This window comes from Henckelia pumila, chromosome 3 (genome assembly GCF_033568475.1).
Source record: "Henckelia pumila isolate YLH828 chromosome 3, ASM3356847v2, whole genome shotgun sequence".
Classification (NCBI taxonomy): Eukaryota; Viridiplantae; Streptophyta; class Magnoliopsida; order Lamiales; family Gesneriaceae; genus Henckelia; species Henckelia pumila.
In genome coordinates this window covers 31,499,369-31,560,316 of record NC_133122.1, presented here as the reverse complement: position 1 = coordinate 31,560,316, position 60,948 = coordinate 31,499,369, and the positions used below count along the sequence as shown (strand labels likewise).

The following is a 60,948-nucleotide window of genomic DNA, read 5'->3' as shown; positions in this document are numbered from 1 at the left end:
CGGGGAACGAGGAAGATGGAGCTGTCGAATCAGGAGATTAAGGCAGTGAAATCGATCCAAGTTGCAAAGAGGAGCAACCAAAATCGATACGCAAGATCGAAGATCTCAAAATTACGTTCCTCTCTTTTCTTTTTCTTTTCGCAAATTTCATCTACGCCTTGAACTCAATTTCCCACAGACGGCGCCAATGATGCGATTATCATAAAAAAGGTACTCGGGGGTGGGTATGACCCCGGGGATGAAATAGCAGCAAGCTTTCTTGCCTCGTCGTGAAGGCTATCCTACGCACCAAGAAACAAGAAAAACTCGTCAGTGGGGGCGCCGGAGGGGTTCTCCGGCGTCGCCATTCCGATGCTTAAATTAGATTAAGATGTATGGAGTGGGCTTATGAGATTTAGAAAAATTGAGTGTGAATGTGAAGATGTAGATGAACGTAAGATAACATACCATGGCCAGGGCAGAGAGCCTGGTATTTATAAGAGTTCCAGAGAGATCCCAATAATTGTACGTTATGGGTTTCTGACATCTATTAAATGTGATTAGATTCTTTCCGTGATTTCTGGACAGTACCCATGCCTACTCATTATTACTCTCTGTCACTTCCAGATAGTGCCCATGCTGTGGGACCCGTGTTATGATTTGGCCTGGGAAGGGTCCTCTAGCCTGGATGACGGGGTGCTCAAGGCCAGGGTGCTGGGAGGCCAGGATGCTGGACGCCAGGGTGCTGGGAGGCCAGGGTGCTCCGGAGGGTTCTCTGCCTAGGAAGGGAGGATACCTCTTGCAAGGCAAGAGACCTCTTGGCAAGGGAAGACTCCTCCTGGCCAGGGAAGGGAGGACACCTCTTGGCAAGGGAAGAGATCTCTTGGCAAGGCAAGACTCCTCTGGCGAGGGAAGGGAAGACACATTTTCCCTATTTCACTGATCTTCTCTTGCCACCAACCTAGAAACCATCCTGCATCCGGGCTCTTGACAACCACTCGAGTTTGGTAATAACCCGAGATATTTCACCAAGGTATCAATGGAAAATCTTCAAATCACGATGGGCATAAAAGATGATCATCTAGTAGTGCTTATGGTTGTACAGACTACAGGTCACATATCTGTACAAGTGGGATGTGCAGCAATTAATAGTGCGAAAAACACTACACCATAAGTTTTTTCGGCTGCTTGAGGAATTGTAACTTAGTGGAGAATGGTGAGTGAGTGGTTTCATTAGGCATTTAAATTGATTTCCTACATAAAAAATTAGATATTAGTGACATTTGTGAGATGACATTTCGTATATAATGTTGGCAAAAATACCTTGTTAAAAAAATTTTAATTTGTTAATATATAAATCATAATAAACTATATATTGTGACATTTTTAACATGATGTCATTAAATAATTAATTTTTCACATTTTTTTAATATTCCCCAAACGTCTCATTCCCTCCTCATGGTTTCACAATTCCCGTCGCCTATCGATTCCAAAAATCTCCTGCCTTTGGTGTTCGCCTCGCCCTCGTTTCCCATACGCCGCCGGAGATGGTCCGAAGACCTCTGTTCCAGCATACCCAAGCCTTGAAAGTTTTCGTTTCTGTCCTAAATAGCAAGAAAGAAAGAAGCTTACAATTCGACCCCGGTTTCCTCACGATTTCGTCCACTTTTGTTGCTGTTTTTGGTCGATTGAAGGATGTATTTGAACCCTAGAACATTTCTAACATAGCCCAGCCGTTTCCCCCAAATCTCTGGTCATTTCTTCTTCGAACTGTTGCTGTCCGTAATAAGGAACTATTGAGAGAGAGCAGGTATCTGCTTTTTTATCCTCATTTCTCTTACGCACGGGTTTTATGTTGTGGGTTCTTCATATTTTTGGATTTTAACATTCAGTAATCTTACAGGTTGGGCTAATTGGGACTGCTTGAAGATATGTCTAGCTGCAACACATTTGCTGTGAGTTTCTTTTCGACATATTATTTGCATTATATCATCATAATCGTACTTATTCATATAATCAAATTTTGTTGGGCCCTATTCTGGTAGTTGTGACAAGTTAAATAGATCTTGAAGATTCTTTTTTTGAGCTGCTTAGATCATCAAGATTCTAATTAATATATTTAGAATTTTATACTGCAAAATTAAATTATGACAAGGGGACGAGACTTGGAGAGCTGGGTCTCACACAGTTAAGAATGTATGTATGTTGTTGTAATTGTGATAGTCATTTGGACTTCAAATTTATATTATGTTTTCTTTGCTTTTTCTCTTGTTTGTCTCTAACCATTTTTCTCCGTCTAAGCGAATTATTATTGATCTTTGCTTTATCTGTCAGTATACTATTTGTAACAACCAAACCTATTGAGAAACAATTTTACGTGTTTTGAATATTAGTATACACTTACAAATGTCTTTATAAACTTTATCCTGACATGTTTGTTTGTCCTTATTTGTTATATTAGTGTTGATGTTTATATGTTATAGTTTCATTATGAAATGTCACATTAATATTTTTTGACATTTTTCTGTGTCTTTATAATGATATTTTGTGACACTAAGTGTTGGCATTTCTATGTTATAATGACACCAAGAAGTGTCATCCCACTTTTAACATCACTATAGAGGACACTTATACAAAATATCACTATCACTATAACTAAAATGTCACTATATGTAATATGTAAAGGCATTTTAAAATGTCATTTAATGGATATATTCTTGTAGTTAGAAATTTTTTGGGTCAATAATTGTGTTGCAACTGGAATAACTGAACCTTCCATTGGCTAACTAATCATACCAGTTATTAGGTATATATATAGTTGATTTATATGAGGAGATCAAATAAGTTTTCTTAGCAGCACATATTTGACTTGGAATACTTAATTACGACACTATAGCATTTTATTGACTAAAAAATTTGGACATATCTTTATTAAAGATGCATATAAAATCATTTTGTGCTAGATGCTATCAATGCAATGACTGGGAGGAGATCCATGCTAGTTCGTGAGCACAAGGTTTCAGGACTTCAAAGATTAAGGTGGAAAATTTTCGTTTTTATTAAGGTAGTATTTGCAATTAAACTCTAAAAAAATGATAATGAATTTTTCTTAACAAATTTCTTTCACAGATCCATAATTGAAATATAATCGAAAGATAGTGCAGGAAGAATAGAGCTAAAAGCACCATCTCCACGACCAACTATATATAACATACTCTGAATCAAAAAAAAAAAAAAACACACACACACACACTCCACCAGGTGTACGACCTAAGTCGTCAAATATTAAAATCATCACATCCCTTATCATAGCTTCTTGTGGGTCGTATTATTGCAAGTCTGCTATGTTGGTTTTGTTCCAAAGGGCCGAATTACGAGTCTTTCATACAACAACGTGCTATTTCTTCGAAATTCCAAAAATATTAAATCAGTTGAGTAGCCCGATAAAATATAATGAATCACATAATTGAAGGGCATTGGGGCATTTGGTGAAGTCCGAGTACACCAAGCTCTAATTTTCAATCTTTAGACACCCATATAGCATAATTTAGCTGTAACTGCTGTTTTTAATACATTAATATTTCATAATCGACCATCAGCTGGTGCATTAAAGTTATTATTACAAGAGTTACTTGATTTTGTATCTAGTGAGTTGGATAGTACTAGGCCAACGGTATTTGAAGGAAATAATGATTGAATGAGTATCTTTTTCTAATTTTTATTGTTTGTTTTTTTTCAAAATAATTGAATCAACTCCTCACTCACTACGTGTTACCACTCGTTGAATTCTTGGACCCGATATCATTTATCTACGTTCACAAAACCCACTAGAAAACTCATTTCATATCTTTCTTACACAGATACTACACATGAAACCTAAATTCAACCCATAAATTCACCGGCCGGAAGCCTAATATCCAAATAAATGCGTATTAAAACAAGATTTGATAAAATTTTACACATCAAAGACCCAATATAAAATGAATGCGCAGGAAAAAACTTTCCCGGGCTAGTGTGGAACATTTATGGTTACGAATTTATATGAAACTTATCAGCCTTAGAAATATTTACGAATGTCATCATCTTCGTGCTCCTCATCATGGTCATTCATTGAAAGATCATTTTATCTATCATCCCCCATAACTTATGCCTGCAAATAATTAGATTCAAAGAAAAAAACGAAAAGTAAGAAATTGCAAAAATGACGTGAATTTTGATAACTTATCCCCCATTTTGAATTTTGATATTGTTAATCATCACCTGCAAAAATGCAACAAATGATCAGATATTAGTAACAATTTCTCTATGACGTGAATCGAATCCACGATTATTATGCGTGGTATGTGTTTCGTGTATAATAAATAGTCTTACTTGTTTCTACCCCAAATTTGTCATGCATTTGTTGCAATGTAACCGAGCATATGTGTCCACACAATCCCTCACCAAAAGGATAGGATCATCCAAAACCAAGTTCTCTTTAAAACACATAAAAAATTCACACGAGCAAAACGAAACATATTTTATCTTTTTTCTTATGTAAAATAGCCTCTGGGTAACCAAATAAATAAAACATAAAACAAATAAAAGATTGTTATCTTACACCCTTGGAAAAACAGTCTCACTAGGCCGGCTAGCCTCCTATAATGATGAATCACAGAGACAAAAAAAAATTGGATAATGTACTAAGTACGTGATGAAATAATAAAATATAATGAATTAATTCGTTAAATATTGTTGGTTTTACATTTTCAACACATAAAAGCTGATTTGGCAACACAAGTGATATTTCACATTTCCCACACATGACACAATCCTGGAAATCAATCAGGTACTCCTGCAGTATGACAATGCTTCACTTGTCCAATTATTAATGATAACCTATCCATGTCAACAAATTTTCAAGATTTGATAAAATAGGGTTTACACTTGAAATAAGACAAAAGTGATTGAGATTTTTAGTTTGTGAGGACTTACATCCTCAAATGCACAAAGATTATTTTGTATTAGAGTTTCGGTTTCACAAACAACATGTTGCCATATCAAGCAAAGAACAAATAAGAATGACTTTGACGAAAAATATGGTTATAAGAAAAAGTTAAAGGGGAGCAAAACATAATTACATATAAGAATCTCAAAAGATGATCACATTTTTTGCAGTACATATTCTTGACTTTGTGAGACCCTGCCGTCCAAGTTTCCTCCCGTCCTCGCTTTACTATTGTTGTCTTGGATCGTAACTTTCTGAAGTACAATGAATTGTTTTACTTGTGGAAATTATCACGATGCATTTAACGAACACAACAAATAATTGTATACAAAAAATAACATAATTCAGTGTAAATAAATATATGCAAAGTCTTTTCCAAATCTACGTAGAATTTCAACAGGTATCTGATGCTCCTCGTGCTTGGAAAAAAAGGGACAATTAGAAATCACCATTGACACATATAATTGACAAAGTAAAAAAAAAATTTAATCTACTTAATAATTCAATCTTTGCATCCAAAAAATACACAAACCAAAAGAACATCGGAAGTCGCAAGAAAATTAACAAACATTAAATAAGTCAAGATTAACGTAGATTTACTCACTGTATGCAAGTCTATTAGGTAACGTCCATCCAAAATTGGGGTGGGCAGTTCTTGCATACAATTAGTAGATCTACGCTAATCTTGACTTATTTAATATTTGTTAATACTTAATATTCTTGCGACTTCTGAGGTTGTTTTTGGTTTGTATTTTTTGGCAGCAAAAATTGCATTATTATGTAGATTAATATGTCTTTCACTTTGTCTATTATATGTGACAATTATTATATGTGACAATGATGATTTCTAATGATCTTCATTATATCTCTTTTTTTCCAGCCCGAGGAGAATCAGATACCTGTTGGAATTCTATCTAGGTTTGAGTAATACTTTGCTTATATTTACTTACGTTGAGTCATGTTACTTTTTGTACACATTTATTTTGTTGTGTTCGTTAAATGGATCATGATAATTTCTCTAAAGAAAACCATTCATTGTACTTCAAGAAGTTACGATCCAAGACAACAATAGTAAAGCGAGGACGAGATGAAACTTGGACGCAGGGTCTCACAAAGTCAAGAATATGTATTGCAAGAAATGTGATATCTTTTGAGATTCTTATATGTAATTATGTTTTGCTCCCCTTTAACTTTTTCCTATAACCATATTTTTCGTCAAAGTCATTCTTATTTGTTCTTTGCTTGATATGGCAGCATGCTTTGTGAAATCGAAAATCTAGTACAAAATGATCTTGTACATTTGAGGATGCAAGTCCTCACAAACTAGGAATCTCACCCCCTCTTGTCTTATTCTCAAGTGTAAACTCTATTTTATCAAATCTTGAGAATTCGTTGACAGAGATAGATTATCATTAATAGTTGGACAAGTGCAACATTTTGTCATAATACGGGAGCACATGATTCATTTCCAGGATTGTGGAATATCACTTGCATTGCCAAATCAGTTTTTAAGTATTAAAAATGTAAAACTAACAATCTTTTACGAATTAATTCATTATATTTTGTTATTTCATCACGTACTCAGTACATTATCTAACTTTTTTTTTTTTGTTTCTGTGACATTTCAAAAGGCTAACCGGCCTAGTGATGCTGTTTTTTCAATGGTGTAAGACAACAATCATCTATTTGTTTTATCTTTTATATGGTTACTTAGAGCCTAGATTACATAGGAAATAAATATAATATGTTTCGTTTTGCTCGTGTGAATTTGTTTTGTTTTAGAGAGAACTTGGTTTTGGATGATCCTATTCTTTTGTTGAGGGATGATGTGGACACATATGTTCGGTTACATTGCAACCAATTAATGACAAATTTGAGCTGGAAACAAGTAAGACTCTCTATTATTCATGAAACAAATATCAGACATAATAATTTTCGATTAACGTCGTAGAGAAATTAATACTAATATCTGATCATTTGCTGCATTTTTGCAGGTGAGGATTAACAATATCGAGATTATAAATATGATTGTAAAGCTTGTAAGGTAAGTTTTAGTGGATTATCCCTCGGTGTCAAATAATTTCCAATTTCTTATGTTTTCGTTGTTTTTTCCTTGAATCTAATCATTTGTTGGCATAAGTTATGGAGGATGATAGTTAAAATGGTCATTTAATGAATGACCACGCAAAGATGATGACATTCGTAAATTTTTCTAAGATTGATGAGTTTCATATAAATTGGTAACCATGAATTTCCACACTAGCCCTCGGGAAATTTTCTTACTGCGCATTCATTTTATATTGGGTCTTTAATGTGTAAAATTTTATTGAATCTTGTTTTAATGCACATTTATTTGGATATTAGGCTTCCGGTCGGTGAATTTATGGGTTGATTTTAGCTTTCGTGTGTATGATCTGTGTAAGAAAGATATGAAATGAGTTTTCTAGTGGGTTTTTTGTGAACGTAGATAAATGAGATCGGGTCAAGGAATTTCAATGAGGGGTAACACGTAGGGTGTGATGAGTTATTCAATTATTTTCGAAAAAAACAACCAATAAAAATTTAAAAAAAGATCCTCTTTCAATCATTCTTCCTTCGAATATCGTTTGTCTAGCACTATCCAACTCATTAGATACAAAATCAAGTAACACTTTCGGCTGATGTCTTCCAACCTTTTGGCCAGACAGGCCATCAATATTTGTCGTGGCCTGTGATTTTAACTCCATATAACATGCCGTCTTGGATGTGTATGAAAGACGAGTATATGTTTCTCATTGTGCTCGCTTCTGGTCCAAAAAACCCCAAAGAGAAACTTGATGTGTTTCTGCAACCACTCGTCACTGAACTGCGATTACTTTGGTTCGACAGAGCTATTATGTACGACATCCATTCTCGTACGTATTTCACTTTAAGAGTAGCTTTGATGTGACATCAATGATTTTCTAGTATACGCAATGTTATCAGGTTGGAGCACAGCTGGTAAACAAGCACGACACATTGTATGTCGGACTCGGATGCGTCACACTACCACATAGTGGGAAAGTATCTTGGTTTCACAATCACATAAAGTTCTTTCCCGACGATCATCCATTACGCTGCAGCAGAAACCGTGTCATCCGTGTTGCATATTGCCCGTCCAACAAGATTTGAGTTAGTTGACGAGTTGGACTCATTCGTGTTTCTACCTTCTTACGAAGTTGACGCTAAAGAAACGAACAAAGAGTTATGCAAAATGCTTCAATGCGTGTGGAGAAAGAGAAGTATTTTCTGGGAGTTAACTTATTGGTGCTCGAAGTTGGTCATACATAATTTGGACGTGATGCATATTGATAACATGTTTGATAATGAATGTCCAGGGAAAAAACAAAAACGCCAAATCTAGGGCGAACCTTGTCGCAATGTCTTACAGACCAGAGTTACATTTCGACACTGGTAGTGGTAGATTCTCAGACGGCTACGCTTCCAAAATGTCTAGGTGTGTTGACATGAACAAACTATGTTTGTTTGATATGAAAAGCCATAACTGTCATGTGTTCATGCAACGTCTTGTACCTGTGGCCTTTAGAGAGCTAATGCCTTCTCGGAACCTGAGTCTGAAGGCTTTGAATTAGACACAGAGATGTTTGGGAGGTTTGATGGAGTTGAGTTTATTATTCACGGATTTAACTGCATGAAATATCAAAGTTAGTGATGTGCTTAAATTGAATAAACAAATACCACTGATTTTGTGCAACTTGAAGAATATATTTCCACCAAGTTTCTTTGACTTGATGGAACATCTTTGCGTACATCTCCTGTACGAAGACTTTGCTTGTGGGTCAGATGGATGTATCTGTTCGAAAGATTCTTGCGTAAGTTGAAGAAAATTGTTCGATATAAAGCCCGCGTAGTAGGATACATTTACAATGCTTATCTGGTCGAAGAAGCCTCCATTTTCTATCAGCTTTACTTCAGCAATTCGATCAAAACAAGGGAAAGAAAGACACGGAAAAACCCGTTAGATGATGTGAATGAGGAAGTGTCAGATAATCTTTCGGTCTTCAAAATTTCTGGCATACCTATTGGTGCTTCTAAATCCAGGCACCTTGAGAACGATGAATTTAATGATGTTGCTACGATGTTTTGCTAAATTGTTACGAGACGAGGTCCTTGTAAGTACTGAATTAGAATATCATTTCTTTTACACATGTGTTTGACTTAACATATTAAATGAAAATTGTCTTTAAATGAATTATTGATTGCAGCATGTAAGAGAACCATAGCAGAACGAGTGACCCAGGTATTAGTAACTGTAACGTTGACGTTGAGATGCAATTGAAACTTCATTTTCTTCCGTGGTTCAAAAACTGTATAATAAATACTGACTTGGTCAATTCACGTTTATTACTGGATAATTAATGTATTATTTAATATTAACTGCAACATCGAATTTTTATTCATTTGTAGGCTACAGAAATCCAAGATTATAACCTCTCATCTGTTATTAAACAACTTGCCCTCGGGCATCTTCCCTAAGTCAAGTGTTTTCGAGGTTATTTTCTGAATGATTTTAATTTTCACACAACTCAAGAAACCACAGATAATTTAGGGGTCCATGTTTGAGGTTTGCCTTGTGATGAGACGTCGACAGATTATTACGGTACCGTAGACGAAATAATTAAGGTCAAGTATTCCTGTGATTCAACAAACAAGACAATACTTTGAAGTGTACGTGGTTTGATCCGCATCTTAGATTGGGCACTTGTGTTCATGCGAAGGAAAAAATAGTCGAAGTCAATCGGAAGAGAAGTCTACGGTATTACGAACCATTTGTGTTTTGTACCCAAGCTTCTTAAGTTGTCTACTTAACATATCCTACGACAAAGAAATCGATTTCAGATTGGTTGTTCGTTAGTGATTGAGACAACGTGATTATATTCCACAAAGCAGAGGTGTTGCCGACTTGGTCGACGAAAACGCGAATGAGACATTTTAGAACGACGATAGTCAAACTCATGGGTTGGAGACACATTTATTAATGAGGGAACATGATCTCGTTGATGTTACAGTGATGTTTGATAATGACATTGATGTGGGTACCCATAATAGTGATACAGACGATGTGGAAGAATCTCGTCGCTTGCGGCACAGGATGAGGTGATTCGTGCCGCCAGAGATGAGCTGCAGACAGTCAGACAGCAGTTGCACCAGCTGACAACTAAGATGCAGACATCCAGAAGAGCAGAAAAGATGATGCAGGGACACATTAATCATCTGGAGCAATTGGTGACCAAGTTCATGTATGCCATTCAAAAGAGTAAGAAGAAGCCCGCCGAGGAGACACGTGTTCAAAAAAAAAAAACAGAGGCAAGAGAACCTTGCATATTGAGGAACCCACCCATCACCACGACGACGACGGGGGTGACGACAAGTACGACGACGACGAGAGACAGTCTCCTCTGGTTTTCTCACAGTTTATGCCATAGTATTGTGAACCGTAACTAAATGTTTGTACTATTAATTTGTTACTAAACTTTAATTTGCTTTTTATAATTATGTTTTTAATATTAATAATAAAAAAATATATAAAAATCAATAAAAATTAAAAAATTGGTATATATATATATATATATCACGGTTAATTAAAAATAACAATTTTTTTGTTTTGCTACGGTTCAAAACGTTGCGCGACGTTTTTAAAAAACCGTAGCAATATTTCCGACGTTTTTCAAAAACCGTAGCAATGTTTGCAACTGTTAGCTACGGTTTTTGCAAAACCGTCGCAACTTTTGCCATGGTATTCTAAAAACCGTTGTGAATATTGTTACGGTTTTTGAAAAACGTCGCAAGGTGTCTTGACGTAGCTTTTTCAAACGCTTTCAAAAAGTTTCACAAATTGAAAGTTGCGACGCTTTTTTTGCGGCGGAAAAAGCGTCGCAACGGCCGGGAAATTTTTGTAGTGAGAGTCGTTATGCTCCAAATTAATTGTAGGACGTTATGATGCAACCATGTAGATGCAATTTCCTAGGCAAAAACCTGAGTATGCTGTGGTGGAGCTAGACTAGCTGGGCCCCCTTTAGCCGCGAGAGTGTGGTACTGGGAAGGGATAAAACTGCAAGCACTTGCGATTTGGTAGAGCATGTGCATTTCTTGTATGTTTGATCCATACGTCAAGGTGAAGGTTGGGAATCACTACAAAGGTTCTAGACGCTTTTTCGAGGAGAATTGGAAACCAATCTTGAATCATGGGTAAATCATGCTTGCAGATTGAAAGGGAACACAAGCTGCTGAAGTCTTCCCTGATGCTCACAGCTTAAACGGGCAAAGTTTTGCCACTACACGATCATATATGAGTATATTTCTAGCCGATATAGTATTACCTTCGAGTCCATATAATCGCTGCCCATGGGATCTTTTTCTCTCAGATAGAAGCTGTCTCCAGGAAGGTGCAACTTAGCTTGTGTAAGGTCCCTAATTTTCTTATTAGTAAATTAGTAGTTAGCTAATTATCTATATATATATATATATTGAGATTCATATATGGCCTGTAATCAGAGCCATGAGGACGATGCAAGGGAAAGTCGTCTGCAACACCAATGACAAGACCGTGGGCGTGGAGGTTCTACGTTTAGCCCCGCACCCAAAGTACAAGCGCCGTGTGAGGAAGAAGAAGACATTCCAGGCCCATGACCCGTTGAACCAGTTCCAAGTTGGGGACTTTGTTCAGCTGGAAAAAGGCCGCCCCGTTAGCAAGAACAAGACGTTCTGGGCCGTCCCTGCGCCCGGTCGCTCTAGGCCCAAAGATGGTGCCGAAGTGCCGCAGGAGCTGGGGATCCCATTGGAGTCTGAGAGTTGAAGAAAGTAAAAAGTGTGGTTTTTTTGGTATTTTGAATTGATTTGTTGCGTCCATTGTGATACTGATAATTTTGTTTTATATGGTTCATGGCCACAGATTTGGTTACTGTTTATGGTTCATTAGTGTATGTGATTTCACTGCATAAAGTCATAATCTTGATTTGGGGATAGTTGTGGAATGTGAATGTGTCATACAATTTAATCTTAGCAATCCGGAAGAAAAATGTATTATCCCAAATAAAAGAGGATTTTAAAAATGCTGCATGTAAGAAATTTAGAAGTATGGAGGATAAACTTGTAATGTTAAGACACTTTTATTAGTTAGATTAGATAACATGATATGCCACTGTTCTTTTTCTCTACTCCAACATTGTCACGGTTAGGTATTGAAGATGTGCTGAAAAGTTCCACCAATAATCCATTCCAACTCAGAAGTTGTCTAGTGTGCTCGTTGGGCGAGATGGCAAACTGCTTCTTTTGCTTCCTTGTAACCACACTCAGAGACAACGAAAGGAAAGTCGCTGTAAATGGTTGAAGCCTGGAATGAGACTTTGATACGTCTGATGCATTATATCTTGTACAATACAAGAAGTGTTTCTCTAGATATAACTTGTAAATGCATGCATACCTTCCCCACATGACACGGTTGGCAAAATATGAGGAAACGAGTTTGGATAACGTATCGGATAGATCTTCATATGGGTATGGGTTTCTTGATACTCTGAACAAGGCACTGAATTTCACATAAACCTGTGTCAAAAGTATACGATCCTTATTTTTTTAGCAAAGGACTGGAAGATGAATGAATTAGGCTCAATAATCATCAAGTTACCTGCGGAAACCTGGAGAGGTTCAGCAATTTAGATAAAAGTTGTGCTTCATTGTCGTTTCTGATTGATGATTATAAAAAGGAGAGGATCAGTACATGGATGGACAGATTCTTGAAATACTAAAATATATTACGTTGGGGGTTTACAGAAGGCGATATATATGGTCAAGTAACACAACAGTAGAATGAAATTCAGTGCACAGTTGCTCGATTTCCATAAGATGGACACCATAAGATGGAGATCAAGACCCTGAAAATCAATATTAATATTATAAGCAACCAAATTGAAGAACAAATGAATGAATCATAAGCAGTATAGCATTTGCAGAACAACATTGCATTTCACCAATAAGATGAGAAGTACCTTCATGCAGATGAAACCAACCGGCACACCAAGCTCTCCTGCTTTGGAGAACATGGCTTTCCCAACTTCATTTGTCATCTGCAAGCTAAGGCCATGAAAGTATCATTTATTTATTGTAATAGACTAATAGTTGAGACACACACACACAAGATCAAAATGAAAGGACCGAGATGCATCACAAGAACATCTTGAACGATTTCTTTGCATAGAATTTAGAGGCGTTGGTTACCAGTTGACCAGATGGCCACAAATATGGATTGAAGCGCGCGCACAGCACGATACCCATCCTATGGACCACTCAGGACCAAAACATTACATCAACATCACTTCAATATACACATATATATAATGAGACAAATCGAGCATTGATAATGGCATTGTTTAATAAAAAACCTCTGAAATCAGATTTTCGAGCTGTTTGATGCCCCCTCCATCTTCTGCTGGATTCGCAAGGCAACAACCAACAAATTTTGATGGATATTTTTTCAAAACACTGCTCAAACATATATTCATATGCATAAGCCATCTTAATTTCTAAACAGTTTGCAATTTGACTATCATATATATATATACATCCTAAGTGCAACGATACATTAAACTACTCCTCGTTTTTTTTAAAAGAAGCAAATCAGCACACTTGACATCTACCATGAACTTGAATTTGAAAAGTTGCATTTATATGGATGAAAATTATGTCTTGAATCCCACAAAGTAAATTATGTTTTGAATCCCACAAGGATTGAAAAGTGGTGAAACTGTGTTGAGAAACAAATTAAGGGTTCAATTTGACTATTCAATTTTATGATTGAATTTAATAAGAAACTCATGGAATTGAACCATCATCTTCCAACGTTTGTCATGTTTACAACAGTAGAAAAGTGTAGTTAATCATCATTACTAGGAGAGTGTGTATAAATCCATTAGCAGGAAATTAGGGGAAGTATTAATTCCTCATGTTTAAGCCTATAAATATGAAGTCGGTTTTCACAATTCACACTCCTAATTTTTTAGCATTCGTATTTTAATTATCTCTGAATTTGCTACATTGCTTCTCTATTTCAGTTCTGCTCATTCAACGGTGATCGTATTAAAGTTGTTGGGTTTCAAAACTCATGTGAATTCATTTTATGGAAACCATGAGTCTCACATGTTTTGATGCTAAGTATTTTGTAAATGCTGCGTTATCCTCATGTGTGAAGTTTGTCAACATCCACTTCCAAGTGGCATTCCAGAAGTATGCTTGGAGTTTGATCATTTTCTGGAGGAACAATTCCCTAAAGAATATGGGTTGGGGAAAGATCTACAGATGAAACAAGGGCTATTTCCATGCGAGACTCCAAGCGATTTTGTATTGTATAATATAGAAACTGAATTTTATTGAATCAAATAAATTTGGACCCATTTATTATCTTTATAGTGGCACATAATTTGTATATTCATAATAATGATATTTTTATCATGGATAAAAATAGATCAAATAATTAAATATATAATTGAACTTAGAAATCACATATTTTTTTTAATCAAGAAAGAATCCAAATATTAATTAAGATTAGAATGGGGAACAACAAAAACATGCATGCATCCTTGAAAATATATAATTCTGAGAATATTTTGCTTATTGAAGGAAGATACAAACTAAAAATTGTAACAACGTACTAGCTAGCTACAATGTAAAAATTTGATAATTGATTGATTATTTTGGTAGTCTTTCAATCAACAAGCCTAAAGCATCCTCTAATACTATTTGGTGTAAAGCTTGAGGCAGTTCCGACCAATCCATGCACTTTTCTCCGTCTCCCGTGACGAATTTAGATAGGAAATCTGCTGCTCTGTTGCATTCTCTGTACACGAAGATGAAGCCAAGAACGGGAAACAAACGCAACTCCAACATGATCTCAGATACAATTTCCCGGCAGTCCTCGGGGCATGGGGCTTGCCCGATCAAGATGGCGATTGCGGTCTTGGAGTCGGATCGCACCTCTACCGCCATGAATCCTAAACTCTTTGAAAGCCGAAGCCCGTCTCGAATAGCAATCATCTCGAGCATCAACACCTTGACTCCATACTCCATTCTTGATGCTTTCTGTTTGTCAATCGCACAACTCATTCGAAACCGAGAAGCTTTCGTCATCTTCACTCTTCCCATATCATCTCTGATAATTATACCATAGCCTCCAGTATCATTCCAGGCACGATACGATGCGTCACAATTTACCGCCACAAGTCCGTTGGCTGGATGTCTCCATCGGCACAAAATTGCCTGCGCTGATCTCTCGTCTCCTTCTCCTGAACAAGATCGGCGTGGATGCGGGAACCTAATGATATTGAACTGAATCATCCGATCCAGCTCCATTGAATATATGTTGTAGACAATGATAAATTTTCCAAATACTTAATTTGTCGATACTCTTCTGGCTTCTAGATTTATATATATATAGGCTGTTGAATTTCCGTTTATTATGTAAATGAACGATATATGCTATCAATGTATCAGGAATCCTAGTAAATTTCCAATGCTAGCTTTTTCTATTAGACGTTCTTGAATTTCCGTTAGTTCTGTTAGTATCCCACGTAATTAATTTGGCTTTTATCCATTCTATCTGGGTTGAGGAAACATTATTAATATATTAAAAGATAATTTTGATTGGGGATTATATTACCCATTTTAAAATTTAAAAAAATATATATACACCAACCGTAAAAAAATCATATTATTTTATCTTTAATGTGGATTATTATTTAATAAAATGTTAGTTTCCTGTTGTCTATGGATAATTATTAATTTACGAAAATGTCTTATAAAATTAATTGATTTATTTACAATTTAAAAAAAAAATATATACACCAATTGTTCTACCGTAAAAAAACCCTATTATTTTATCTTTAATGTGGATTATTATTTAATAAAATGTTAGTTTCCTGTTGTCTATGGATAATTATTAATTTACGAAAATGTCTTATAAAATTAATTGATTTATTTACAATTTAAAAAAAATCCACTTTTAAAATTATTCTTCGCGTTTTTCCCCTTTTCGCAAAAATAAAAATAAATACAAACATACAAAAATTTGAGCGTGCATGCTACAATTCAATAAATAATGTCAAGCGGGATATATAGAGGGTGCATGGATGCTACAGTTTCATTTAAAAAATAGAACAATTTATCGGTACTTGAATTATCCTTTTTTTAAATATAAAAATAAAAGGGTAAAAATTTAGTATTTTTTAAAATAAGAATACGTAACATACACATAGTATTTAATTTAACTAATTATGTTATTAGAATTACTTAAGTTCCTTGTTTCTAAGCATAAAATTAAATTTTAATAATATTAAGCATGAATTTTTCTTTTACTTAATAATTTTATACATAAATAATTAATGGAATAAAATAATTGCTTTTTAATAAAATAATATATTGATAGGTTATAGAAAACTTATGACTCAAAAGTTGTGTTATTTATAAGTCAAAACAGAATTTAAAAGGATACAGCCTATCCTTTTCTTCTGTGCTTTGTTTAAAAATGTAACATAATTATTTTTGTAGAAAATATAATTACAAATGACACAAAAGTAATAATTTCTTTCTATGTGTTTGATATAAATTTTAGGGAAAATTGCAAATTTAGTCCTGTATGTTTGTTATTTTGCGATTTTGATCCTCTATGTTTTCACATTTCAGTTTTAGTCCTGCATGTTCTGATTTTTGGCAATTTCGGTCCCTTTTATTAAAAAAATGCTTACGTGGCACTGTACATGTCAGCTCCATATCAGCACTGAATTGATGCCACGTCAGCGCCACGTCGGAAAAAAAGACTAAAATTGCCAAAAAAAATAAAAATAGCGGACTAAAATTGAAATATGAAAATATAAAGGACTGAAATCGTAAAGTGACAAACATACAAGACCAAAAACGCAATTTTCCCTAAATTTTAAATCAAATTCATGAATTATTTAAGTATATTCTAACAAATATATTTGTTGTCAGTATTTGTTCTTGCACTCAACGACGTGAATAACTTATAAAACGATGAAACTATATTTACTAAAACATTTGATAATTAAACAGGTTTATTTAATTTTGATTAAACTTAAATAAGTCTACTCCATTTTTTAATTAGACTGATTTGTGTTTGTCCATAGAACTGAGGGGGTCTCCACTGTGTTTTTTTTTAAATTTATATTTTATTTTTTAAACACATATAATTTAAATTTAATTTAATTTATATTATATTTTTTTAATACAAGTTCGATTTTTTAGTTAAAAATTTTGGTAGGGCGGTTATCAATTTATTTTAATTCGTTTGGATATATACGTGGAGCCAGTGGAGGCCACTCAGTTCTATGGACAAACACAAATCGTTTTAATTGAAAAAATGAGCAGAACTATTTAAGTTTAATAAAAATTAAATAAACTTTTATAATTATTAAATATTTTAGTAATGATCGTTTCATCATTTTATAAGTTATTCACGTCGTTGAGCGCAAGAACAAACACTAACAACAAATATATTTGTTAGAATATAATAAAAATTCATGAATTTGATTTAAAATATATATCCAACATTAGAAAAAAATATTATTTTTGTGTCAATTGTAATTATATTTTTTTACAAAAATAATTATGTTACATTTTTGTTGTTACCTAATAAGGTTTTAGTTGATCATCAAATCAATTAAAATTACAAATTAAATTTCAATTTTAAAAAAATTACAAATGTTGAATACAAATAAACAATAGACAAAATTATTTACTAATTATATAATTAATAAAACAAACAAAAAAACAAAAAAACAAAAAAACAAAAAAAAAAAAGAATGGGCATGGTGCAAATATTCTTATGTCTGTTGTCTATGATAGCGGACAACGGACGGTGCCTATGTGGCACGAAATACCGCTCTCAATAACAGCGAACATTGAAAATACTATAGCAAACGTTGGAAATACACTGTTAGTGATAGTGTTTTGCTGTATTTGTGCACCGTTTCATATCGTGTTGTATTTTTTAAATTAATCTTTTTTTATTAAAAAAACCTTTTATACAAAAAAAAAACTGAGTAATAATACGACATATACAAAAAAAAACTGAGTAATAATACGACATATACGACATCCTCTATCACTTTATATAGATCTATATGTAATGATTTATAATTTATTATAACTTCTTAGTTTAAACAATATTTTGTTATAAAAATTTCAAAAAATTATATATATACAAAGTTGATAGGATCGGTTTTGGGTGACTCTAACTGCTCTGGAACTGCTCAATAGGTGAATGCTAACTTCTCAAGCTCAAATTGGTGTAGCAGTTGATCCTTGAATTTACTAAGTTGAATTTGGTTGAGGTTAACCAATTGAACGGTTTTCTTTCTCTCGTATCTATGTTAATCAACAAACTTTATCTAATTAAGTGCGGAATGAAGTCAACTAACAGATTGAAATTATAAAATTGTTCGAATGATTGTGTAAGAGTTTGACAGAAACTAAACATCACAAGAATTTGTTTATGGATGTTCGGAGCTAAATCTTCTACGTCACCCCCTCTCCTTCTCAAATAATTTACTCTAGAAGAATTTGACTATTACAACACTTTGTAACAGCTCACTCCAAGACTAGGGCTTACACATGGCCTATCCTAGAAATCCTAGAATCAAGAACTCAGTCCTCAAATGATTTTTGTTACAACGAGGTTTGCAGTGCCTCAACTGATAAACTTAATTCAACACTTGTATGATAACTCAACACTTAGCACAATGTGATTATCACTGATTTGCTGTAATGATACGTGTTCTTGTGTTTTTTGGTTTCTTGATGTATTCTTTGAAGTAAGCTTTGAAGTCCTTGATTGAATATATATTGACAAACTGAAGGTTTTTGTTTACCTCTTGATAGCTTGTATATATCCGCAAGTTCTTTTCTAAGGAGTCGGATGCTTCTTCAAGCACTCTTTAATATATATTTATATTTAGCAGGCAACAACTCTTTCAAATTCATATATACGGAAGATTAAATCCGTAAGTGCAAGACTGATGAAGTAGTTCTGTTTTGATCACGTAGTCTGTTTCAATCTTACTATTGTTCAGTCTTGGTAATTCGGTCTAACTTTGTTGAAGCAGTTTTGCTCTGGAGACTGATTCAGTTTAGCTCGCTAAACTGAATGCAGTTTACCAAGTGAATTCAGTTTGATTTCTTTGACCGATTCATGGTTTAAGTTTGACTGTGGTCAAGAGTCAACTCAGTTTTGCCTATTTCAGTTTAGCTTTGGTCAAAGTCAACTTATTTACTTATGTAGTTTTGTTCGAAAACTTGTTCAGTCTTCTTCTTCAGTTTTGCTCATGTAGTTTTGTCAATATCAAAACTACTTAGGTTCCAACAATTTTTCTCTTTTTGATATTTTCAAAAATCTTGTCATGTATCTTTCATTTTCGAGCATTGAAATTTCTTCAGGTGTATTAATAAATGCAGCACCCAAATGCTCTTCTGTTCTTCCTTCTGAAAAAAGTGTCTACATTTTCATTTGGTTAATCTTTTTATAAGTTCTTCTGCTACAATTTTCTTTGTGAATATGACATTCTCCCTTAATTAATGATGTCCCCCAAAGCTTCAGTTAGGAGCACTGGACTGATGGGATCAATTTGACTCATCATATTTTCCTAAGATGAATCTCGATTACTTGTAGGAGTTTGACCTATTAATTTCGCATTTATCAGTTGACTTCTCCAACACTTCTTGGTTCCTCCTCAAATAATGATTTCATTGTAACAGTTATATTGGGAAATGTGCTCTCTTCGTATTCTCAAAAGTAATGAAATTTTTATGAGAAAATGTGACCATGTGTACGAGTGTGTCTATAAAAGAGATGCTAAAGTCTTATAGTATAACTAAGACATTAGTAAAATAAATATTATGCTATCAGCTCAGCTTATGGAATCTCAAAAGCAGAAGTATGAGAGTTTTGTCTCTACGAAGGAGTATGTGAAGACTAAGATGAAGGAGTTGCAGTTTGTTACTGCTTCTCTTCCGCAAGTTGAAGACAAAAGGCTGGAGAAACAGAAATAACAACTTGGTACTTTCAAGTCCGAAAATATCTTCAGCACCGAATGTGTCTTTCCTCCTGATGATCATGAAGGAGCTTCAGATTCTAGTCAAAATCTTATCTACTATCAAGTTTCTAGAGGCTTTCGCAGGTGAACTTGGCACCTAGATGAGATACTGGATGATTGTTGTGGAATGAGAAATATATATTTTAAAACATCATCTATGAATAAAATCTATTTCTTATTTGCTATGTTATTCCCTTTATTTCAATTCATTCAATATATTATTTACAAATAATCAAAACAGATATTGCAAAATCATATCAGCAGTTGCAAAGAAAACGGAATTAATGAAGATAATTAATGCTTGAAGTTAAAAGTTAAGTATAAGAAGACTTAGTATTGTATGATTCAGTTTCTATCCCCAAGATTTATGCATTCATCGACAAAATTTGTAAGACTGGAGTTCCTTTCACTTCAATTTCTCTTCAAAACTGATTTTATTTCAATTTATTTCTACTTCAGTTTGGGATACAATATCAGTTTAGCTCTTTCAGTTTGTCAATTTCCTCATGCCCAAACTAATTCTTGAGTAATTTCTGTAAGCACAAAACCAAATTGGACTATGGTATCCAAGTCTATGTGGGTTCTTGATTAATTAGTCCTTCACGAATCCATGCTTGGATCAACTTAACTGTTCGATCATTGAATGTATCCCATAAAGTTTGTGTCTTGTGTGCTTGTCTGGTTGTAAGGTAAATAATATACACTGAACTGTGAGTGTTGTGTATGATGAACATTGTGTTGTGGGTGAAGTGTTTGTGCTTGTGATGTATTGTATGACTTTATCTTTTCCGCATCACAAGTTCACCTATATCTTTTTTGAACAAGCTTTTCGAAGGGTCACGGTTGCATTGTCCAGTCATCAGGATGTGATTGGCTTGACTGAATATCTAATTTTGCCTTACACAAAAGCTCTGTGGCGCATATCCAATTGTAAACTTCCGAACATCGTTCGAAGTTTCAACAGACTCATCATTCTATGAGGCACGACTACTCTGTTCTTGTACCAAACTGGATTTGACAAAGTGAATATACTTGCCTTTGCATATATTCAGTTTTGGTTTAGTACTTGTCTCAATTGGTATGCAATCCTTGTCAATAAACCCAAGACTAGTTTTGTCTCCAATAGGCTTTTGTGACTCTTGCAATTCTATCAACAAAATTGATGACTTATTCTAATTTTGAATCAGTTCAGTCATCCACAAATTCTCTGGTTTTAACAGCTGACTCTCAACTTGTAGCTTATCATTTTCAGTCTTGAGCTTAATAATCTCTACCTCTAGATCTTTTCAACTGACATCTCCTAAACGGATTCGGTTGTGTAGTCTGGAAAATCATTTTTCTTTGCTTTAACTTCCTCAAATACTAAGCACAATCTTTGGTACTCATTATACATGTCATGCAGTGCTTCATCTAATTTCTCTCCTGTAAATTTGTTGGAGTTGAAGTCAAATACATGTCCACTCATGGAAGGTTGCTCTGGTGCTTGCTCGTTGATGGTTGGTTGCTCATCATGAGCCATGAAGCAAATTTCTTCATTTATATTCGAGGTTTTATCTGAGCAACATGATTATTCAATAGACTCGATTAATGAACTCTTGTTCTCTTCAGTATTCATTTCCTCATTGCCTAACTTTATCAATTGCTGCCAAAGATTTTTAGCCGTATAGCAGGTCTCAATAGTCTTGGCCGTGCAGTTGTCCACACTGGTGTACCAGAATCTCTTGGCTAACTCACTGAAAATAGCCATAAGAAATAAGTCCAGAGACGATAAAGAACATCGCTCTGATACCACTTGATAGGATGTGTTTTGGGTGTATCAAGTGCTCTGAAACTGCTCAACAAGTGAATGCTAATTTCCAAGCTCAAATTGGTGTAGCAGTTGACCCTTCAATTTTTTAAGTTGAGTTCGGTTTAGTTAGTCAACTGAACTAGGGGTGCAAACGAATAGAGCCAGTTCGTGAGCTTTACGAGCCCGCTTGATAAATATTTGATTCGTATTCGAGCTTATCAAACTCGAGCCGAATTCGAACATGTTCGAACTTTTTTTCGAGCCAAGCTCGAGCCAAAATTATTATGTTCGATAGTTCGCGAACTTTAATATTTAATTAATATAATATAATAATATAATAAATATATATACATTTCAAAATTTTTTGAACATTTCGGGCTTTTCGAAATATAATATCCAAACAATAGTTCACGAATAGGATCAAATGTTTCGAGCCGAACTCGAACTCGAACTTTATTTCAAGCCGAGCTCGAGCCAAAATATTTGAAATTATCGAGCTTCGAATCGAGCTCGAACTCGAATATACTCTTATCGAGCCGAATTCGAGCCTTAAAATTTTATCATTATTCGGCTCGATTCGGTTCGTTTGCACCCCTAAACTGAACTACTTTCTTCCTCTCTTGTCCATATTAATCAATCAACTTTAACTAAGCGCGGAATGAGTCAACTAGTAGATTGGCGTTACGAATGATTGTGTGAGAGTGTTTGACAGAAACTAAACAATACAAGAATTTGTTTATGGATGTTTGGAGCTAAATATCATACGTCATCCATTCTTACTCCTTAGAAGGATTCACTTTAGAAAAATTTGACTATTACAATAGTTTGCAACAGTCCATTCCAAGACTAGGACTTACCCACTGTCTATCCTATAACTCCTATACTCAAGAACTCAGTCATTGACTGATTCTTGTTACAACGAGATTTGCAGTACTTCAACTGATAAACTTATTCAACACTTGTATTACAACTCAACACTTAGAAAAATGTGATCCTCGCTAATTTGCTGTAATGATATGTGTGCTTGTGTTCTTCAGCTTCTTGATATATTCTTTGAAGTAAGCTTTGAAGTCCTTGACTGAATATATGTGGATAAACTGAAGGTGTTTAGTATACCTCTTGATAGCTTCAATGTATTTGCAAGTTCTTTTCTAAGGAGACGGATGCCTCTTCAAGCACCTTTTGATATGTATTTATACTTGGCGGGCAACGACTCTTTTAAATTCAATTTGAAGTCATTAATGTGTTTTTTCCTCGTACATCTTATGGCATTATAGTACATTATTGTGCTCTGGCTTGCGGCGTCGGCTATGTACGAAAGATCTTATCCGTAAACGCAAGACTGATGAAGTATATTATTTTTGATCACGCAGTCTTCGGATGGTTTCAGTCCTGCTATCGTTCAGTTTTGGTAATTCGGTTTAGCTTTGTTGAAGCAGTTTACCTCTGAGAGACTGATTCAGTTTAGCTTGATAAACTGAATGCAGTTTACCAAGTGAACTCAGTTTGATTGCTTTGATCTGATTGATGATTTCAGTTTGGCTCTGGTCAAGAGTACATCAACTAAGTTTTGCCTATTTCAGTTTGGCTCTAGTCAAAGTCAACTTAGTTTACTTATGCAATTTTGCTCAAAAACTTGTCGACTTTTCTTCCTCAATTTTTCTCATATAATTTCATCAATATCAAAATTATTTATGTTCCGACAAAAGTGCTTAATTATTTATATATTGCACATATCACATGTGAAGACTTCTAATATTAAATAAGATATAGTACAAAGCTGTGATGGGAATTTTTTTTAATTTATGTCACTTTATATGGAATGTGCACGCTATGGGTTGAGTTGATGCTGCAAATGAGGTAGTACAACGTGGAGGGCCATGATTAAGAAAACAGATATTTATAGACGAAGTTCGAAAGTTTCAAATCCTAATTCGTACATTATTTATTTATTTATGAAACTGACATCAACCTTTGTTAAATTGATGTATATATTACATTAGTATATATATATATATATATATATATATATATATATATATATATATATATATATATATATATATATTTTAAAAATTATATATTCGTTCGCTTGGCTTTTCATATTTTGTGTTTGTCTCAATAGAATTGCAACCAATATATGTTTCAAATAAATTATATCATATCAAGAATTTTAAATAATTTGTTAAATACTAATTTTCCGTGCTCACACGAGTGATAAACAACTTATACAAGTTATATAAAAATTATCATGTATCTATCTATTTTCAAAAATTCATTAAATATTTGTATTTATATATAAAAATATTAAATGTACATCCAGAATATGATGTACATCAATATTTATATGAATTTGAAATCCAAATCCAATTCGAAATCTCATTTTTTTATTAATCCAAGCACACTATAAAGATACATTCAATATGATGTACATCGATACTTGCATATCGTGACATTTTGCTACTGTATTGAGATACAATTGACATTTTTTTATTAAATTTTTTGTGATATAAAAATATTAATGACGTACATATAGCATCATTTTAGAAAATATATAAATATAACATTGTTCAAAATTTTAAAGTCATGATAATATTATGTTCGAACTTTTTTTCGAGCCGAACTCGAGTCAAAATTATTCTGTTCGATAGTTCGCGAATAGTTCACGAGTCTTAATATTTAATTAATATAATATAATTATATAATAAATATGTATACATTTCGAGCTTTTCGAACCATAATAACCGAGCAAGAGTTCACGAACAGGTTCAAATGTTTCGAGCCGAACACGAACTTCATTTCGAGCCGAGCTCGAGCCAAAATATTTGAAATTATCGAGCTTCGAATCGAGCTCGAACTTGAATATACTCTTATCGAGCCATATTCGAGCCGAATTCGAGCCTTAAAATTTTATCATTATTCGACTCGATTCGGTTCGTTTGCACCTCTAATCTTGTCCACTATTTGACACACAACAAGCGTATTAGATACATAAAACTCTCTCCAAAGTTCAAACAACGTGCCAACAAATTACAATGCGAATCCAATAATGATACAGTCTCAAACTCTCCTTTTTGTTTTATTTTTCTCTCACGCATGATAATTACAAAACATAATTGTTTTATAATATATCAAATCGAATTTAAAATACGGAAAATTCAATTCTATCTGTGTTGATCATGTTCGTCTGATAACACATGAAACGTTGGATCTATACTCGTGAGCTATGATCGAAGATACATGGAACCACGACGCTCAAAACGACACCGCAGCGCCACCCTTGCAATGATCGAACCCATACCACACCCCATTGGGGAGAAAAGTATTGTAGTTGTAAGTAGCTGCCTTGCGATCCTGACCGTACAGCTTCACACTCTCCGGTTTCCAACCGTCCGATCCCACCCTCAACAAATAAACGTAGCAGATCGAATACGTACAAGGCCCCCGTATCTGGAACGTATCCGTAGAGCATTTCTCGAACGTCCCCGATCTCGGATCGTCTAGTCTCGGTGCATACACCTACCAATCAAAATCCAACCCAGAAACATCGCGAATTGAAATCGAAAAAATCGAACAATTTAATTTAGGAGGAATTAAAGCAGAACCTCGTTGCCATATGCATCGCCGAAGGCAATGCTGACTCTGTCTCTGGTGCGGGAAGCGGAGGAGCAGCTGGTCTTGATAACCACGGAGTACGAACAAGTGCTTCCCCAAGTCTGATCGATCGGTGTTTCAGTAATCGAGCAAATTTGTGGCGATTACAGAGGGAGGAAGATGATGTTACCTGGATGGATTTGGGGGCGAAGGATTGGAGCTTCTGAGGCTGCGATTGGATTGGATCAGCCGATGCGAAGATGAGTTGCAGAGAGAGGAGCAATGCGAGCAGTTTCGCCATTACAGTTGATTTCAGTTCCCCAAGCCCCTCTGCTGTAAAATTTAGGCTGAAGGGATTGAAATCTGTTTTATTTAAAAAAAAAAGATTGGATGTGTAATTTACTTATATGGCTTTGTATTTAATTAATAAAACAAATATTTATTAGATTTTAAAAACCAAATTTTATTCATGTTTGGGTTGATGCTTGGGTCGACCCAAAGCAATAAGTAGGTTGACCCAGGCTTGCATCTTTCCGCAGCGTGCTGTGCCCTGTGGAAAGAAGTTTCCACAGCACGCATTTACGCGCTGCGTAAAGAAGAATTGCTTGCCGCGAAAAAAGCATGTTTCATTAAATTCGGAATGCGATTCATAAGGGACTATGCTGATTATAAATTCCATAATACATTTTTGTTTGTAATACATTTATCTATTTTTTTAACATTTCTGTTTGTAAAGAAAAATTAGGCAGTTAAATAATTTTTTCGCTGTTAATTTTACAATTTTGATCAATATTTACATAATTTTGATATATAATCGTATATGTTGCAACATATTGATCCACTAATTTCACAAGTTTAATCGATAATTACATAATTTTGACACGTAAGTACACAATTTTGTCTGATGTTTATTGATAAGTGTACATTTTTTAACAATTTATAAACTAATTTCACGAGTATGTTTTATATTCGTACCTATTAACGTATGAAACCGCAAATTTCACATGCATGTTTTTATCCACTAATGTTGATTGATAATCGTACATGTTTTAACATATGAACTCACTAATTTTACAAGTATGTTCTATAATCGTACATGTTTTAGCACATGAATCCGATAATTTCACAAGTATTTTGACATATAATCGTACATGTTTTAACATATGAATTCACTAATTTCACAAATATGTTATATAATAGTACATGTTTTAACATATGAATTCGCTAATGTCACAAGTATGTTATATAAATATACATGTTTTAATATATGAATCCAGTTATTTCACAAACTATAACATTAGTTAGTATAAAAATTAGTTAGTATAACATATATATCCATTATTTTTCAAGATTATGTTGTATGATTATAAATATTGTAACATATTAATCGATCAATTTCACGATTATGTTATATGATTATACATGTAAAATATTAATCGACTGATTTCACGATTATGTTATATGATTATACATATTGTAACACATCAATCAACTAATTTCACGATTATGTTATATGATTGACGATTACGACTAATTGTTGACCAAGCTTGGTCAGACCCAAGCATGTGTTTGAGTCGGCCCAAGCACATGGTCAGACCCAAGCAAGCATGTGATTGGGTCTAACCTACTATTGCAAAGCTTTGAATGAGGACATACAAAGTTTTTTGGTAGACCACATAAATTTTTTGATAGACCACGTTAGACCATATAAATTTTTAATACATATATAAATGAATATAGTTGATCTACCTCATTGATATATTTTTATTAGACTGTCTCTCAGATAATAAAACTACATGAGTAGATCCGTGCCTGAAAGAGATTGTCGATAATTATATAAGTTTGACAGATAATTATATAATTTTGACTCATAATTACATAATTTTATCCAATGTTCATTGATAATTGTACATGTTTCAATAATGTATCCACTAATGTCATGAGTATGTTCTATAATCGTCCATGTTTTAACATATGAATCAACTAATTTCACAAGTATGTTATATGATTGTACATGTTTTAACATATGAATCCACTTATTTCACAAGTATGTTGATCCATAATCATACATTTTATAACATATGAATCCAATAATTTCACAAGTATGTTGACCTATAATCCGCGGATTGATACTTGACTCGAGATATGTGAGACCTCGGTTCTAGACATCAATTAAAGAAGTAATTAAAATAAGCAAGCATTAAAAACCAACACATTTTCTTTTTTTTTTTTTAAAAGGGCCCGCGCGGGCGCGCACGGCGCCCTGGCTCATGCGCGGTCGCGCCCTTTCGAGGCGCGGGCGCGCATGACGCCCTGCCCGGAAAGGGGCGCAGGCGCGCGGGTGCGCCTCCCTGGCTGCTCCGGTGATAGAAATTGCCAAAATCAAGAACATCAAGCCATACAATATTTCAAAACATAAACATGCGTTACAAAATTGATTCCTCGAATTAAAACATGAGTTCTGGAGTTCAACAACCAAACTAAAATCGAGAACATGCAACAACAATATAACGATGAAGTTCGATAACTAAACATGTTCTAACATAAACTAGATTGGCATGCTGAAATCGACTTCTAAACCGAGTCTCACTTCTACATCTTTCCCTCCAAGCTAACCATGCCTCTTCTGACTTGTTCCTGACCCACCTGTTGCCAAGTACACATACAAAACAAAGCAACAGCCGGATAACCGATGAGAATAATATTCCCAGTAAAAGAGACAAACATGCAATATCAAATAAGTATCTCTAAACGAAATACATCAATTTCCAAATATTCATATATCAACCATGCAATTCCAAAACAAATCCAAATGAAATGCATGTCTTTAAAACTCTGGGATTATCAAGTCGGATAATCAAAACATTGCTGCTTTTGCTTTTGGGATCCCGAGGATGAGATCACGTAAACAACTCACCGACTCTCCCGATCGAGGTGGTGCTACGTATCTCCATCCTCTAGACTTTGGTGCAACTATAAGGAGTATGCTAGCACTAGGTGAAATGGCTATACCCAGGCCACTCATAATATAATCCCCAAAACGTCTATCATAAAAGGGCCGTCATGCCCGCTGCTCAAATCAAGGATTCTTAGCTCAATATGAATGCAATGCAAACATAACTCAATCAACTAAATTCAAGTAAAAGCAAATAACATGCAAGTATGTGATTCTTCGGAACACTCGAATCAAGTCGGATTCGAGTCACATGTTCCGTTCCAGTCTAAGTCATCCTATACCTCTTCAACAACGTCGATGCTCCAAACCTGGAAACACAACGATTCCTCAATCAAGATTCAATCAAACTACCTCAATCGATAATAAGAAATCGATACTATACCGGCTACAATCTCCAAGTTGTACAAAGGTGCAATCTCGCAACTCCACTGGCCTCAAATCAATCTGTACAATAAGTAATAAGGCTCGAGATTAACATACAACTCAATCGAAGGCTTGTCTCAAACAATTCGAACCGATAGACAATCCAAAACTCAAACCAACGGCATAACGGCTATAATCTGATCAAACCGGAAATGCAGACAAAATAATATCAATCCAATAGACTCAATTCAACCAACAATCCATCAAAACAAACCATTTCTAACAAATCATAAAACTCAACTTTCGAAAATCCCTTAAAAAATTCATAACAAATCCAAACGACGCTCTATTTCAAAACCGACAGGGAATAAACGATCAGAACTCTGCCAAGAACAACATACTTCAAACTCAATCGATTCTAACAACATCCCAAAACTAGAATGTATCTGATCGTAGAAAAACTTACGATACAACGGAGCTCTCGCTGCAGTGATCGCTAATCTGCCTTCAGAATTAAATTCCAACGGACGGATCGAGCTCGGGGAGAAATCTAAAAGCTTGGAAAGGGTTTTGGGCGTTCAACAATGGAGGGAGGCGTGAGGAGGAAGAAGAGAATGAGGAAGAAAAGTCAATCTCATGCTTAAATATCTAACAAATCCAGTATTTACATTTTAGTCCCTGAAAAATCCAAAATTTGCAAAAAAGACCCTGATCAAATCAAGTCGGCTCTTGAACTCTGGAATCTCCGATTATCTCAAATAAAGTCGATTAAGATAAAATCGGGGCGTTACAAGATATAAAAAGATTATCGATAATTATATAAGTTTGACCGATAATTATATAATTTTGACTCATAATTACACCATTTTGTCCAATGTTCATTGATAATTGTACATATTTCAACAATCCACGAGCATGTTCTATAATCTTACATGTTTTAACATATGAATGTACTAATTTCACAAATATGTTCTAAGATCGTACATATTTTAACATATGAATCCGCTAATGTTACAAGTATGTTGACATAGAATCATATATATTTTAACATATGAATCCGTTAATTTCACAAATATGTTATATAATCGTACATGTTTTAACATATGAATATGTTAATATCACAAGTATGTTCTATAATGATACATAATATATGAATCCAGTTATTTCACAACTATATTATATAATCGTACATATTTTAACATATGAATCCGCTAATTTGACAAGTATGTGATATAACCGTACGTGTTTTAACACATGAATCCGCTAATTTCACAAATGTATTCTATAATGATATATGTTTAACATAAAAATCCGTTAATTTCACAATTATGTTCTACAATGATACATGTTTTAACATATGAATCCAATAATTTAAGAAGTATGTTCTATAATCGTAAATGTTTTAACATATGAATCAACTAATATCACAAGTATTATATATAATTATACATGTATTAACATATGAATCCGCTAATTTCACAAGACTCAAACTTGGGTCAACCCAAGCATCAATTGTGCCTGGTCGACCCAGCACAAGCTTGGGTCGACCCAAGCTTTTACGGAGCACAAGGTTTGGGTTGACCCAAAAAAATGCTTGGGTCGACCCAAATTTTGTTTGGGTCAACCAAGAATATGCTTGTGGGTTGACCCAAGCATATGCTTGGGTAGTTTGGGTTGATCCAAAAAAAATGGTTGGATCAACCCAGCTTTTATTTGGGTCGACCAAGCATATGTTTGGGTCAACCCAATATGCTTGGGTTGACCCAAAAAAAATGTTTGGGTCGACCCAACTTTTGTTTGGGTCAACCATGCTTGGGTCGACCCAATATGCTTGGATTGACCAAGCATATGCTTGGGTCGACCATACATGCTTGAGTTTATGGTCAACCCAAGCATGCATATGCTTGGGTCAACCCAAGAAATTCTTGGGTTGACCCAAGAATATGATTGTGCTTGGTCGACCCAAGCACAATGAATGCTTGGGTCGACCAAGCATTTTTTTAAGTTTGGGTCGACCAACTTTGCTGTCTTGGTTAGTCGACCTAATTTTTTTTGGTTTATTATTTTTTATTTTGAAAAATGTGTATGGACAGTCAACTTCTTTTTTTTAAAAAAAAAGTCAAGATCCTTATTATTTAAATAATACCCAAGGGAGTCCTATTTTTTTAACCAACCCTCCCTTTGCTCTATCCTTTCAATTACTCCATGTTTTGAATATTTATTAGTGTTAATAGCTTAACATTGTGGTTAACGCGTATCAATGTTATTCACTACCCTTTTAGGTCTTATAATATAATTGATCATTAAAATATTGTTGGTCTTTATATATATAATTTTAGGCCATCTTGATGATTCCGACCACCGAGATTGAAATTTGTATCATATGATATATCTTCAATAATATCTTAAACAACATGCAACGAAAAATATTAAAAACGTGAATAAAATATTTAAGCAAAAGTATGGTATAGAAAAATTGTCAAAGAGTTTACAAAATCCTAAAACTAGTGAATTATTATAAAAGACAATTTTTTCTTGAGTAAGTGAGAAAATAAATAACAAAACATCTCCTAAAAAATTCTATACGAAATAAAATAAAGAAATCGAAACAAAGAGATGAATCCTTGATGTCAAAACTCGTGAGAACAACACACTCTTTGATTTACGATCTTCAAGTGTTCTTCAAGACAAACCACGACCAAATCAAGCTCAAAAAATCTTTAGAATTCTCTAAATTTGCACGCACGTGCTCTCAAAAATCTATCTTGGTCGTCTCACCTCCTTCACACGCCTTCTTCTTAAATATAGGAAAAGGAATCCTTCTCATTTTTTCTTCCTTGTAGAAATAGAATTCTTTAATAAAGTTTTGATATTTTTTTTTTTTATAAAATCAAAGGAAAAGATCATTAAGATATGAGATAAATAAATATTATAATAAAGTGCAATATTATCTCAAATTTACTAAAAATAATTTTAAAAGAATCTCAATCAATTTAAAAATTTCTAGTTTAAAAAAGGCAAATGACTTGAATAAATCTTTTTAAATTTTAAGAGATTTTTAGGAAATAAATAGTAGGAAATGACTATCCGATAGCAATCATGATACAAAACTCGAACCAAAAAATTACTTGAATTATCAAACTTTTTCTACCATATCGGATTCGGGTCAGAACCAAAATGCCCACACATAATTATTATTAGTATATTTGCACACACATCCACACGATGTGTGTGAAAAAAGTTTTTTATACTTAATTTCAATTAAAAAAATCTAAAAAATTAATAGCAATAAAAATATTTTTTTTTTTGTTAAGAATGTCACCCTAAGTAGTTAAAACACCATTTATTCTATTAGGTATTTCCTATTTCATTAGTTTTTTTTCAAATAATTTGGAATTTGAAAATAGATAAATAAAATGATTGTATTATATATTAAATAGAAACATTTAAATAAAAAAGAAAAAAATTGAGATGGTGGGGAGAAACCGTTTTAGGGTATGTGTTCAACGCAAAAACTATGAACTCTATCTTTTTGAAAATTCCCACCCTCCCTAGCTCCGTTCGTCTCCCCATCATCACTACTCGGTACCATCATGAATTCATCGTTGCTCCCTACATACGTATGCTTTCCAAATCAAAAAACTAGAAGCCTAGAAATGAAAGATATTTCTGGCTTCATTCACCTATTCTTCGCCTAATTATGATGGGCCAACATGGAAGAAGGGTGTTGGATCACTACATATATAGTACTAAATTTTTTTAAAATTTGAGGCGCACCCTTTCGGGAGCATGTAGCTCCGCCACTGCCCGCAAGAACTATCGATTCTCTCTTTGGTTGTGGTGACTCGCCTTTTTCCTCTTAATGAATTTTCAGCCCTTTAATGCCATAATCACTAATATGTAACAAGGATTGAAATATATTTAAATTATGTAACATTTCACAACACAATTTGTGTATGCATCTTGTGTAAATTCCAGAAATAATTACAATAGTTACAATTTGCAACTTTAGTTGCAGATGCAGATTGCATAATCCCCCGCATTAAGATAATATCAAATGCAGAATACTCCCCGAAAACTTGAATGACTTCTCAGTTTCTTCGAGGCAGTGATTCTTCTCCTCTCTTGTCCAACTCTGAAAAAATCGTGCAAAAAACCATGATCTAAATGGTACAACATAATCTACAAGATCATTGAATTTGGGCATAAAAAATGAGAAAATAGTGACAATGTCTAGAAATTGCAGGACATACTTTGGCGACATTATTTAGCTTATCCCGGACATCCTGCAATAACTGAGAGAGGTCGCCTTTCCATGCGTAGAACTCTAGTTCCTTCCCATTAAGAGTCTTCTGTGATACCTGATTAAAATTCAAAGTAGCTATATTTTTGTTTAATGTAAATAAAACAAGAATTGAAAGATAAAATTAGGATGTTGTTTGCCAAATGAGAAAAGTTCGGTCACACTGTTGCCTTCTTGATTATAATGAAAACACAAAATTTACTTTCTTTTCTCCAATGACAAAAAAATTCACATCTTATTTTCAATTTATTTTAGTTTGGATCCATATGTGATGCCATTCTTGCAGGATAATTCTAGGACTCCGTTAACTTTCCGGTACTCGTTAGTCAATTTAATAGCTTCCATTACCGCTAACAGATAACAGATAAATTAGAACCCTGATCACATGAGCTACAAGTATTTTCTCGCTATACCAATCCATAAACAAACTCTCGGACTCGGTTGATAGTTTCATCTCAGAAAGACCGAACGGATGGAAGAAATACTAAAAGTATTCCATAATATAGTGTTTCAAATCAATCCGTAGACTGTAAGCACACAAAATTCTGTTTCAGTCTCAGAAAATATTGCTAACCTTTCTCCCTATCATCCTGCCACCAGCCGAGTGGGCAAAGTATGTGTTGTAGAAATGGCAAATAAATGCCTGAGGATCTTCCTTCGACAACTTCTCAAGATACCCAACATAATTAACACCAGGAGAAGATGGTTCGGGTATCACATGTCCTTGCAGCTTAAACCATTCCAAGTCTTTTCCAAGACATTCTGCTCTCTCTAGACCCGTGTTCCTGAATTCGACATCTGCAACATCCAAAACCAACAGTAATCTTCACGTACAAATCACACAATCTATATAATCAACAACCAGAGCTTATCCATTATTCTTAATTTTCTGGAAGCAACGAGAATGAAAGGTGTTCTCCCAACACCAAAAAGACAGTGATCTTGCACTAAATCAAGAATGATGCCTTTGAATTTTCTTAATTTTTTCGAAATCACTTGTGGCAGTAAAAAAGTTCACAAACAATTACAGTTGTACATATTTTTTTTACTTCCTACAATAATCACAATCAGCCAAGGATCACATTGTATAAAACATCAAAGATTATTCTTCCCTTCAATAAATCGTACTTACTGAATGGATGTCACAAATCCTGCACATGTTACCAGTTAAAGAAACAAATATTTACACAAATATATGAACTTTTAATCACATCTATTTCGGATAAATCAAGAAACACAGAAACGCCACAGAAAGGGGGAAATCCCCAAACAAGACAACTTGTGAGCAAAAATTCCAGATTCCACAAGATATACAAAGCAACACACACACACTAAAACAATTTGATCACAAATCATCACACAATTGTCGAGTATCCAAGGCTAATAAAAGAGAAGAAATCCACTAAAAGATCGAAAAAAGTCAGCATAATCCAATCAATCAAAACTTTCAAATTCCAAAACCTCAAGCATCATACAAATAAACAATCGAAAAACAACATGCTCACATTCAGGGAACGCAGCTCTCTCCACAATCCTCTCAAGAGTCTCGAAGACAAGTTTACTGTCCACCAAGAACTTCAAGTACCCCTCAACAGTAGGCTCCCATTTAGCCATCGGCGGCCCTTCTGGCTCCTTCTCCCCTTCCCTAGCTTGGTCCCTTGTATGCAGTTTCATGGCCACAAATCTCATTTCCTCCACGAAACCCTTAGCCTCACCTGGATACCTACTATTCATCTGCCTCCCCGTGGCTGCTGTTGCTGAAATCACCACCATCCTTGCTTTCTTCTCAGCAAAAGCCGATATGGGCAGGGACGAAATTTGGTTAAATCGACCCTTTCTTGATTTTTTCCCCAAATTGAAAAAAGAAGACTCCAAGACGGGTGTTATAGAAGCCATGGAGAGGAAGAGTGTTCAAGCCGGCATCCAAGAAAATGACGGAGATAGTCTAAATTAATAATATTGTTGTTGAGTGCAAACAAGATAGGAGTAAATCAGAATAAAAAAAAATGAAGATTGGCTGTAGGGGTAATCGTAAGGATAACGCTATTCATACACAGAAACAATTATTGTGTATTTATGGAATCTTTTATTGGCTTGGTTGAGATTCAGTGTATGTGTTTGCGTAATAATGGTATATATAGATACATATATATTTATTATAATTGATTCTTGAATTCCTCCATGAAAATGGATAGCCATCTCCATTTTTCTATTCACTGATGAGACAGAGAGACAGGCTTTGTCGCTGCAGCGGGAGTGTGGGCGACGCCTCGTGTTCTTATACTCGCCAGCAATTCAAAAACCGCATTTCCAAAAATTTGTATTATAATTTCTCTGAAAAAAAACTATATTATATATTTTTCAAAAATATATATCATAGTATATAAGTTTATTCAAGATAATATATATTGTCCCGTCTCAATTATTTAATATTTTTTTCCCACACAGATTAAAAAAATCATTGAAAAAATAAAATTTGTACAAAATTATTATTTTATTCCTATTTAACGTATTTAAAAAATGACTGTACAATTTTTAAGGTGTAAAATAAGGGTATATCAGTAAAAGAATGTAAAAAAATATTATTAATATAATATATGTTTATATATTTGGGATAAACAAAAAAAGAAACGTGATCTATATAATTGAAACGGTGGGAGTATTATGCAACTTGATGGTTTAGTTCAAAACCTACCTTAAGGGTATTACCCTAATAGTAAATCTAACAATCTATGATTTTCTATGTCAACCCTATAATATTAATTATGCATATGTGTTGAAATATGGATAATTGAATAAATGATTTGAGTATTTCAAATTGATAAATTATGATTTTCGTAGCATTAGCTAACATATAGTAATATAGTATATCCACGTCATTATGTCTTAACCTCTCAAACAACACACATCGTAATTATTACAGAAATGATGATTCGATTCTAGAGGATCTAAGAATAGGATTAACCTTCTTTTTTATATGAGGTTTACATGAAAAAAAATGTGTGGTTAATTGTTGCTCATACATCTACGGTTAGGGTAATATCTAACTCTAGTAACGAAACTTTTCAATAAAAGCATTTGTTTATTGGGTGATGAATGATGATACCTTAGATGGTTTCAAGGTGATATACAAATACATTAATATGAAAATATGATTGGACAATTCGAAACTTTTGATATCGCAACTCTCAAGTTTATACTTGTAATTTGCATTCACCTCCCATATATTTTTTTGTTTTTGACATTCATCGTTCTTATATGTTTTAAATTTTATATTTGAGGTGGGAGGTAAGTGTCATATATATTAAGTGTGAGCGAGGTGAATGCAAATGATTCCAGCTTATATGTGTACACACCTAGAAGTTAAAATATGTTTTGATCAACTACCCTAGGTCTTGTATTATTCCCTGAAGGCCTAGAGAAAATAGTAATATTGACCAATACATTTCATTAGAGTATGGTAAATCTCTGACTCTACCGCAAAAATAAAGCCCTCTTCACGCCTACGAAGAGAAAACAATTTTTTATTGTCTCGCAGTCGCTAACAGTTTTACCATTTCTATCTATATTGTTACGGTCTTTGACTAGAATATTGATCAAACGTTCTTGAGGAGTGTATTAGGTAACACGATTTAGGTAGTGTTTGCAACATCTAATAATAAGTGATTATGGAGATTTTTTTCACAAATTAATCACTTATTATTAAAGGTTGCAAACACTACCTTATATGTGTTGATCGATTATTCACTTCATTTTTTTCGCATCATTTGATGAATTCCGAAATAACCAACGCGAAAGTGAATCGAACAAGAAATGCTAAATCCTCAGCAGAACTCATACCTGATGCCAAGGTTGCATCCATGAGATTAGCACGAGTGATACATTTTTCTTAAAATTTTCTCCACTTATTTTATTATTTCTGTCCATATTTCTCAAAATCAATTACCCGGTTGTAAGGATTTCATCAGGAACATGAGCGAAATTTAAAAAAAAAATCATTTGGGGCTAAACTAAACTATATATAAATTATAAATTTTTTGTATGAAGAAATTCAATGATAAAAATTCATGTGTAAATCAAATATAATAAATTTAACAAATATGATTTCCTGATCGGATACCGAGTGGACATTTTTCATATGCTTTGAAAATGTAGATTTCGAGTCTCGACGATCGAATAATATCCGTTCAGGTCAGATCAGTTATTGAGTATCCTCGTGTATTTGTTGTCATGTTTATTTTCACTTGTACTAGGGAGGTTTTGAGTCTTGATTGGAGCATCAATTATACTAGTAACCGAGCATTAAAGTAATCAAGCCACAAGAATTTTTTTTTAATTAGGATCTCGCTCGAGCGGTCAAATTGTGCCGCACGAGCGCGACCTATTCGGGCTTGAACAACAAGGGCCTCGCTCAAGCACACAAAAGTGCAGCTCGAGCGAGCCCTGTGCTGCTCCACAAAGTGCACTTTTTTTTGTGTTGTCTTTTGCTATGATCTTGCTAGGTTTTCAACATATATTTCAATAAAATGCTAATCATGTAAAAACAATAAATACATGAAAGGTAGCAACTTTATTCAACCAACAAACTTACAAAGTGCTACATCATGTATTCAAACTTAATTCTAAATTTTCAACAACTATATTGATTCAAGTTTTGACATTAAACATACATGCTCAACTTCATATATAAAAAAAGTTTGACAACAAATTCTACGACTTAAACCCGAAGTCTCCATATCTAAACTTCTCCCAAATCTCATGGCCTCTTATGACTTGGCTCTGAATCACCTGTTGCAATGCACACACAAAGACAAAGCAACTGTAGTGACCCGTATCCAGAATTGACGATTAATGAGTAATTAATCGTGTAATCATGTTTAGATTAAGTAAAACATGATTAAGGAAATTCCAAATGGGTTAACGGAGTCCAGAAATGGATTCAGGACACTCGAAAATGGTCGGAAAGGTTCCGAGGGTTCGGATGGATCGGAGGATCCGAACGGGTTCGGAGGATCCGAACTCGGATCGGAGGCTCCGAAGATAATGCGTCATGGGTGACATCATTGATGAGACTTCGGAGGATCCGAAGTCAGGATCGGAGGCTCCGAACAGGAACGGAGGCTCCGAAGTCAGGAACGGGGGATCCGAACTAGTTCGGAGGATCCGAAGTCGAGTTCGGACGGCCCGAACTTCGCCTATAAATAGAGGTCCGAAATTTCATTTTCAACTCGCACCTCTCCTTTTCCTCTCTCAATTCCTAGGCCTTCTAACTCAGATCTAGGGAGTTCTAGGCATCCTATTGGGAATCCGGAAGTGGCATAGCGATCCTGACGTCGATGCGAAGATGTGCCTAAGTTTTGAGGCAATTGTCATCAGCGGGCTGACGACGGACGCAGGTATAACTATGGTCTCCTTAAATTATTTAGGAGTATGCAATAGCTTAATTAAGGCTTTTAGAGCTTAATTATTGATGCATGAGTATTTGCATTGTAGAGCTGATATAGGCTGGGAACCTAGAGTGGGACTGCTAGGACTGCCTGTAGTAAGGTACGTAAGTACAGACTGAGATAGCCAGCGGGTTTTGCATGCTTATATGTTGCATTTGTGTGTCATATTATTATGCAGCATGTGCATATCATATTGTGCCTGTCCATCTTTTGAGATGAGCCATGTAGGGCCGCTCAGACCTGTTAGGACGGTTGATGTCTAGGGCCCAGTGACTGACGGGTCATGGGTGGCTAGCATTGGGGGACACGGTCCACGTCCTGTAGGAATGAGCAGTGTACGCAGGGTTTGCTCCCCGGGTTGTACCACTCATGTCCTAGGCGCCATTACTGAGCAGTGTATACAGTTATCCCCGATATGGATACCCGATCATTTGCATGCATCATATTTGTATGTTTTACTCAGTGCTTTCGTATTGAGCTTAGAGCTCACGTCCAGTCTTTTCTGTGTATCTGGACACCCCATCCGACGGGGCAGGTGTAGGTGCAGGGTGGTGCACCAGGAGCTTGGATTGGCCAGCGACCAGTGAGGACAGCGAGATTAGCTGTAGGTTTTGCCTTTAGGGTTTATTTATTCGATTGGGTTGTATTATCGAATTTATTTAACCGGTTGTATTCTGCCGGTCTATTTTTATTTAAGTCTTCCGCAGCGATTTATTTAATGCATGTTTAATTATGCTCTTAACTCTGATTAGGTGGCAGATCCGGGTAGGGTCGCTACACTTTTTGGTATCAGAGCATATGCATGCAAGAGACTTGGGATATAGTAATAAGAATTTGGGTTATCTTTATAGGATGGATGAGACCTTGGAAGAGGTGATGATGCGGCAATTAGTTTGCCCAGAGACTATCATCATCGACAGGATTTCTGAAGATTTGTCTTATGGGATTCCAGCAAGTGCGGATAGGAGCGAGGAATCGTGCCCGAGTTTTCAAGATTTCTACTCAGGTGGATCCTAGTTTTGGATCGAGTACCGGATGCCAGAGGATTGGTGGGGACTTACTTGATGCTTGCATCTGTACAGTTATTACCATGATGACACTACTCTGAAGATTCTCCAGTCGTAGTTGGAGAGATTTTCATGCGGAACATAGTTTTGCCGGTATGCTTGTACCGATGCATTCGGTAGGCACACGGGAAACTTCATGTTTAAAAGCATGATATGAATACAAGAAGAACGCTGATGGTAGATCGTGAGCAGAAGGGGTCGACTGACATGCACTGACGCAGAGCACATGTATTAACCCGCAATTAATCAAGGTAATTAAGGTAATTAATTACTAAATTATGCCTAAATAGTCCAAGATAGATCGGACGGTCCGAAGAGGAGTTCGGACGATCCGAAGTGGATCGGAAGCTCCGTGCCAGGATCGGAGGCTCCGATCGAGATCGGAAGCTCCGTCGGCAAGATCGGAAGCTCCGATCTGGACCAGGACACACGTCATCGTTTACGTCAGCAAGGTGACGTCATGGCTGACGTAATATTGAGCGATCGGACGCTCCGAAGGTGCGATCGGAGGTTCCGATCGAGTTCGGACGTTCCGATGAGGGATCGAACGTTCCGATCGCCGTCTATAAATAAGGGGTCCGAGCTCTCATTCTGTGCACCGATTTCCCCTCCATTTCTCTGGTTTTCGAACCTTCTTACTTAGATCTATGGAGTTCTAGGCATCCTATTGGGAATCCGAAAGTTGTCTAGCGATCTCGGCGTCGTAGCGGAGGTGTGCCTAGGTTTTGAGACGATTCTACACCAGCGGGCTGACGACGGACGAAGGTATAATTTGGCTTCCTAAAAATATTTAGGAGTATGAAATAGCTTAGTTAAGGCTTTTAGAGCGTTTATAGTAATGCATGGACTTTTGCATGTGTAGACGCAGTAGAGCAGACTTGTAGGCTTTGGACCTAGACGGGTGTGCTAGGAGTTGACCTACAGTGTTAGAGGTACGTAAGTACTGATCGAGATAGCCGGCATGATATTTATACATATGTGTGTGATGCATGATGTATGTGCTGTATTGACTATGTTTTACTGTTTTTAGCACATGCATATGTTTTTACGGAGACTGCATCGGGTATGATGTGAGTCATGAAAGTTTCTATCAGTCGAGGCGATTCTTCCTGAGGATTCGTGTCTTAGGAATATACGAGTACCACGCGAAGTCGCTCTCTTGCCCGGTACTGTGTATTCCAGGCGCCATGAGTAAAGTGATTTAACCCTGATTTTTAAAGTCATGTGCATGCTCATATTTGTATTTATATCATTGCTTCCGTATTGAGCGTTCTAGCTCACGCCCCTGTGTTTGGGTATTGTGTACCTTGTGGCGGGGCAGGTTTGAGGCTGGACGGTCCCGGTGGTTCCCAGCAGGGTTGAGGTTGCTACCGTGCAGAGGTAGTTTGTTATGGATTCTGATACCCTAATTTCAATTTGGTTGTATAAAGAATTATACACTGTTTCTATCGTCGGTTGTATTCTGCCGATTGGATTTGTTGTACTTTGGAATTATCCGCTATTTAACGCTTTAATTATTATTGCTTGCGCTAATCACTCTGATTAGGTAGTGGATCCGGGTAGGGTCGCTACATTCATTGGTATCAGAGCGCATTGCAACTGGGAATTAGCAAAGCGGATTTTAAGAGTTTTCTGTTGTTATTGACAGATGGCAGATGATGATTACGAGAGTCAGGCTAGCGGTGGTCGTTGGGGTGATCCACCAAGGAGACATCACCGTAGACATCATCATGAGGATCATAGGCATTTTAGTATGAACCATTTTCTTCAGATGTCTCCTAAGCCATTGGTGGGTGGCGAGGCTCCTGTAGTTGCTGAGGACTGGTTGGAGCGTATGGAGAGTTATTTTCGGGAGTATCAGTGTACTGAAGCCCAGAAGATGGAGACTTTAGCTTTTGTTCTAGAGGGAAATGCGAAGAGGTGGTGGAGAGCTACTTCTACTCCGTTTATTGCCGCCAGGGGTGCCTCTACTTGGGCTGAGTTTAAGTCTTCCTTCGAGAAGCATTACTTTCCTCCAGCTTTGCGTCAGACAAAGGCAAGCGAGTTGCTGAGTTTGCGACAGGGTACTATGACCATTGATGAGTACCAGCAGAAATTCTTTGAGCTTCTTTCTTTCAGTCCCCATATTGCGAGTAGCTCAGAGACGATGCACGATCTATTTCTTCAAGGCCTTAACCCTGACATTCATCAGTTGGTTGCCGTGGGCAGAGAAAGGAACTTCGAGAATTTGGTGAACAATTGTCACCAGGCAGAGGACAGTCTGCAGAGGAAAAAGACTTTCGGATCTTTTGCATCCAGACCATCTAGCTCTTTGGGTCCAAGGGCCCAGTATTTTAAGAGACCGGGTGGTACTTCTTCTTCTTCTTCCGGATCTGGCGGTGTTCATCGTTTTGGTGATTCACGACGTTGTCGTCAGTGCAAACGAAAGCATCACCCAGAACCGTGTCCTCATATCACTGGTGTTTGTTTTCAGTGCGGCCAGGAGGGTCACATGAAAAGAGATTGTCCCACTTTGGCCGGTACAGTGAGTGGTTCGGGGAGTGTTGGTGGTTCTCAGACCACTATCTATCAGCCACCACAGTATCAGCAGCAGCCTTCGCAGCAGCAGCGTCAGCAGTCGCAACCATCGCAGCGACATCATTCTCAGTCTTTTTCGAGAGGACAGTCATCGCGCCCGCATGCTCAGGGGCAGGTGTTTGCGCTGAACCAGGAGCAGGCTCAGGCAGACAGTGAGAACATGATTGCAGGTACTTTTAGTTTGTGCGGTTTTCCTGCTTATCTTTTGATCGATACTGGTGCTTCGCATTCAATCATATCAGCTCGGTTTGTTAAGAGGCATAGATTACCTTTTGTTTCCTTAGACGTCTTGTTAGCAGTTTCGACTCCGATGGGTCAGGAAGTCTTAGCTAAGCGTCTTATTTTGGGTTGTATTTTGGGATTTGAGGGACATCTGTTGAGCGCTAACCTGATGGTTTTAGCGATGGATGACTTTGATGGTATCATCGGGATTGATCTTCTGACTTCGTATCGAGCGGTAGTAGATTGCTACCAGAGATTTGTCCAGTTTCGCCCCGAGGCTAAGGATGCTTGGTATTTCTATGGTGAGGGAGCGCGACCCTCGATGCCAGTGGTTTCTGCTCTGAAAGCCCGACGTGCTTTAGAGTCTGGCGGGGAAGGCTACCTGATTTATGCGATTGATGCATCCTTAGAGGGTCCGGACATGGAGGAGATACCAGTAGTCAGTGAGTTCCCGGATGTGTTTCCCGACGAGATTCCATGGTTACCACCTGTGCGAGAGATCGAGTTTGGCATTGACTTGTTTCCAGGGACAGCGCCGATTTCCCGAGCACCATACCAATTAGCTCCATCTGAGATGCGAGAGTTGCAGCAGCAGTTGCAGGATCTTCTTGATAAGGGCTACATTCGACCCAGTGTTTCACCTTGGGGATCCCCTGTTTTATTCGTCAAAAAGAAGGATGGTTCGATGCGTTTGTGCATTGACTATCGTCAGTTGAACAAAGTGACAGTAAAGAACAAGTATCCTCTCCCGCGGATCGACGATCTGTTTGATCAATTGCAGGGTACTTCTGTCTATTCGAAGATCGACTTACGTTCTGGGTATCATCAGTTGCGAGTTAGAGACGAGGATGTTTTGAAGACAGCATTTCGTACTCGATATGGGCACTATGAGTTCTTAATGATGCCATTTGGTCTGACGAATGCTTGAGCTGTTTTCATGGATTTGATGAACAGGGTTTTCCAAGAGCTTTTGGATAAGTTCGTGGTAGTGTTCATCGATGACATCCTTGTGTATTCTCGTAGCATGGATGAGCATGCCTTTCATATTCGTACTGTTTTACAGACCTTGCGAGAGCATCAGTTGTATGCTAAGCTCAGCAAGTGTGACTTCTGGATTGACCGAGTTGTGTTCCTTGGTCATGTCATTTTTAGAGATGGAGTATCAGTGGATCCTAGCAAGACAGAGGCTATTCTTAATTGGTCGCGCCCGATGACAGCATCTGAGATTCGTAGTTTCTTGGGTTTGGCCGGATACTACCGTCGATTCGTGGAGAATTTCTCTCAGATAGCCAGGCCTTTGACACAGTTGACGCGAAAGGATGTTTCTTTTGAGTGGTCTTCTGCGTGCGAAGACAGTTTTCGTGAGTTGAGACGTCGATTGACGACTGCTCCAGTACTATCCTTGCCGACTGGATCTGGTGGTTTCGTAGTCCACATCGATGCTTCTCTTCAGGGTTTGGGGTGTGTATTGACTCAAAATGGGCATGTGATTGCCTATGCCTCCAGGCAACTAAAGACTCACAAGGGGAATTATCCCGTACATGATCTAGAGCTTGCAGCCATTGTCTTTGCTCTGAAGATATGGCGTCATTATTTGTACGGTGAACGATTCCAGATTTTTACTGATCATAAGAGTTTGAAGTACCTGTTCACTCAGGCAGAGTTGAACATGCGACAGCGCCGTTGGATGGACTTGCTGAAGGACTATGATTGCGAAATCAATTACCATCCAGGATCTTCTAATCCGATTGCTGATGCGCTTAGTCGCAAGATTTATTTGAGTTCCCTTCGTACCAGTGCAGTGTCACGAATGGTCGAAGAGTGTTGTTCCTTGGGTTTCACTTTCCGTCATAAGAAGGAACAACAGGGAGTTCGTGTTGCGTCTGTGCTTGCCGAGCCAGCCTTGTATAGACGTATTCGTGAGGCACAGGGTGTTGATCCCAAGATTCAGAGATTTGCCCGATTCACTGAGGGTGAGAATTCAGCTAGTTTCCATTTTCAGGCGGATGGTTTGTTGTGTCTTTCTGGCCGTGTGGTTGTGCCTGACGATTCCACACTTAGAGACGAGATCTTATCGCAAGCTCATCATAGTAGGTTCTCAGTACATCCTGGCAGCATGAAGATGTACAAGGATCTACGTACTCGATTTTGGTGGAAAGGAATGAAGCGCAGCGTTTATCAGTTCGTGTCTCGATGCCTTGTGTGTCAGCAGGTCAAGGCAGAGTATCGTCGACCCGGAGGTCTACTTCACAATCTCGATATTCCTGAGTGGAAGTGGGAGCATGTGACGATGGACTTTGTCACCCACTTGCCTATGTCTTCAAGGAATTGCGATGCGATTTGGGTTGTTGTTGACCGATTGTCGAAATCCGCGCATTTCTTACCATATAACCGAGATTTCACCTTCGATAGGATGACACGGCTGTATGTGCAAGAGATTGTCCGTTTGCATGGTATTCCACTGAGTATTGTGAGCGACAGAGATCCTCGTTTCACCTCAAGATTTTGGGGGAGTTTTCAGCGTGCTCTTGGTACCACTTTGAGTTTGAGCACAACGTATCATCCAGAGACTGATGGACAATCGGAGAGGACTATTCATACTCTCGAGGACATGCTTCGAGCTACCGTAATGGATTTTGGCCCAGCATGGCACGATCATTTGCCATTGGTAGAGTTCGCTTATAACAATAGCTACCATAGCAGCATTGGCATGGCACCATTTGAGGCTCTTTATGGACTTCGTTGTCGTACACCTTTGTTTTGGGACGAGGTTGGTGAGCGGCAGGTGGAGGGTCCTCAGATGATTCAGCATATGACTGATGCAGTAGAATTGATCCGACGCAGGATTAAGGCATCCCAGGATCGACAGGTTAGCTACGCGAACACTCACCGCAGGCCACTTCATTTTGAATAAGGAGAGTATGTATTCTTGCGTGTATCACCTTTCCAGAAGGTGATGAGGTTTGGTCTCAAGGGTAAGTTGTCACCAAGATTTATTGGTCCTTTCGAGATTCTCGAGAAAGTTGGAGACGTGGCTTATCGTCTAGCCTTGCCACCAAATTTTTTGAATATTCATGATGTGTTTCACTTGTCTTTGTTGAGACAGTACGTGGCGGATCAGTCCCACATCTTGCGTCCGACTGAGGTGCAACTAGACCACGATTTGTCATATGTGGAGAAACCTCTCAGGATTCTCGACAGGAAGGACAAGGTGCTTCGTAACAAGCGCATACCGTTGGTGATGGTACAATGGCAACGTAGAGGTACAGAGGAAGCTACTTGGGAGTTGGAGAGTCGGATGTTAGCCGAGCACCCCGAGTTGTTTTAAGATTTTGTACTCTGTTGTATCGAATGTATATTGTTCAATTGTAATAAGAGCATTGATTTTGCGTACTATGTTTTCCTTAAGTTGTAATTTCGAGGACGAAATTTCTTAAGTGGGGGAGAATGTAGTAACCCGCAATTAATCAAGGTAATTAAGGTAATTAATTACTAAATTATGCCTAAATAGTCCAAGATAGATCGGACGGTCCGAAGAGGAGTTCGGACGATCCGAAGTGGATCAGAAGCTCTGTGCTAGGATCGGAGGCTCCGATCGAGATCGAAAGCTCCGTCGGCAAGATCGGAAGCTCTGATCTGGACCAGGGCACACGTCATCGTTTACGTCAGCAAGGTGACGTCATGGCTGACGTAATATTGAGCGATCGGACGCTCTGAAGGTGCAATCGGAGGTTCCGATCGAGTTCGGACGTTCCGATGAGGGATCGGACGTTCCGATCGCCGTCTATAAATAAAGGGTCCGAGCTCTCATTCTGTGCACCGATTTCCCCTCCTTTCCTCTGGTTTTCGAACCTTCTTACTTAGATCTACGGAGTTCTAGGCATCCTATTGGGAATCCGGAAGTTTCCTAGCGATCTAGGCGTCGTAGCGGAGGTGTGCCTAGGTTTTGAGACGATTCTACACCAGCGGGCTGACAACGGACGAAGGTATAATTTGGCTTCCTAAAATTATTTAGAAGTATGAAATAGCTTAGTTAAGGCTTTTAGAGCGTTTATAGTAATGCATGGACTTTTGCATGTGTAGACGTAGTAGAGCAGACTTGTAGGCTTTGGACCTAGACGGGTATGCTAGGAGTTGACCTGCAGTGTTAGAGGTACGTAAGTACTGATCGAGATAGCCGGCATGATATTTATACATATGTGTGTGATGCATGATGTATGTGCTGTATTGACTATGTTTTACTATTTTTAGCACATGCATATGTTTTTACGGAGACTGCATCGGGTATGATGTGAGTCATGACAGTTTCTATCAGTCGAGGCGATTCTTCCTGAGGATTCGTGTCTTAGGAATATACGAGTACCACGCGGAGTCGCTCTCTTGCCCGGTACTGTGTATTCCAGGCTCCATGAGTAAAGTGATTTAACCCTGATTTTTAAAGTCATGTGCATGCTCATATTTGTATTTATATCATTGCTTCCGTATTGAGCGTTCTAGCTCACGCCCCTGTGTTTGGGTATTGTGTACCTTGTGGCGGGGCAGGTTTGAGGCTGGACGGTCCCGGTGGTTCCCAGCAGGGTTGAGGTTGCTACCGTGCAGAGGTAGTTTGTTAGGGATTCTGATACCCTAATTTTGATTTGGTTGTATAAAGAATTATACACTGTTTCTATCGTCGGTTGTATTCTGCCGATTGGATTTGTTGTACTTTTGAATTATCCGCTATTTAACGCTTTAATTATTATTGCTTGCGCTAATCACTCTGATTAGGTAGTGGATCCGGGTAGAGTCGCTACATTCATTGGTATCAGAGCGCATTGCAACTGAGAATTAGCAAAGCGGATTTTAAGAGTTGTCTGTTGTTATTGACAGATGGCAGATGATGATTACGAGAGTCAGGCTAGCGGTGGTCGTTGGGGTGATCCACCAAGGAGACATCACCGTAGACATCATCATGAGGATCATAGGCGTTTTAGTGTGAACCGTTTTCTTCAGATGGCTCCTAAGCCGTTGGTCGGTGGCGAGGCTCCTGCAGTTGCTGAGGACTGGTTGGAGCGTATGGAGAGTTGTTTTCGGGAGTATCAATGTACTGAAGCCCAGAAGATGGAGACTTTAGCTTTTGTTCTAGAGGGAAATGCGAAGAGGTGGTGGAGAGCTACTTCTACTCCGTTTATTGCCGCCAGGGGTACCTCTACTTGGGCTGAGTTTAAGTCTTCCTTCGAGAAGCATTACTTTCCTCCAGCTTTGCGTCAGACAAAGGCGAGCGAGTTGCTGAGTTTGCGACAGGGTACTATGACCATTGATGAGTACCAGCAGAAATTCTTTGAGCTTCTTTCTTTCAGTCCCCATATTGCTGTAATCGGGAACGATTGCAAGTGGACTTGTATGATCAAGTTAGGTGCTAACTTGACAGTGGAGACAAGCAAAGGAGTTGGTAGTTTCCAGTATAGTGCATTCTTTTTAAGAAGGAAGCTGATATTGATCCAATCAATTGCTTAGTGATAGCAATATGTCAGGAAAGGGTCATGTTGTTGTTTCAGGTGAGAGTTTTCCATTGAACAACAATAGTGAAGATTGTTGACCGGACATTTCGGTTAAGTGAGGGCATCTATGTGTACCGTTGTGGTTGGATCCGACAAGTAGTTGGAAATGCTAATGGACATTAGCAAGGAGACATCAGTTGTCTGATCTATGTGACATTAGCTAGGGTCTGATCCTCGAGATCTAGCAGGTTGTGTCACTAATCTTCCAGCGAGTGATGTGCGATATGTGACTGAGATAGTCAAGGATCGACTTAGTAGCCAACGAGGTTTGCCTTTGGGGTCGAAGATTTCGCAAGATCGTGACGGATCGAGTTTGTTCTATCGAGTCAGTGAGTCACATCTATGTAGACTGTTTGTCAAAGAATATTGCGTTGTAGCAATAAACGACAATCAGAGACGCATTATGTGGCAAGTTACTTCGAGCACAAGTATTTCCCAGGATTGACTAGGGAATCGACGAGTTAGATCGTTCAGTGCTGAGACAAATGCGTTCGGCAAGGGAGCGATTTGACTATTGAAAATCCGTTGGGATTTAGTTCCAAGATCAGTATGTTCAACCTTGGGAGGTTGGTATGAACTAATGGTATTATCAGAGACTCTAAGTTGAGTTATACCAGGTGCAATGACTGTCGAGTTTTGAGACGGAATAGGAAGTGTTTCCATATGTCTGTGCATTGTGGAATGTCCCAGTCGAGCATATTGGTGGGAGCTTGCCTTAGTCTTGATGTGTGTACAGTGATTGCGAGTATGTATAACTAACCAGAGGATGTCTATCGATTGAAATTCATGAGGTGAATAACCTATGATCGAGATGATGTAGATCATCAGAGGCGTAATGACTTCTATTGCAATGTATGCGTGACTTCGCAGGCCAATGGCTAGGAGATGACGTAGCGTCATGAATTGCAAGTGATGATAGTTATCATCAGGGCACAGTGTTGAGGTTATACTAAGAAACGTGGACAGCAGAATGTACTAGACATGATGGTTTAAGTTCCCAGTATTCTTTGGGAGGCTGGTTGTGCTTCAGGGAGAGTGGGGAGGGTAACCAGTCTAAGGAACATTGTGAGCAGTTACGTTGAAGTATAGACTTGAGTCCATTGGATTATCTTAAAGCGAGATTCATGTTAGAATGTGTCAGCACAATGTTGGGGATTAGTGTTTTCCTGACTAGAGGTGTTGAGCACCGAGAACTTTTGGAACCATTAGATGGTTAATTTGATTTGTGATTCGACGATTGTTGTAAACCAGTCTGGTTATGACTTGGTCTTTGTCAGTATAAGATTTCCTTTGAGACGATAATCTTGATCAATCGGGTATTGTATCCTTCGTGGTCAGGAAGATCGTGGTCCAAGTGAGATGTATCAGTGTTACGATACGCTAGCGCTAGGGAAGTTCGACTGTCGACCAGTAGCGCAGTAATCTTCAGTGAAAGAATATTAATGCGGTTAAGCATTATTGAAGCTTGCAGAGAATTCGACGGGAGTCTGAGTGTGTCAGAGGATATTTCAACCAGACACTCGAGCAAGGGTTTCTTGTACGTTCTCGAGGTTTTACCCTAGATTTCGAGGACGAAATCTTTTAAGGGGGGAGAATGTAGTGACCCGTATCCAGAATTGACAATTAATGAGTAATTAATCGTGTAATCATGTTTAGATTAAGTAAAACATGATTAAGGATCGAAAATGGATGGAAAGGTTCCGAGGGTTCGGATGGATCGGAGGATCCGAACTCGGATCGGAGGCTCCGAAGATAATGCGTCATGGGTGACATCATTGATGGGACTTCGGAGGATACGAAGTCAGGATCGGAGGCTCCAAACAGGAACGGAGGCTCCGAAGTCAGGAACGGGGGATCCGAACCAGTTCGGAGGATCCGAATTCGAGTTCGGACGGCCCGAACTTCGCCTATAAATAGAGGTCCGAAATTTCATTTTCAACTCGCACCTCTCCTTTTCCTCTCTCAATTCCTAGGCCTTCTAACTCAGATCTAGGGAGTTCTAGGCATCCTATTGGGAATCCGGAAGTGGCATAGCGATCCCGACGTCGAGGCGAAGATGTGCCTAAGTTTTGAGGAAATTGTCATCAGCGGGCTTATGATGGACGCAGGTATAGCTATGGTTTCCTTAAATTATTTAGGAGTATGAAATAGCTTAATTAAGGCTTTTAGAGCTTAATTATTGATGCATGGGTATTTGCATTGTAGAGCTGATGAAACCTAGAGTGGGACTGCTAGGACTGCCTGTAGTAAGGTACGTAAGTACAGACTGAGATAACCAGTGGGTTTTGCATGCTTATATGTTGCATTTGTATGTCATATTATTATGCAGCATGTACATATCATATTGTGCCTGTCCATATTTTGAGATGAGCCATGTAGGGCCGCTCAGCCCTGTTAGGACGGTTGATGTCTAGGGCCCAGTGACTGATGGGTCATGGGTGGCTAGCATCGGGGGACACGGTCCACATCCTGTAGGAAAGAGCAGTGTACGCAGGGTTTGCTCCCCGGGTTGTACCACTCATGTCCTAGGCGCCATTACTAAGTAGTGTATACAGTTATCCCCGATATGGATACCCGATCATTTGCATGCATCATATTTGTATGTTTTACCCAGTGCTTTCGTATTGAGCTTAGAGCTCACGTCCAGTCTTTTCTGTGTATCTGGACACCCCATCCGACGGGGCAAGTGTAGGTGCAGGGTGGTGCACCAGGAGCTTGGATTGGCCAGCGACCAGTGAGGACAGCGAGATTAGCTGTAGGTTTTGCCTTTAGGGTTTATTTATTCGATTGGGTTGTATTATCGAATTTATTTAACCGGTTGTATTCTGCCGGTCTGTTTTTATTTAAGTCTTCCGCAACGATTTATTTAATTCATGTTTAATTATGCTCTTAACTCTGATTAGATGGCGGATCCAGGTAGGGTCGCTACAGCAACAGTCGGACAAACCGATAAGTATAAAACTTAGTATGAAACAACGAAAACATATACTGAAACATATATGGCAAGATTCATGCATTTCAAATATAAATCACAACTATGAAATGCAAGGCAAATGACAAGGCTGTCAAGGATTAAGGCTCAATCAAAGACAACGGTTTAAATGCTAAAACACATAACTCATCCTCAAACTCATCACTGATGCTATAATCGAAGTCTAAGTATCAATGCTATGAACTCATCACTGATACTTGATATCGAAGCTAATAGCTCATCAACGATATCATGGAAAGACTAGAAGGACGATTAGGCTCAACATGCACCATAAGATGACACAATACACAATCATCTTACAAAGCTTAATAAGCATGTTATCATACTCAAGCAATGCATAACCAAACATATAAACATGTAATGCAAAGTAATGTGTGATTTTTTATGGGATCGAGAGGCCACTACTCTCGAAGTTTATCCCCAATTCGATCGTCATTGAATCATACCTAAATACGGATAATAAGCTAGCTCAATCCACAAGCTTGATCAAACTTCTATCCGTTCGAAGTCGGAGGTCTCGAGTTCTTCAATCTTCAACCAACTCTGAAAATCAAGTATCAATGTGCTATAAACATCAGCAAACAACTCAACTATAGCACATCTCAATCAACAAGTTCAAAAGTGTAACAATTATGAAATCGGCGGCGTAACGGCTAAAAACCGACAACCGAAACAATAACCAATTCAATATACCAATCCCATCTCACTCATACACATCATAAACCAGCATATACACGTTCAAAATCCTCAATTAAGAATGTAGGATTTTCGAAAATAACTTCATAAAATCATAACAAATCCGTACGTCATTCTTTTTTTGATCCGTCTTCGAATATGCAATACATGCTAACTCAAGAACATATATTACCAATAATAAATAAATTCCATCTTTCAACTTTAAAATTAATTATGATATAACTTTAGAAAAGTTGTACCAAAACGTAGCTCTCGGAGCGGTGATCACGAATATATTTTCAACTCTGAATTCTGACGGTCGGATCGCGCAAAATCGGAGCTTCAAAGATGATGAAAATGGAGTGAGATGTGTAATCTGATCTTCCCCTCTTCTTTGCTGCTGAATCACGTTGAAATGAAGGAGAAACAAGTGGGTGAAAAGATATATTCAAGCCAAATTGCAGTTTAGTCCTTGAGCTTTTTCATAATTGAAAATCAGTCCCCGGACAATTTTTTTAATTAAATTTTAATCCTAAATAATTTAAGAATATTAGAATTCAAATATAAACTCCAAAATTATCAAATTAAATATTCTCGAATTAAAATTAAATAATTTTGGGCCTTACAATTCTCCCTCTCTAAGAATTGATTTCGTTATCAAAATCACATGCAATATGTAAACACATAAGATGCAGAAAGAATACAGATACTAAATAAGAACTTACATCAATGAAATAGTTCTGGATGGCGTTGCCTCATATCCCGTTCTACATCCCAAGTTGTTTTTTCAACTCCGTGTCTACTCTACTGCACTTTAACAAGTGGAATGGATTTATTTCTGAGCTGATTTTCTTTATGATCAAGGACTTGAATCGGTCATTCAAAATAGCTCAATGTTTCATCCAGCTCGGCCTCATCTGGAAGAAGTACATGGGAAGCATCTGGCTCATACTTCCTCAGCATAGACACATGAAATACATCATGAATACCGGATAGTGATGGAGGTAATGCCAATCGATATGCAAGATCATCAACCTTCTCCAGAATCTCATAAGGCCCAATAAATCGCGGTGATAACTTACCTCTCTTTCCAAATCGAACAGTGCCACGGAAAGGAGATATCTTCAGAAATACTTGTTACGCCTTAAACATATACAAATCTCGTGTAATGAGATTAATTTTTTTAATGCATTAACAAGTTTCAAAATATTGTGTTTTGATGATTACAAAACTCGGTTAATTATTACTAACAGTTTAAAGTGAGAAATTTGCAGACAATAATATTTTTGTGTATGGACAATATTGGAAGCAAGAACCAATAATAAAAAATTGGAGATAAAATTTGAAGTGTTCGAATTCTGCCCAGTTCGGACGATCCGAAGACAGGATCAGACGGTCCGAAGAATTTCCTGGAATTTAATATTGATCGGATGACACCTTCGAAGGCCACGAAGTCTTGATCGGACGATCCGAAGTGAGTTCGGACGGTCCGAAGAGTTTCCAGGAATTAATTATTGTTCGAAGGCACCTTCAGAGGGCACGAAGACCTACTTCGGATGCTCCGAAGACAAGATCGGAGGATCCGAACTCCTTTACGACGACAGAAGATTTTGTCGTAAGAAATTTGCCGGAATGAATTTAATGCAATCGTTAGGACGATCCGAAGATCTGTTCGGACCATCCGAACAGTTACCCAGCCGCAGAAATTTGAAAATCAATCAGTGACGTTCGGAGGATCCGAACCTGCTCGAGTTTGCAACTATAAATAGAGGTCATTCCAAGCCATTTGAGATATCCCAATTCACTCTCATCTCTTGCAAGCATCTCCTCTCATTCAAAGGGTTCTATCAAGAGTTATTCGATATATTCGCTAAAAAATCGAGAGTTGTTTGTAAAAATCATTTGTGAGTTGGTTGTGCGATCATTGTAAACACTTGAGTGTGAAGCCAAGTGTGTTGTGCGATTGTTGAGGTTATCATTGGAGCCCGTAATGCCAAGTGTATCGATTTGTATCGGCGCGGTGATCGTGTTGAGTTGTACAGCTATCCTTGGAGCCATCAAGGCCAATACGTTCAAAGTGCTAGTGGATCCTTGGTTAATCGACCTTAACCAAGAAGGTGAGACGTAGACGATTTATCGTCGAACTTTCATAAACATCTCTTATCTCTTTTACTGCTTTATTTACATTACGCATTTATTTACCGCATTTATTTTTTGATTGCTTTAAGTCTTCCGCTGGCGTATTTGCATAATCGCTTTAAATTGCTAAAGTTTCCAATAGAACCTAAATCCCCCCATTAGGTTCTAACAATACTCGATCACCTTGTTCAAAGTTTAGAGGTCTATGCCTCACATTTGCATATTTGGATTGTCGATCTTGTACTGCTTTCATTCGGGACTGTATAAACTTTACTTTATCAGACATTTCTCTAATCATATCTGGCCCTGTATCTGGTGTTTCAGAAAGATCATTCCAGAACAACGGAGATCTGCATTTCTTACCATACAGTGCTTCAAATTGAGCCATTTCAATGCTTGCCTGATAACTGTTATTATAAGAAAATTCAACAAGTGGCAAAGATTCTTGCCAACTTGCACCGAAATCAAGCACGACAACTCTCAACATATCCTTCAGAATTTGAATAGTTCGCTCAGATTGCCCATATGTTTGAGGATGATAAGATGTACTCAAATGTAAACCCGTAGCTAGAGCTTCCTGGAGACTGTGCCAAAAATGAAAAGTAAATCGAGGATCTCGATCTGATACAATAGACTTAGTCACACCGTGTAATCTCACCACATCTCGGATATAGATATTGGTCATCTGATCATGATGATAAGTCATGTGATAAGGAAGGAAACAAGTAGACTTGGTCAGTCTGTCAATCACCACCCAAATTGCATCACATCCTCTCGAAGATCATGGTAGTTTTGTGACAAAATCCATTGTGATATGATCTCATTTTCATTTAGGAATTGCTAAACTGTGCAATAAACTACCTGGTCGCTTTCTCTCAGCCTTCACCTATTGATAGTTTAAGCATTGAATACAAATTCTGTCACATTATTTTTCATTTGTTTCCACCAAAATTGTTGTTTCAAATCATTATACATTTTCCTACCACCAGGATGAATGATAAATTTGCTGCAATGTGCTTCATTCAGAATTTGATATCTCAATTCTGCAATATTAGGTGCAATGATGTGTTTATTTACAAACAAAACGCCATCAATACTGACCTGATACTCTGATTCATGTCCAGATCTGACTTTCTCAATTGAATTCTGAATATTTTGATCAACTTTCTGTGCTTTTTTAATTTTTAAAAACAATTCAGGCTCAACTTGGATTGCATAAACTCGAATAGGTTGTACATCTGTATCAAAATCCAAGCCAGAAACACATCAATTTTCAATCAATTTAGAGACACGCATAGTAGATAAGGACAAATCACAAACCCATCTACTCAAAGCATCAGCAGCTGCAATAGAATTTCCTGGATAATACTTGATTTCACAATCAAAATCTTTCAATAAGTCTAACCAATGCCTTTGTCTCATATTCAATTCAACTTGAGAAGGATTGAAGTATTGAAGTGTTTCTTTTTCGAGCTTTGTCCATGCTCCACAACATTTGCTTTAGCAGCAACTGTAGAAAATACTCGTCTTTCAGAGCTCTTGTTGCCTTCCTCGATCCGAAGTTGAACAATGAGTTCTTCAACATTCATCTCCTTTCGCTTGTGTTTCAAGTAGTTCTTGAAATCCTTCCATGCCGGTGGTAGCTTCTCAACAATGGCCACCACTTGGAAGGATTCGCTCAACGTCATCCCCTCAGAGTGAATCTCGTGAAGAATCACTTGGATCTCATGAACTTGGCTGATAACTGGCTTGGAATCCACCATCTTAAAATCTAGAAAGCGGCCTACAAGAAACTTCTTGGCCCCCGCATCCTTGGTTTTGTACTTTCTGTCAAGGGACTCCCACAGCTTTTTGGCCATTTTCTTTTCGCAATACACATAGTAGAGCAAATCTGCCAATCCGTTCAGTACGTAATTTTGGCATAGGAAATCAGAATGATTCCATGCCTCCAAAGCACTGAAGGATTCAACATCTCCCTCACCCTCCTTGAGCTTAGGAGCATCCTCCGAGAGGAATCTTTCCAGGTTCAACGTCGTCAAGTAGAAGAGCATTTTCTGCTGCCACCTCTTGAAGTCCGCACCTGTGAACTTCTCAGGCTTTTCTTCGTGACTGTTAGGAACATGAATGGCAGCACCACGTGGGGCAATAGGAGGAACGACATGGTTTGGAACCGTGACAATAGGGGCAACCGGAGTAGTCTCACTTGAAGCAAAAGCCATTTCTGAAACAAATCACGTAATGAGTACAAAAATCTGTTTTAAGTTTGTTATCCAAAATATGCAAACTCAAAACGTGAATATTACAGAAATAATATTACAAGAAGAAAGAATGATCGTATAACAATTCAATAGTATAACGAATACACAAATACTGAAAAGTATAAATCAAACAAGTAAGGAAATAGTCAAGCAAACCGAGGCCAGTAACTAGTACAGTTTCCTTAAAACAGATTCGTCCACTCCACTAGATGCTTGAGGATTAACACGTACAGACATCTGTTTTCCAGGATACAACGGAAAAAACAGTAGCAAACTAAGCACAAATTCACTACTCCGGCGAACTTGAATCGTACATTCACTTTATCACCAAAATTTAACGGAGGCCAAAAGAAGAGCTAACAATATGAAATGCAAGAGAATTCTTGAGTGAGATCTTGAATAATGTGTGTGTTTGGATTGAGGAAATGAACACACTATTTATAGGCTTCAAAAAGCATACCAAGATTCATAAGATTAATGAACTCAATTAATCTTTCATTTAACTCAAGAATGTGGAGAGCCAAAAGCCTCAAATTAATTCAAGAATGTGGAGAGCCAAAAGACACTCTCACATTCATGATCCATTATTTTCATTAAAAATTTTTATTTAAATATATTTCCAACAATCCCCCACATGAATGAAAATTGATACGAATTTTGGTAATAAAGCTCTACATTTGAATCCTACAAAGGATAGGTAGGTGTTATCCTTTGAACCTTCCCTTGTGAAAGCATAGTAATGTACTGGTTGATAGTAGACGCGATGTCTTTGAACTGTACATCCGTTTGTGTAAATTAAAATATACTTCACATAGGACTTTCCCTGATACTATCAGTTCTCATGATTGTGTTCGTTTTGACCATGAACACACTCCTGGTTCTGTAAGAGGGTCTAGAAATGAGCCTTGCAATTCCTTCGAAGTGGTCCGACTTCTCTCTCACATAGGTGATTCTATGTTGAATTCCATAAGAATCATTAAAAGCCCTGTGCTTATCCTCAACATTCACTGTTTGCAATAGGAACAGACTAGGGATAACCCCCACAGTGATCTACCAAACCAATGCGATTAGGTTGTCCCATTGAACCTAGTTTTTGGGATCTCCAGTCAGCATAGGTTGGGCTTTCCTTCGCACCAATTTATTCCATAGGCTTCAGTCCCATTCCTTTTGAAGAATTTTCAACTAACTCTCTGTTTAACCCTTTGGTTAACGGATCCGCTATATTATCCTTTGACTTTACATAGTCAATAGAGATAACTCCAGTTGAGAGTAGTTGTCTGATGGTGTTGTTTCTACGACGTATATGTCTAGACTTTTCATTATACATCTTGCTTTGTGCCCTTCCAATCGCAGATTGACTATCACAATGAATGCTAATAGCCGGTACAGGTTTCACCCATCCTGGAAAATCTTCTAAAAATAGATGCAACCATTCAACTTCTTCAGCACACTTATCAAGTGCAATAAACTCAGATTCCATTGTGGATCTGGCTATTACAGTTTGTTTAGAAGATTTTCAAGCAATTGCTGCACCTCCTAAAGTGAATACAAATCCACTTGTAGATTTTGAGTCTTTCATATCAGATATCCAGTTTGCGTCACTGTATCCTTCAATAACAGCAGGATATCTGGTATAGTGCAGCCCATGGTCACGAGTGTATCTTAAATACCTTAGCAATATTATAATTGCTTTCCAGTGTTCATCTCCTGGATTACTCGTGAATCTGCTCAATTTGCTTACTGCATAGGCTATGTCTGGTCGTGTACAACTCATTAAGTACATCAAACTACCAATGACTCGAGAGTATTCAAGTTGGGAGATACTCTCACCCCGATTCTTCGATAGATGTTGACTCGTATCTATCGGGGTTCTTGCCAATGCATAGTCATCCTTATTGAATTTCTCAAGTATTTTTTTCACATAATGTGATTGACTTAGAACCATCCCTTCTGATGTTCTATGGATTTTAATTCCAAGGATGACATTGGCTAATCCCAAATCCTTCATGTCAAATTTTGAGTTTAATAATTTCTTAGTGGATATGATCATCTTATCATTGCTTCCGATGATAAGCATGTCATCTACGTAAAGACACAAAATGACGTAGCCACTTTCAGTGTTCTTTACGTATACACATTTGTCACACTCATTGACTTTAAATCCACTTTGTAGCATGGTTTTGTCAAATTTTTCGTGACATTGTTTTGGTTCTTGCTTTAAGCCATACAAAGACTTTACCAATTTACAAACCTTATTTTCGTGCCCAGGTGCAGAAAATCCCTCAGGTTGTTCCATGTAAATTTCTTCTTCTAAATATCCATTTAGAAAGGCAGTCTTTACATCCATTTGATGTACTTCAAGATTCTGAAAAACGGCAATTGCAAGTATCACTCGAATGGAAGTTATTCTCGTGACTGGAGAATAAGTGTCAAAGTAATCAAACCCTTCACGTTGACGGTAACCCTTGATTACCAATATGGCTTTATACTTATATATTGTTCCATCTAATTTCATTTTTCGTTTAAAAATCCATTTATAACCTAGTGGTTTGCTTTCCGGAGGAAGGTCCACTAGTTCCCACGTATGATTTTGCAAAATGGATTCTATTTAGAATGTATAGCCTCTTTCCATTGAGGTCCTTCAGATGAATTTACAGCTTCCTTGAAGTTTTGAGGTTCACTTTCCATCATGAAAGTGATGAAATCCGGACCAAATGATTTCTCAGTTCTAGCTCTTTTGCTACGTCTAGGTTCAACCTCGTAGTTAACCTCTTGTTATTTTTCCATTGTCTCATGTAATCTTTTGGATGAACTTGGTTCTTCCTTAGATTTGCAAGGGAACATGTGTTCAAAGAACGAAGCATTTCTTGATTCTATTATCGTATTCTTATGAATGTCAGGAATTTGAGATTCATACACAAGGAATCGATAAGCGCTACTGTTATGTGCATATCCTATAAAAATGCAATCAACAGTTTTCGGTCCAATTTTTACCTTTTTCGGAGTAGGTACGGCTACCTTGGCAAGACACCCCCACACTCGCAAATATTGGTATGACGGTATTCTTCCTTTTCATAATTCATATGGACTTTGATCTTGCTTTTTTCGGGGTATCTTATTTAAAAGGTAATTAGCTGTCATTACAGCTTCCCCTCCACATGTTCTATCATAAACCAGAACTCAGTAACAGTGCATTCATCATTTCTTTCAAAGTGCGATTCTTTCGCTCCGCGACACCATTTTGCTGAGGAGAGTAAGGGGCAGTTCTTTCGTGTCTGATACCATGTTGAGCACAAAACTCAGCAAATGGTGATTCATACTCTCCTCTACGATCAATTCTTAGCACTTTAATTTTCTTGCTAGGTTGGTTTTCAACTTCACCTTTGTAGTGGACAAACTTTTCAATAGCTTCATCTTTACTTTTAAGAAGATACACATAACAATATTTTGTGCTATCGTCAATAAAAGTAATGAAATATTTGTTTCCATCACGTGTTTGTACTCCTTTTAAATCACATAGATCAGAGTGTATTAAATCAAGGGGTTCACTTTTCCTTTCAACTGTTTGAAAAGATGATCTTGTTAGTTTTGCCTCAACACAAGTTTCGCATTTGTGTTGTGTATTAATTTTGAATGTAGGAATGTTTTTCAAGTTAATTAATCTACGAATCGTATCATAATTAACATGTCCTAGTCTACCATGTCACAAATTGGAAGACTCAAGCAAGTAAGCAGAAGATTTCATTTTATTGATCGCATGCTTAATAGCCATTACATTGAGTTTGAACAAACCATTACTTACATAGACTTTTCCTACAAACATTCCACTCTTAGACAAAACAACTTTATCTGACTCAAACACAATGCGAAAACCATGCTTGTTAAGTAGCGACCCAGACACCAAGTTCTTACGGATGTCTGGCACATACAGCACATTGTTTAAAGTTAGCTCTTTTCCAGAGGTCATCTTCAAAACCACTTTTCCTTGTCCCTTGATTTCAGAAGTTGCAGAATTTCCCATGAACAACATTTCCCTGTTCACGGATTTCTCAAGATTTGCAAACATCTCTTTGTCAGAGCAAACATGGAGAGTGGCACCAGTGTCAATCCACCACTCCCTTGGGTTTGAACCAACCAGATTCACTTCAGAAATGACAGCACAGAGGTTCATGTTTGAAACCTCATGGGATATGTTCTCCACCATATTCACCTCTCGGTTTTTCTTTGGCTTTTTGCACTCAGAGGCCTTGTGACCAGTACCATCACAGTTGAAGCATTTCCCGGAGAACTTCTTCTTCGTAATGCCTCCTTTTGGTCTCATCTTCATCATTTTGTTCGAAGGATTGAAGTGTTTCTTTTTTGAGCTTTGGCCATGCGCCACAACATTTGCTTTAGCAGCAACTGGAGAAAATAGTCGTCTTTCAGAGCTCTTGTTGTCTTCCTCGATCCGAAGTCAAACAATGAGTTCTTCAACATTCATATCATTTCGCTTGTGTTTCAAGTAGTTCTTGAAATCCTTCCATGCCGGTGGTAGCTTCTCAACAATGGCCGTCACTTGGAAGGATTCTCTCAACGTCATCCCCTCAGAGTGAATCTCGTGAAGAATCACTTGGATCTCTTGAACTTGGCTGATAACTGGCTTGGAATCCACCATCTTAAAATCCAGAAAGCGGCCTACAAGAAACTTCTTGGCCCCCGCATCCTCGGTTTTGTACTTTCTGTCAAGGGATTCCCACAGCTCTTTGGCCGTTTTCTTTTCGCAATACACATTGTAGAGTGAATCTGCCAATCCGTTCAGTACGTAATTTCGGCATAGGAAATCAGAATGATTCCATGCCTCCAAAGCACTGACGGATTCAACATCTCCCTCACCCTCCTTGAGCTTAGGATCATCCTCCGAGAGGAATCTTGCCAGTTTCAATG

The 60,948-nt window shown here is 37.3% G+C and overlaps 2 protein-coding genes, 1 long non-coding RNA gene and 1 pseudogene across 4 annotated transcripts; 1 reads left to right on the top strand and 3 right to left on the bottom strand.

The window, feature by feature from the left end:
* The first annotated feature begins 1,411 nt into the window (after positions 1–1,411).
* LOC140886150 (uncharacterized) lies at positions 1,412–11,970 on the top strand. 2 transcript variants are annotated; one of them, XR_012151443.1, is made up of 4 exons: positions 1,412–1,789; positions 1,883–1,934; positions 2,943–11,407; positions 11,501–11,970. It is a non-coding gene; the product is annotated as an uncharacterized lncRNA (long non-coding RNA). The 2 variants fall into 2 exon arrangements; XR_012151444.1 differs by having other exon boundaries at positions 2,943–11,412.
* A 42-nt stretch (positions 11,971–12,012) lies between these two features.
* On the bottom strand, positions 12,013–15,349 carry LOC140888389 (uncharacterized; annotated as a pseudogene).
* Positions 15,350–24,848: 9,499 nt separating this feature from the next.
* Positions 24,849–25,835, bottom strand: LOC140892516 (embryo-specific protein ATS3A-like). Its single transcript, XM_073301439.1, has 3 exons — positions 25,677–25,835; positions 25,498–25,608; positions 24,849–25,411 (listed from the first exon to the last, which is right to left on the bottom strand). The coding sequence occupies exons 1-3, from the start codon at positions 25,785–25,787 to the stop codon at positions 25,148–25,150; spliced, it is 486 nt and encodes a 161-aa protein (XP_073157540.1). The 5' UTR covers positions 25,788–25,835; the 3' UTR covers positions 24,849–25,147.
* A 6,867-nt stretch (positions 25,836–32,702) lies between these two features.
* Positions 32,703–35,311, bottom strand: LOC140891090 (heme oxygenase 1, chloroplastic-like). The gene is made up of 4 exons (XM_073299369.1): positions 34,614–35,311; positions 33,683–33,906; positions 33,059–33,166; positions 32,703–32,940 (listed from the first exon to the last, which is right to left on the bottom strand). The coding sequence occupies exons 1-4, from the start codon at positions 35,002–35,004 to the stop codon at positions 32,848–32,850; spliced, it is 816 nt and encodes a 271-aa protein (XP_073155470.1). The 5' UTR covers positions 35,005–35,311; the 3' UTR covers positions 32,703–32,847.
* Between the last annotated feature and the right edge of the window lie 25,637 nt (positions 35,312–60,948).

Bases quoted from the DNA above. Each gene is read 5' to 3' on its own strand.
- LOC140892516 (XM_073301439.1), bottom strand. From the start codon at position 25,787: ATGGCGAAACTGCTCGCATTGCTCCTCTCTCTGCAACTCATCTTCGCA. The intron at 25,609-25,676 runs GTAACATCATCT...CCGATCGATCAG, and splicing joins TCGCCCCCAAATCCATCCAG to ACTTGGGGAAGCACTTGTTC. The intron at 25,412-25,497 runs GTTCTGCTTTAA...TTTGATTGGTAG, and splicing joins GCGATGCATATGGCAACGAG to GTGTATGCACCGAGACTAGA.
- LOC140891090 (XM_073299369.1), bottom strand. From the start codon at position 35,004: ATGGCTTCTATAACACCCGTCTTGGAGTCTTCTTTTTTCAATTTGGGG. The intron at 33,167-33,682 runs GTTAGCAATATT...AATTTTAATCAG, and splicing joins GCAGGATGATAGGGAGAAAG to GTATCACAGAAGACTCTTAA. The intron at 32,941-33,058 runs GTATGTCCTGCA...CGATTTTTTCAG, and splicing joins AGCTAAATAATGTCGCCAAA to AGTTGGACAAGAGAGGAGAA.